The sequence below is a fragment of the Saccostrea cucullata genome, unplaced genomic scaffold, assembly GCF_032062105.1.
Source record: "Saccostrea cucullata isolate Sc308-1 unplaced genomic scaffold, CSIRO_AGI_Scuc_v1 ctg886, whole genome shotgun sequence".
Taxonomy (NCBI): domain Eukaryota; kingdom Metazoa; phylum Mollusca; class Bivalvia; order Ostreida; family Ostreidae; genus Saccostrea; species Saccostrea cuccullata.
This window is the reverse complement of record NW_026924729.1, coordinates 83,208-155,296: the sequence shown is the minus strand read 5'-3', so window position 1 is coordinate 155,296 and position 72,089 is coordinate 83,208. Positions and strand designations below refer to the sequence as shown.

Sequence of the window (72,089 nt, the reverse complement as noted above, 5' to 3'; positions counted from 1 at the left end):
TTTCGCTTTAGACAAACATGGAAGTTCGCAAGTTGAAGGTGAGGAAAATTTAAAACATATAGTGAAGAACTCTGAGACTGATAATAAAAACCAATTACTAGGATATTTGTGAATATTTTTCGGGAATAATTAGCACATACCATTTCATGGTTGAGTTCGACCTTTCCACTCAGCGAGCAGAGTTTTGACGTTGTTTATGCAATTAGGGAGACTAAAGAAAATATTGGCAAGCATGCCATGTAAGATTGTATCTATTCTTAGAAGACATAGGTATTTATATTTTGTCAGTGCATTTCGTCTGCAAGTGTAAACGAGAGCGATTCTCAATCTGGGGGAGGGGGTGCTCTGTGTTATTCGGAGATAGATATCTTGCGTCATTATTATGATATGGGAAATTTATGCCGAAACAATTTCCTCTGAGTAATATTCAATAAATTCTGAAACATTTACATTCAACTTATTTATGGATAAAACTATCTCTGTAAATAATAGGATGATATACATTGCATTAATAAATTTGGGAAATTATTATTTATATAATATAATAAATATGGACTCAATGCACGGTCAATATGCATTTATAATGACCCAGGATGACAGATATTGACCTCAGATACATGAAGTATATCGACCTCGGGCTAGCGCCCTCGGTCGATATACTAAATGTATCTTCGGTAAATATCTGTCATCCTGGGTCATTATAAATGCATATTGACCTACATTGAGTCCATATTTGTATAATATTGCAAAACAATGACATAAAACATCGTATCGCAATACGATTTAGTAATATCGATAGTTTGGCAATATGCTTAGATCAAGGAAATTTGTCATTAAATAATAAAATGGATTTATGAAAGTTTGTTATTGAAATCAACAAAATAATTTCCATGCTGGTCACTTATCATAGTCATGAACATTCTGCATGTAAATTAAAGTAAATATAGTAAGAAAAGACAATTTTTTTACATTGAAAAAAGTGCAATACATATCGCAATACATTTAAATATTATCGCAATATATTGCAATACGAAATCTCAGGTCAATACCTAGCCCTACCACGCAGCACAGTTAAGGTTACAATAAGGAGGCGGGGCCTAATTTGTACGGGAAATGTTTTCTATGACGTCACGCATAATATAAGGTCTTCAAAATACCACAAAATGAAATTATGTGCTTTTTCAAACAGCTGGATAGCTGTATACTAAATTAAAACTCATTTGCAGTTTTGTTGTTTGTTAAATCCCACACAACAGTACATAAACGATGCATCGATCGCAATGCACTTGTCAATGTGACGTCATCTCGCAAAAATGACGCAGTTTTTACACAGTCAGAGGCTGATCAAGTCACATTTTGTACAACGAAAAATGTCTTTTGTTCTCAAATGAAATATTATTTGCAGTAAAATAAAAAGCCATTAATTTGGGTGCGATGTCTATTTCAGTATTTTATTCATAACCTGTACGTGCATTCATCAGACAAGCGATACTTTCGTGTGTTTGTATGCAGATTCATTGAAAAAGTAATGGAAGGGCCCTAATAAATCGATTTATTGCAAGGGCTTACCCTGAATGTATTCTGTCAAAATTTTACACATAAACTCAAGAAGCATTAAGATATTTGAAAAGTGCTGCGAACCTCTTGAAATCTTGCAAATAAATTAATTATAGCTATATTTAATGTAGTTGACCAGCAAAATATTCAACCTGCCGTCCAACAAATTAAATTTTACCAATTAAAAAAGGGAATCTATATAGGTTCGCAGCACTTTTCACAAACTACATATAGTGTTGAAAAGGATAATAAAATAAACTAAGATTTTTAACTTGGTTATGCTCTTGCAATATTGAAATTTATAGATGACCTCTAAACTACAAGTATAATTGCCAAAGTCATGTGACGTCAACATACATGACAAGTCTAAATAAAAAATCTAAATGTCCCCAACATGTAGATTTAAACCACATTACATTTTATCAGTGAATTCCTAAAAAGATTCGACCATCCTAATAAAGTATGTATTTTTTATCTTAAAAAATCGCCGATATTTCCATTTTTAACCTTAACTGTGCTGCGCAATGATTGATTGTAAATTGTTTAACGTTCCTCTCGATATTTTTTTTACTCATATGGAGGGGTCTAGAGCAAGTCTATTTCCCGAGAAGATTGCGCCGAATGAAATAGGCTTGCTCGAGGAGTACTGGAATCTTTTGAGCCCCTCAATGATATACTTTTACTTTTTTATTATATTGATACAAACAAGACATTTAAAAAGTTATATTCAATACTCGCCATTTCTGTTGTCGTTTGCTAATAGTAAACTAGTTCTTTTTGTTTGATATGGGACCAGTTGACTCACGATGCATTTCGATTCATTAATGAATATTCATGAGTTTATTCGGAACATTTCTAAGTTTATCGTTAGTTTAAAGAAATTGCTAAGTGTTCCGAATAGTTCATAAAAAGACGTACAATTTTGCAGGGAATCAATCTGTTTTGCAGGGAATCGGTTTATTAGCGGTAATTTTTCAGGAAATCAGGAAAAAATATCGATTTACTTTTCTATAGTAAAAATCCGTAGAGGAATATAATGAATAACTTTAAAGATAAAATCCTCACATGCGACATTAAATGATAAATTTCTAATCTGCATATGTACATGTATCTAAAATACAAATGACGGTTATTCAAAAGAAACATCAGTATTATCAGTGAAGAAAAGATTGTGATTGCTCTTTTGTAAGCTGAAGAAGAAAGTATGGTTTCAGCTTTATTGTGCCCTAAAAATTAAAAACTTTCAAAAAGTTCTGAAACTGGCCTAAATATTAGTTGAGTTTATGACTGTGAAAGATCAGGAAAGAATATGGCATGAAGAAGTACCATTCTGGAAATATGACGTCATTAGTTTGATGTATTTGTAACAGTTATTTCAAACAGAAAAGGTTCAAAATGACCCATTTCAAGGGGAATTTTCCTTTAGAAAATAGTGTCCACAGCCGTCGCCCACTTTAATTTTTGGATATGTTGTGTAAAATACAATGACAAATAACATATTTTAAAATATTTTTGGGCGATGCCTGTGGACAATGTTTTCTGAAAGAAAATTCCATTGAAAATTGTGTCTTCTGCAACATTTTAAGAAAAAACGGGAAAATGTACATGTTTATGACGTCACAATTAGCATTTAGATATGCATGTGAGAAAAATGATTTGTATAATTTTTATGTATGGAATTTCAACAATTTAAAATACATGCGTTTTCATTTTTTACATCATTTTCATTTTTAAGAAAATCACAGGGCAAGATTTTTATTGAAACCGTACCTTCTTCTTTATCCACTAATATTAAATATCGGGGTGATATATATATGGAGATTACAAACAGTATTCATGCTCAAAAGTCCATTTACCAATAATAGGAGGAGAGCAAAGGCGGATCTCAAAAATATCAGAAGTGGGAATCAGGTGCTATGGAGGAGCGAGCATCCCCTGTCAGCCTATCACATTTGCCATGTGCTCTTTGTCGTGATCTGGAAATAAAGGAAAATCCATCATCATTTCAGTATGAAAATAATGGTCTAACAATTAGTTTGCAAAACATCAGTCGACATTTGACTCAATGATAAATTATATTTACTGACAAGGTCATTGTATCGACAATAGAATATACGAAATGATGACTCAATCATGACTGCTGATAATCTTCTTAGTCGATAATTAATCTCGTTTAAGAAATTGTTCATACGTAGAACATGCTATTGCGCTGAGAATCAACTGATATTTATAATCTCCGTATGCAGGTGATGAAGGGTTTTTGCTGCATACACCAGTTGTCCAAAAATTTCGTCACAGTGAACTCTAAGATATTTTTTTTATCTTATATCCTATGTGTGGATGATACTACTTATGAGATAAACTTAATATGCTTTATCCCCAGGTAGGTGTTTAATAAATGGCACTTCGTCTTTTAACGCAATTCCTCAACGTCGTTTCAAGATTTAGATTTATCAAAACTTTGATGGATTTTAAAATTCTTGCCTTATAAAATAAATGATAGTGAACAAAAATTTTGTTATAAGCAGGAAAAAGGACGCGTTTGCGGATTATGACTCCCCACTCGTTCTTTGAAGAGAAACGTAAGATTTAAAAGTTAAGTTTTGACATTTCAAAAAAATTGCTTTCTTACATTGTATTGTGTAAACCTTGAAGAAATGTAAGGTGTAACTTACCATGGATCCGGGTGTACAATGTACGAGGGGTTAACGTTAGCCTAGCACTGTCTGCACTTCCACCTTTCGAAGAATGACATGATCCCATGGTTCTTACAACTTTCAGTCAATGATTGTCAAACTTGTTTTAAGAAAGGCATATATCAAAGATCTCAGATTTGTACATGGTATATTCGCTCTATAGCAATGTCACTATTAACATCGTGTTGCCTTCAATTTATGCGTCATCAGTTTGAATAGAAATCATACATAGAGTTTCAAAGGGTTTACCTCAAAGTTAAAAACTATTAAAAAAATATAAAAAATAGTGTGAGATAAATAGAGCATCTATATTATTATGTGATTTGTCAAAGGGCGCTGATTGTGGTTACCAAGGTTAAAATGTCATAAAATTTTAAAGATATATATGCCGTATTAGTGTTTTATTTTTAAAAAATATAAATATATGTGGTGTCTCATCAAGTTATATAATTTAGAAAATTCCACTTCATCACTTTTAAAAGTATTTTAGTTTCTATTATTTGATAAAAATTGTTAACTCTCCGAGTCCAAAATTAAACTGCCTCTTATTGAAATATTCATGATCACGTGCTCTCTCATGTTCACAGCAAACAATGGTCGAATCTATTGAATGAGCCGAAAAGCATGATAGTCTACTACGTTTTTTTTTACTACAAACACGTGGGTTAGGGAAATTTAAGATGCGATTTCAAATGACAGCTGGAAAGCCAATCTACAATTTTTTGTAAAGTATTTGAGAAAAATACGAAGAATGGGCCATAATTGAGATTTTGCATTCTCACATTAACAAACAAATTCAGTTTTTCCTTCTTAAAAATATCGCTCACAAAGGCTCCACAAGTTAATAAGACTCCAGTTTTTAAACTCGATGTATTTGTAAATTTATCATGTAACTGGTTGAAATACTTGTTGCTCTGTTATATGTTACTATAAATTTAAATTCATGCATTTATAAAAAAAAGTTGCACGTTTTATTCTAAATTACCTCTTTCGTAATTCTTATGTGCATTGATCGTAGAACGTGTATAGAGTAGCATACTGTATGTATGCACACGTTGTAAACAATGTCTATTCGTGAGCACACCTCGTAGTTGGTTGCTTTTTAGCTCACCTGAGCCGAAGGCTCAAGTGAGCTTTTTTGATCACATTGTGTCCGTCGTCCGTCCGTCCGTCTGTCCGTCCGTAAACTTTTCACATTTTCGACTTCTTCTCTAGAACCACTGGGCCAATTTTGACCAAACTTGGTACAAAACATCCTTGGGTAAAGGGAAATTTAAATTGTTAAAATGAAGGGACATATCCCCGGGGTCGCAAGGGGAGATAATCAAGAGAAGACAAAAATAGGGTTGGGTCATTAAAAAATCTTCTTCTCAAGAACCACGGGGCAAGTAAAGCTGAAAATGGGGAAAGATCCTGGGGTAGTGTAGATTATAAATTGTTAAAATCATGACCCCCGGGGGAAGGGCGGGGCCACAATGGGGAATCAAAGTTTTATATAGAAATATATAGGAAAATTCTTTGAAAATCTTCTTCTCAAGAACCACTGGGCCAGAAAAGCTGAAACTTATGTGGAAGCATCCTGGTGTAGTGTAGATTCTAAATTGTGCAAATCATGACCCCCGGGGGAAGGGCAGGGCCACAATAGGGAATCAAAGTTTTACATAGAAATATATAGGAAAAATCTTTGAAAATCTTCTTCTCAAGAACCACTAGGCCAGAAAAGCTGAAACTTATGTGGAAGCATCCTGGTGTAGTGTAGATTCTAAATTGTGCAAATCATGACTCCCGGGGGAAGGGCAGGGCCACAATGGAGAATCAAAATTTTATATAGAAATATATGAAAAAATCTTTGAAAATCTTCTTCTCAAGAACCACTGGGCCAGAAAAGCTGAAACTTATGTGGAAGCATCCTGGTATAATGTAGATTCTAAATTGTTCAACTAATGACCCCCGGGGAAGGGTGGGGCCACAATGGGGAATCAAAGTTTTATATAGAAATATATAGGAAAAATCTTTGAAAATCTTCTTCTCAAGAACCACTGGGCCAGAAAAGTGAAGCTTATGTGGAAGCATTCTGGGGTAGTGTAAATTCTAAATTGTAGGAATCATGACCCCAGGGGCAGAGCGGGGCCATTATAGGGGAATCAAAGTTTTACATAGAAATATATAGGAAAAATCTTTGAAAATCTTCTTCTAAGGAACCACTGGGCCAAAAAAGCTGAAACATATGTGCCCATGGAAGGATCATGTGGTAGTGTAGATTTCAAAATGTCTAAATTATGATCAGTGGGGTAGGGTTGGGATGCATTATGTATAACAAGGGGGGAATCTGGTAAAGAACAGAATGGTCAAAGCTTCTCAGGTGAGCGATGTGGCCCATGGGCCTCTTGTTGTACAGAAGAATAGTCTCCTGAAATTGTAATTGTCTTGTAACTGCATAACAGTACAGCATGGGGAAACTGTTAACAAACGGACCTGTACAATTGAGTGGGGAAAACTCTTTTTTTTCATTGTTAATGAATGGGATTGGTAGATAATAGATTAAATGCATTAAGCGTTTAAATGCATGGAAAAAATGCATCACGCCTTTCCGAGAGCGATTTAAAAAACTAGTATTTTCAAAAGTAACCCATAAATGCATTAAATGCAACTGATTGAGCTGATTGGTCGATATGTCAGTCATGTTGGTTCCTCACTGAACAGACGTCACAGAAAATAGTTTCCTCGACCTGATGATTCTCGTGATACTTTCCTATGCGCAGATCCAGCATAACGTCAATCCTTCATAAATATGCATTAGAAAATCGTGTTCTTTTCCCGACCAGTACTTTGTTAATACCGAATAATATTTAGTCGAATTTGAAAGAATGCTTCATTTTTGATAGCTTATCATACTTAAGATATTTTTGTTTGGTTTCAGCTGTGCAAAAATACTGTTTAAAACGGCATACATATCTTTATTGTGATTAAAATGATTATTTTCTACACTGTAACTACATGTTAAACGAGTCACACGTTAACAAAAATTAAATTCATGAGAAATAAAGTTGTTACCGTTATTTCTGACACCTTTGGAACAGTATGGCTTATTAAATGGACAGTTAAGAAAACTGCAAGATGCATATTTTAAAATTTGACAGAAAAAAAATGACGTCTATCATCCGAACGGGACAACGTCAAGTCATAATATTATGGTTTAATATTGTTTAAGCAACATGAGACACAAACTATTTAACTAGTGCTAATTGTAACGGGGACCGTTACAGATGTTCCCCAAACGCTCCCCAACTTCCTGTTGGTGCCACATTCCCTGTAAGCTTCATTAAATAAGACAAACTCTATGCATTTGAGGCTTAAACAACATTTACCCAGGAGAAAGTACGAAGTTCATTCAAATTTTAGAATTCCACGCGTGCGCATGTGAATGCACGTGCGTATTGACCATATCATCTTGGCTATACCATCTATATATTTAATATACTAAATGTTAAAGTAATTAATCCAAAAGTATTACAAAATACGCTCATTAAACTGTATTTTTGATTTAGCTCATTTCACGTGGAAGCACGTGCATATATGAGCATGATGACCATACCTTCTTGTAGAAGTACATTTCATCTATCTATGATCTAAATCCCACCCCGTTTGGTTGAAAACCAAGGGAGTTATAGCTGTTTAAATTTTCAGCCAATCAGATTGCAGTGCACGTACACGCACGTGTATGCATTGCATGATGACCATACCATCTTGTAGAAGTTCAATATATATATATGTATGTTCCAAATCTCATCCTGTTTGGTTGAAAACCAAGGGAGTTATAGATATTTAAAGCATAAGCCAATCAGATTGCAGCGCATGTGCATGTACGCGTTTTCATGATAACTGCTATATATTTTATTGCAGGATATCCTAATACATGCCTATGTATAAAATTTCAAAGGATTTCGTCAGAAAAAAAGAAAGATATTGAGACTTTAGTTTCAGCCAATCAGAGCAAAGTGCACGTGCATGCACGTGAGATCTTGATTTTTGACCATGTCATCTTGTCTATGCTTCTAATATATACTTATAAAATGAGTTTCAAAGCATTTCATCAATAATTTAAATAGTTACGTCTGTATCAATTATGTTGGACATTTTTCATGTTGCACGTGCGAGCTCTTGCAAGCATACGTGCATGCACATGCTTTCATGATAATTCTCATATTACAGGCTGTAGATCTCCCTAATGTATGACTATGTTCAAAATTTCAAATGATTTTATCAAAAAACAAGAAAGATATAGAGACTTTAGTTTCAGCCAATCAGAGCAAAGCGCACGTGCATTATATATTGATCATTTCAAGTTTTGCACGTGCGCGCTCTTGCAAGCATGTGCGCGCAAAATGACCTTGATTCCGCAAATCTACATAACATGTCCTCTGACCCTAAAAACATTTCACCTAAATCGGATGTGTAGTTTACAAGATCATTCGCGGACAAAATTTTCCCGAGAAGAAAAATAATAATAACTAGAGCAAAGCTCGTTGCAAAGCAACGAGTAGGTCTTCCGTCCGGTTATGACCGGAAGTTCTGGAAGTGACAGAACAAAAGAAAGCAATGAGCTGAGTAGTCTCCACTGACTTTATAATTTCAATTTTGCATCAAAACCTTCAAAATAAGCCATTTTTGCTACTTCCGGTTTGACCGGAAGTGACGACAACGGTCGGAAAAATTACCTATTATGCTCCCAGAGACATATGTAACCCAAAACCTTGTCAAGAACGGCAAAAAAAGCTTTTTCCGACTACTTCCGGTTTGGCCGGAAGTGACGACGCCGGACGTATTTTGACGACTTCAATAGATTAAGCTTGACATTTTGAACAATTTTGCTTCTTTGATGTATAATAAATTCTCAATACTTTTTGAGATATAAAGGAAAAACGTGTGGCCCCTCTAGACCCTTAATTTTAGGGGCCAGCCCTTTTTCGATGTATCATTTGAAAGATCTTTAAATTCTACACTTCTTTTGTTCTACATGCTTTAACAAAATTTTTCTAGGTAAAAAGTTATCGTAGAAAAGGTGTTAAAAATTTTGAAATTCTAGATAGGATTATTTTCGGGCCAAAGCGAACGTCGGCGCTTCGTACTTCCGGTGGTTGTGATATACGAAATTCACTTCTCCAAAGGTTGCTCTAGCATCACTGAAAATTTCATGTTTCTGTGTTAAGTGCTTTTTTGAGAAAACTGCCGGACAAAGCGACCCTCTGAAAATCACTAAAACGCGGAAAACTCAAAACCGGAAGTGACGTCAGCAAAACAAAAAAATATATGTCTAGATTTTTTCATGCTCTATCAGTCCTGAAAGTTTCATGAAAATCGAGTGAGCCGTTTTCAAGAACTTGCGTGCACAAAATCGGTAAGAAAAAAAACAATAATAATAATAATAATAATAATAACTAGAGCCGAGCTCGTTGCAAAGCAACGAGTAGGTCTTCCGTCAGGTTTTGACCAGAAGTGCTGGAAGTGACGTGAACAAAAGAAAGCAATAAGCTAAGTAGTCTCTAGTGACTTTATGATTTCAACTTTCCATTAAAACCTTCAAAATAAGCTATTTTTGGCTACTTCCAGTTTGACAGGAAGTGACGACTACGGACGGAAAGTTAAGATTTAAGCTTCCAGTAACATAAGTTGCCCATAAACCTGTCAAGAACAGCAAAAAAATGCAATTTTTGACTACTTCCGGTTTGACCGGAAGTGACGTCGTCAGACGTATTTTGACGACTCCATTAGATAAAGCTTGAAATTTTGAACAACTTTGCTTCTTTGACGTTTTACAAATTCTCAATACTTTTTGAGATATTAAGGAAAAACTGTTGGCCCCTTTTGGCCCTTTATTATAGGGGCCAGCCCCTTATGGTTGATATATTTTGAAAGATCGTGACATTCTCTACAACTTTTGTTCTATATGTCTTTACAAATTGTTAACATGTAAAAAGATATTGCAGAAAAGGTGTTAAAAATTTCTGAGTTCCTGGTAGAACTTTTTTCGAGCCATAGCGAGCGCCGACATGCGGCGCTTCCGGAAAAAGAGAATGGTGTGTGACAAAAGAGCACACCTTGCTCTATCATCGCTGAAAATCTCATGTTTCTGTCTGAAGGCATTTTCGAAAAAAATGATGGACAATGAGACCCCCTGAAAATCACTAAATCGCAGAAATCTCAAAACCGGAAGTGACGTCATCAAAACAAAAAATTTACTTTCAGCTTTTTTTGATGTTCTATCAGTCCTGAAAGTTTCATGAAAATCTATCCAGCCGTTTTCGAGAAATCGCGTGCACAAAATCGGTAAGAAAAAAAAAACAATAATAATAATAACTAGAGCAAAGCTCGTTGCAAAGCAACGAGTAGGTCTTCCGTCCGGTTTTGACCGGAAGTGCCAGAAGTAACGTCAACAAAAGAAAGCAATGAGATAAGTAGTCTCCAGTGACTTTAAAAATTCATTTTGCATTAAAATCTTCAAAATAAACTTTTTTGGCTACTTCCGGTTTGACCGGAAGTGATGTCGACGGACGGAAAATTTAGTATTTTGCTTCCAGTGACATATGTTACCCAAAAACATGTCAAAAATGGCCAAAATATCCCTTTTTTGACTACTTCCGGTTTGAGCGGAAGTGACGTTGTTTGACGACTTTCGACAATTCAGGCTTCATTTCCGGCTGACATCAAAGCCGAAAAACCAGAAAAAACTAAAATCAAACCATTTTTTTCTATTTTCTTATGATTCAAGAGAGAACGTTAAATTTTTCGTCAACTTCCGGTATAAATCGGAAGTACTTCAAATCGATGCTTTTTGTTGACTATTGTGAATGTAAACATAAGTTCTGTTTGCCTTTTTTATTGACGGTTAAATTTTTCAAAAAATCTTGAATTTAAACATCACTTCCTGTGTCGACCGGAAGTGGCGGATGCCAAATTAAAAGATGTAATACATATCTTAAAGAGATGTTTTACCATCCCTGAAAATTTCATGATTCAGTCTTGAGTGGTTTACAAAAAGATGCGTGGACAAAATGACGATTTTAAAAATGAAAATCGGACAAAAAATGCGACCGGAAGTGATTTTTTAAAAAATGAAAAAAAGATCTGGAGATATTACAAAAATGCATAATTCCTGAAAAAATCATTAAAATCGGTTCTGTAGTTTCCGAGAAATCTCGTGTACTATGAAAAGGGAAAAATAATAATAATAGGAAACATAAGAAAAACAGTAAGGTCTTCCGAAGGAAGTCGGAAGACCTTAATAAAAATAGTGGAAAAGAAACCTAAGAATAACAAGAAGGTCTTCCGCTGAAGACGGAAGACCTTAAAAATAGTGGAAAAGAAACTTAAGAATAACAGTAAGGTCTTCCGCTGAAGACGAAAGACCTTAACTAGAAAAGAAACTCGTTGCGAGCAACGAGAGGTCTTCCGTCCGATTCAGAAAAAAAACGTAAAATCAAACTGAAAAAGTGATTCTAGAAATCGGAAACACGGGGGATCGAAACCGGGTCGCCAGCGTGAAAATCCATTGCGGTACCCATTACACCTTTGGTAACCCGCTTCAAATTAACATTTGAATTGTTTTTTTTTTGTTATTCCAACATACATTACATTTTTTTAATTCAGTTTGGAATTATAAAAAGAGAGCTAGCTTGCCAAACTTTTATCAAGATGATCACATCAGAATTTGTTACTTGAGTTTTAACAGTAATTTTTAGTATAGATATTACATTAGTGATGAACAGATGATACAGTTTTCTCTCCTTTTTTCGATATGTATTCAACTTTTTATTCCATGCAACTCCATATACAGGCTTGCCAATGTTATATATTTCTGCACTATTGTCTCTATTTGTCTACTAATTAAGTCGGGTCACTATACATTATTTCGTGCCAAACGTCACAAGTAGTTCTTAACGCTATCCTTTGAAATGTTTGATCTATTGAATGGATTTGATAGTTTCAATGAAAATTAGAAATGTATCTTCTTATAACCGGAATTTTGAGCGTTAGAATGTATATTTATTACATTGTTCAAATATAATATTGTATACGGTCAAGTACCACTAAAGCAGTGAATTCGGTAAGATTTTCCACAAATTTTGTATACTGTTTACCCCCAAAGTTGAGATAAGTTACACGTTCATGAAAAGACTCGAATGTTTCACTGAAAAAAAAAATCACTCGCCCTCCGACGGTCAAGGAATCTGATACTATCTATGTTCAATAACCTGCATTTATTACATGAATATTTATATTACCTTTAATATACAATCTTTCAAAAAATGTTTTTCTTATTTATGTCTTTTCTCTTCATTCAATATGTCACAAGCCAGCGTGGAAAAATAAACAGAAGTCAAGTAATACTTCAGAAACATAGTGAATATTAAGTAAGGCAAGTTTCTTGTAAAGCTATTAGTTATAATCATGGTTTAGGATAAGTTTTCCCTGGTGCAAAACAAAAGTCTGTAGTCATCGTATTTCCAGTTGTAGTCATGTTGTATTCTACTATGAGATGCAGACAACAGCAATTTCAATAGAAGTTTGAGGAAACCTCATATTAAAACTATACTCAATGCAACGTAATTGCGATGTAACAATCTAAACAATCCTTTACATTTCATAAATCTTTTTGGTAGAAGTTTCGTTCATCTAAACGCTCAGCTGACCTTCTAGAACCCGACTTGCTAAATGGCGGAGTTTACGGAGACCGCCGCCATCTTGGACACACTTCAGATTTTTAAATGCGAATATCTAGTGTGTTGTTTCATCAATTCTAAAATAAATTGTATATTAGGCTTTTCCAGTAGGGTCTTAATTACCATTTATTACATCAAACAAAAATATTGAAAAACAAAAAAAGTTGAAAAAGTGCATTTTTGAATTCACTTCCTGTAGCGACCGGAAGTTCTGACGACGCAAACGAAGGCCAAATTGCACATCTATAACTCATGGTCTATCATCTCTAACAAGTCTCCAGTTAATATCTTGAGCCGTTTTCGAGAACATTCGAAGACAAAATTACATTTTTAAATCAGGAAATTGCCCATAACTTGGCACTGGTAGCGACTTTTCCAACAAACGGAATTTTGTATAAAATTCATATAATGACCTATAATTCCTGAAATTTTCATTGAAATCTACCGAATAGTTTACGAGAAATCGCCTGCACAAAATTTTGTCTAAAAAAAAAGAATAATAATAAGAAACAATAGAATCACTATAAGGTCTTCCGTGAAGACGGAAGACCTTAATAATAATAATAAGAAGAAGAAACAGAGTAAAAACAATATGTTCCCCAACTTCGTTTGGGGAACATAATTAACAACTCGAAATTATTGAAATATATTTAGTTCGTGGACATGTCATTAGTGTATGCGAATTTTCAACGGTGTGTTAAATTATATAAGTATTATAAGAAGTGGAAAAACCTATATTTTTTATGAAAATAAGATATCCTAATTATCGATGACATTGTTATATGCTATAGCGCTAGGAAATCAGGGTGGTAGACATTCGAGTTCTTAAACTCAAAACAATACAAACAAGCGTAAAAATATTTAACGAAAAATCACCAAAATCCCTAAGCTATAAATATTAAGACTTGGCGTCGTTTTCTACATATCTTAATAATTCATTTAATGACTTTTACTTATGATTTAAAGTGTGCATTCACTGTGGATTTCTGTTAAATTTAGTGAAAATACCTGAAGAAGTTATGAAGTGGGACATAAATGCACGAATGAGGTTTGTGGAAATGTCCAGGACAGGACGTAAGGACATTTTCAGAGCCAGAGGAATGATAGTAGGATGTGCTGGTGCAGGAAAAACCACTTTACTACAAATGCTTAAAAGAACAAAGGCAGACAAAGGTCACCCTGATTCAACTGTTGGTCTTGATATCCACGAAGATTCCTTTGAAATAAGGAATGACACTTTAATTGGTGATTTAATTTTTTATTTTCTATGTTTAACATATAAGGCCATGATATAATTTTGTAGGTGATTGTCATAAATCAAAAGGGCCATGATATGGATATATTGTGTCAAATACGCTTTCTTTAATTTAATATTCAGACTCTGAGACTTGCAACTACACCATACAGACGCTGCATGAACAGTATCCCCTCGCTACACATGTGTCGACTGTCTATCAGTGTCTTGAATGATCACACAGGTTTTTCCTTTTTCCATTTTATATACATATGCAAACATATAAACAGTACAAAAACAAATATACATTAGACTGAAAGTAAAAAACATGCCACACTGGATATAGTTACAACATGCATATTACCTCAAAATCCTAGAAATCTGTGTCTACTACTGCACAAGCTCTTCTATTAAGTCTACCTTTTAACGTAATTCTACAAGTGACTGAAATCTATATCAAAAACTTGAATTAAACGATCTGACTTCTGACACACGTCTGCTACACTATAACACTTCGGATATCGGCTACACTTCTGCTCTACTATTTTCCTGTTTCTAAAACTAGACAAAAGATAAACAAACGGATAAAAACGGAAACGGACTAAAAATACACTATATACTTTAACCTGATAAAAACGGACACATGAACAATTACACTTATGAGATGACATACACAATAAAATAGAAAGTGAATTGTAAATTAAACATTGTTAATGTTAACACATTCACAACAACTCAGTTTGCACGAAACACAGCACGGTTTACACAAAACGCTTTGCACGTTTTTCACGAAAGGTTGCCAAAAAAAAAGATTTGTACGCGTTTTCACATCCTTTGTACACGTTTCTCACACGCTCTGGTCTAGATTTTGAATTTTTACTCGGGATCCCTTTGGCGGTTTCATTATCGCAATCTTTCACGACACATTTAGCAGCTGTTAAAATTAAAATTCAGTATATCAGTATTATACAGGTAAAATTGATGCGAAGTATTAAATCGACCGCTAACAAAGATTTGAATTTTAAAAGCACCCATGCAAGAAAACCACAAGATATTCACGACTGAAATAGTGTGCATTTTTAATCAGGCTGTCGTCAAGCAGAATAAATAAATAATTCCAAAAAATAAATAAAAATTTTAGTGCACTTGCTCATCAAATGATTTCATCAATTTAAAAAATTCAATGATAAGAATGTTATGAAAATAAACATGGATCTCTGTCACCTGACGACACCCATTGTTTCTGCAGAGTAGGCTATGCTGCAAGGCCTAGTGCAATTAAAATTTTGGAAAAGAATTCTTGTGTCATTCACAGCTGTAAATATTCAAAATATTTTTTTAATAATTGAACAAATTTTCAATTATTAGTCACCAGGCACTTTTACTTCATCAATTATCCGTAAAATCGTGCCTATTTCCTCTCATATCTTGTACACTCCCAGGCAGGGGAGTACGTATTGTAAACTATTTTATATAACCTTGAAAAATCAATTATCTGATAAGAAATGATAATGAAATTGAAACATAAAAACATTTAATAAGTAGTTTAAAAAATGTTTTTAAAATATTTTATTCATGATTTTATACATGTTATCCGTTAACTGTTTTTTTACTGAACTAAAAAAATATAACGTTTCATTTCCCAATGTGGACTTTCTAACACAACCACAAATAGATCGGCTGCAACTTCTACAGATAATAAAATGTAGAATTATTCAGTGTATGCTGTAATTCTGTAATAAATAATTGCCATTTCTTTTTTTTATTTATAAATTGCTTAAAGATGAAATGCTGAAAAAATTGTCTCCGTATAACACATTTTATTTGCTAACTTTATCACTGCGAGATAATATATGTTACAGTAAAAAAGTGTAATCAGGAATTTCATGTATTTCCTGAATTTTAGGAAATACACGAAATTCCTATTCTCCTTAGGGAATTCACGTTTTTACTGATTTCAAATGGGAAATACACGTACTTACTGATATTTTCAATACTTTTTACAAGTATTTACCAAATGTTTTGGTGAGATTTAAAATATTTATAGATGCATAATATAGTAAATGTTAATATTAGTTAGCACATTATTTGAAGAAATTATATTTGAAATACACCTCTATTTATTCATAAATTCAAAAATGCATTATTTGTAAATATTAACAAAACTAGAGCAAAGCTCGTTGCAAAGCAACGAGTAGGTCTTCCGTCCTGTTTGACCAGAAGTAGCTTTCATTTTGAACAAAATTGAGAAATAACTCTTTAAAATGATTTGAATCCTCTTCAGCTATGTTAATTAATGCAAAAATAAGCAATTTTTGTTACTTCCGTTTTAACCGGAAGTGACGACGACGTACGAAAAATTTATTTTTATGCTCCAAGAGACATATTTTACCCAAAAACTTGTCAGGAACGGCAAAAATACGCGTTTTCCGACTACTTCCGGTTTGGCCGGAACTGACAACGCCGGACGTTTTTTGATGACCCAAATAGATTAAGCTTGAAATTTTGAACAACTTTGCTTCTTTGACGTATTACAATTCTCAATACGTTTTGAGATATAAGGAAAAAACTTTCGGCCCCTCTAGGCCCTTAATTTAGGGGCCAGCCCCTTATCGTCGATATACGTTGAAGGATCGTGACATTCTTAACAACTTTTGTTCTATATGTTTTGATTAAATATTTACAGGTAAAAAGATACTATTGAAAAAGTGTTTAAAATTTTCAAATTAATGATAGACCATTTTTCGGACCATAACGACCGCCGACGGACGGCGTTTCCGGAAAAAGCCAAATATGAAAGGCACATCTTCAGACATAGGTCTATCATGCCTGAAAGTTTCACGTTCTATCTCGACTCATTTTTCGGAAAAACTCTGGACAACACAACCCTTTAAAATTCATAAAATCGGCAATATCTCAGACCGGAAGTGACGTCATCAAAAAAGAAAAGACACGCATAAGGTTCAAGTGATGATACATGAGTCCTGAAAGTTTCATGAAAATCCATCCAGCCGTTTTTGAGAAATCGCGTGCACAAAATCGGTAAGAAAAAAAAACAATAATAAAAGTGAAAAAGAAACCTAAGAATAACAGAAAGGTCTTCCGCTGAAGACGGAAGACCTTAACTAGCACACAAAAAACATAATGATACACTACTTTCGTTTTCCTGGAAAGAAGTTGTCTTGGTCACTGCATACTTTAAGTAAATTATTTTAATATACTTTTTTCATTTTAGAAAAACTACTTAAAGTCGCTTACTGACATTTTTTCCTTTATTAAATATTCATACAATGTTACTTTGCAATTATTGGCTGTGAATTTAAAACCCTGGATCATTTGCAATTAAAACAATTCTTATGCTGTCTCTTGAAGAATGCAAAAAACAAAAAATATTTATTGTAAAATACATATACTAGTACATGTAATGGAACGAAATTAAAGTCAGTAATTCTAGATGAAACTTTACTATCAGGAATTATTATTATTATTAAGGTCTTCCATTTCCAAAGGAAGACCTTAGTGTTTTCGTTCGGTTTCCTTTCCCCTATTATTAAGGTCTTCCGTGTCCAACGGAAGACCTTTTTGTTTTCCTTCGGTTTCTTTTTCCCTTTTATTATTCCAACTGATTTTGTGCACGCGAGTTCTCAGAAATGACTCGTCCAATTTTCAAGAAACTTTCAGATCTGGTAGCCATTGATCGGAACCTTATTGGAAATTTTTTTGATTGATGACGTCACTTCTTATCTCGAGATATTAAGGATTTTCTGATTTTTCAGAGGGTCTGCTTGTCCTGAGAACTCCTCCTAAACTACTTAATATATTGAGTCAAGATTTTCAGTGAAGTAAGAAGATGGTTTGCAGATGTGCAAATGGGTGTGAAAAATCATAAAAACTTTCATATGATATCAAGAAAAAGGGGCTGACTCCTCAAATTAAGGGCTCAGAGGGGTCAGAAGTCTTTCATCTTTAACTCTTTTATGATCAATATTTTGTGATACATTACAGAAGCAAAGATATTCATCTGAACGAGTTGCAACAATATATTATAAAATTTTGATCATATGTTACGTAATTAGGGGGTCAAAAGGGGCCAGAATGCTAAATATTTTACGCTTCATATCTCGAAAAGGGGAAATATTTTGATAAGCGATATTGAACATAAGATGGTCAGAATAATGTTCTTAACAATATGCATACATTGAATTTTTGTAAAAAGGCCCCATTAAGGACTTGTAGGGGTGGCCCCTAATTATTTCAATTCAGCTTATCTCAATAACGGAAAGAAATTCTGAATAGATGTTTAACAAAAAGTCTCTAAAATTACAAGACCTTTCATTTGATGTAAAAAAAAAATAAGGTTGACTCCTTAAATTAGGGGTTTAGAGGGGCCAGAAGTCTTTCATCTTTAACTCTTTAATGATCAATATAATGTGATACATTACAGCAGCAAAGATATGCATTTGAACTAGTTGCAACAATATATTATAAAATTTTGATCATATGTTACGTAATAAGAGGTCACAAGAGCAAGAATGCTAAATATTTTACGCTTCATATCTCGAAAAGGGGAAATATTTTGATAAGCAATATTGAACAAAAGATGGTCAGAATATTGGTCTCAACAATATGCATACTTTAAATTTGTGTAAAATGGCCCCATTAAGGACTTGTAGAGGTGGTTCCTAAATATTTCAATTCAGCATGTCTTAATAACGAAAAAAAAAAACCTCTGAATAGGTGTTGAACAAAAAGTCTTTGAAATCACAAGACCTTTTACTTGATATCAGGAGAAAGGGACTGTCTCCACAAATAAGGGGCTCAAAGGAGCCAATGGTCTTTCTTTTTTAACTCTTTAATGATCAATTAAATATGAACGATTTTCATCTTAACGATTTACAACAACATTTTATAAAATTTTGATCATGTGTTGCGTAATAAAGGGTTACAAGGAGCCAAAATGCTAAATATTTTATGTTTTGTATCTTGAAAAGGGGGAGTGTTCAAAGTAGCCATATTGAAAAAAAAATGTTCGAGATATTGTTATATAAATCATAAAATACAGATTAAATGAAGGAAAGCATGTGTCATTCTTTTTTAAGTAGTATCTCAGTCAAAATCACATCTCATCTGATCGAGAAATTCAAGGGAAGACCTACTCGTTGTTCGCAACGAGATCGTATCTAGTTATTTTTTCTTCTTACCGATTTTGTGCACGCGAGTTCTCGGAAACGGCTGGGTCGATTTTCAAGAAACATTCAGATCTGATATATATTGGTCTGAACCTTATTGGAAAATTTTTATATGTACGTCATCACTTCCGGTCGTGAGATATAGACGATTTACCAATTTTAAGAGGGTCTGCTTGTCCTGGCAATCACTAAAAAACGAATGAAGATAATGATTTGAGATTTTCAGTGAAGGTACAGGAAGAATTGCTAAATTGCTTTTTTGAGTCTATATCTTTCTATCGTAAAAGGCGTTGAAGCTCGCCCTAGTTAGAAAAATAGGCTCATACCTATCTTGCAAAAATTGATACGTTTTGTTTTATATCTTTTTACTTGTTAATATTTTGTTAAGACATATATAACAAAAGATGTGCAATATAGCAAGATCTTTCATATGATATCAGGAAAATGGGACTAGCCTTTCAAATTAGGTGCATAGAAAGGCCAAAAGTCACTCGTCTTTAACTCTTTAATGATTAATATTTTGTGAACCATGATATTAAACTTAACGAGTTGCAACAATATATACTTAAAATATGATCATATGTTATGTAATAAAGGGCCATAGGGGGCTAGAATGATAAAACTTTGACACTTTACATCTCGAAAAGCGTGAATATTTTGATTAGCAATATTGAACAAAAGGTCAAAATGATGTTTCCAACAATATGCATACTTTTAAGTTTTTCATTTTTTACATTTTTTTCGTCGACACTTCCGTTGTAAACCGGAAGTACATGTAGTTTAAATACATGTATAGCAATTTTTTTTTTCATTTTGTTATGAATGTAATGTTCATTATAGAGATTTAAAGAATGCGTTGCATCTTAATATTTCCACCGGAAGTACGGTTCGTTTAAACCGGAAGTTGTATAAAAATGAGTATTTTCCATCGCTATATTCAGGGATGATAACTGCATGGTTGATGTAGAGTTGAAAGTAGATTTGAGCACATACTGTCGCACCGGAAATGAATAAGTAGAACCGGAAGTTGATTGGAATTGATAGATCCAACATTTTTTTTTTCTTACATATTTTTAAGAATTTTTGTGCCTTTTTGACATTTTTATCCTATCTGTGGAATTATCCCAACACAGGTTTTATTCCATCAGATATCGGACGGAAGACCTACTCGTTGCTTGCAACGATGTTGCATCTAGTTAAGGTCTTCCGTTTCCAACGGAAGACCTTATTGTTTTCGTTCGGTTTCTTTTTTCCCTATTATTAAGGTCTTCCGAATTCCTTCGGAAGACCTTACTGTTTTTCTTATGTTTCCTATTATTTTTATTATTCTCTTTTCATAGTACACGTGATTTCTCTGAAACTACCGGACCGATTTCAAAGATTTTTTCAGAAATGATGCATTGTTGTTATATCTCCAGACATTTTTTTTATTTTTTGAAAAATCACTTCATTTTTTTTATTTTTTGAAAAATCACTTCCGGTCACATTTTTCGTCCGATTTTCTTGTTTTTAAATTGCCATTTTGTCCAAGCATTTTCTTGTACACCACATAAGATTGAATCACGATATTTTCGGGGATGATTAAACATTTCTTTGAGTTATGCATGGCCTCTTTTGATTTTGAATCCGTCACTTCCGGTCGACACTGGAAGTGAAATTTAATTTCGAGATTTTTTGAAAAATTTAACCGTTTTTAAATAAAGGCAAATAAAACGTATGTTCACATTAACATTCGTCAACAAAACGCATCCATTGGAATAACTTCCGATGTGAACCGGAAGTAGTCGAAAAATTAAACTTTTTTCTCTCGAGTCAAACGAAATAGAATAAAATGGTTTTATTTGAGTTTTTTCAAAGATTTTTTGTACTTGTTACTTTGATGTCAGCCGGAAAAGATGCCTGAATTGTCTAAATTCATCATATGATTTCACTTCCGGTTTTAAACGGAAGTATTTAGAAAATGCAAATTTTGCGTTTTTTTTGACAGGTTATTGGTTATTTAATGGCACTATAAGCATCCAAACAATTTTTTCTATTCCTGACATCACTTCCAGTCAAATCGGACATGTCACTTCCGGTCAAACAGGAAGTAGCCAAAAATAGTTTTTTTCAAGTTTTGACGCAAAATTGATAACTTTTAAATTTTTAAGTCACTGGAGGCGTCTTAACTCATTGCTTACTTTTCTTGACGTCACTTCTGGTCGAAACTGGACGGAAGACCTACTCGTTGCTTTGCAACGAGCTTTGCTCTAGTTATTATTATTATTATTCTTACCGATTTTGTGCACGCGAGTTCTCGGTAGTGGCTCATCCGATTTTCATTAAACTTTCAGATCTGATCAGTATTGGTCTGAACCTTATTGGAAATTTTTTTCGGCGATGACATCACCTTCTATCTCTGAATATTATGAATTTTCTGATTTTTAGAGGGTAGGCTTGTCCGGGAAACTCCTCCGAAACGACTAAAGATATTGACTTAAGATTTTCAATGAAAGTAAAGGAAGAATTGTAGAGTTGCGGGCTGGTGTCCAAATCTTTCTAGCGAAAAAGGCGCCGAAGCTCGGTAAGGCACGGAAAAATATCTCAGAAACATCTCACAAAATTTGACACCTTTTGTTTCATATCTTCTTATCTCTTTATAATTTGTTAAGACATATTGAACAAAAGTTGTGCAGAATTACAAGTGATATTACATGATATGAAGAAAATGAGGCTGACTCCTCAAATAAGGGGCTCAGAGGGGCCAGAAGTCTTTCATTTTTAACTCTTTAATGATCAATATTTTGTGATACATTACAGAAGCAAAGTTTTTCATATTAACGATTTGCAACAATATATTATACTATTTTGGTCATATATTACGTAATTAGGGGACACGAGGGGCCAGAATGCTAAATCTTTGACGCTTCATATCTCGAAAAGGGGGAAAATTTTGATAAGTAATATTGAACAAAAGATGGTCAGAATAATGATCTAAACAATATGCATACTTTGAATTTTTGTAAAATGGCCCCATTAAGGACTTGTCGGGGTGGCCCCTAAATATTTATATTAAGCATATCTTCTTAACAAAAAGAAATCTCTGAATAGTTGTAGAACAAAAAGCCTTTGAAATCACAAGACCTTTCGTTTGATATCAAGAAAAAGGGGCTGACTACTCAAATAAGGGGCTCAAAGGGGCCAGAAGTCTTTTATTTTTAACTCTTTAATGATCAATATTTTGTGATACATTACAGATTTAAAGTTGTTCATATTAATGATTTGCATCAATATATTATACTATTTTGGTCATATATTACGTAATTAGGGGTCACGTGGGGCCAGAATGCTAAATCTTTGACGCTTCATATCTCGAAAAGGGGGAAAATTTTGATAAGCAATATTAAACAAAAGATGGTCAGAATAATGATCTAAACAATATGCATACTTTGATTTTTTGTAAAATGGCTCCAATAAGAAGTTGTCGGGGTGGCCCCTAAATATTTATATTTAGCATATCTTCTTAACCAAAAGAAATCTCTGAATAGTTATAGAACAAAAAGTCTTTGAAATCACAAGACCTTTCGTTTGATATCAAGAAAATGGGGCTGACCCCTCAAATTAGGGGCTCAAAGGGGCCAAAAGTCTTTTATCTATAACTCTCTAATGATCAATATTCTGTTATACATTACTGAAGCAAAAGTATTTATCTTAAAGATTTGCAACAATATATGATATAATTTTGATCATATGATACGTAATTAGGGGTCAGAAGGGTCCAGAATGTCAAATCTTAATTTGACGCTTTGTATTTCAAAAAAGGGGGGATATTTTGATAAGCAATATTGAACAAAAGATGGCAAGAATAATGTCCTAAGCAATATGCATACTTTGAATTTTTGTAAAACTGCCCCATTGAGGACTTGTAGGAGTGACCCCTAAATATTTTTATTTAGCATATCTCCACAACAAATAGAAATCTCTGAATAAGTTTTGAACAAAAAATCTTCAAAATCACAAGACCTTTCATTTGATATCAAGAAAAAAGAGCTGACTCCTTAAATTAGGGACTTAGAGGGCTCAAAAGTATTTCATCTTCAACTCTTTCATGATCAATGTTTTTTTATAAGTATCCCTTATGAGAAGCAAAGATATTCATCTTAATGATTTGCAACAACACATTACAAAGTTTTGATCATATGTTACGTAATAAGTGGTTGCAAGAGGCCAAAATGCTATATCTTTGATGCTTTATATCTCGAAAAAAGGGAGTATTTTGTAAGCCATATTGAACAAAACATGTTCAGAATATCGTGATAAAAATCAGAAACTTAAAAAGAAATGAAGGAAAACTTAATGTCATTATCTTTTAACGAATATCTCAGTCAAAGTCACATCTTAACTTATCGAGAAATTCAACGGAGGACCTACTCGTTGCTCGCAACGAGATCCCATCTAGTTATTATTATTTTTTTTTCTTACCGATTTTTGTGCACGCCAGTTTTAGGAAACGGCTCTGTCGATTTTCACGAAACTTTCAGATCTCATAGATATTGGTCTGAACCTTATTGGAAATTTTTTATAAGTACGTCGTCACTTCCGGTCGTGAGATGATTTACTGATTTTAAGAGGGTCAGCTTGTCCGGGCAATCACTAAAAAACGAATGAAGATATTGACTTGAGATTTTCAGTGAAGGTAGAGGAAGGTTTGGTGAATTGCTTTTTTGAGTCTATATCTTTCCAGCGCAAAAGGCGTTGTACCTCGCCTGAGCTCGTTATAATTATTATTTTTCTGACCATCAATTTTTGTGCACGTGATTTCTCGAAGACTACTGGATGGATTTTTATGACATTTGCAGAAACATGTGTTGCTATCTGAAGATATCATATCTTGGAGATTTTTTGGAAATTCCTTTCTGGTGCCAAGTTACGGACAATTTTCTGATTTTAAATTGACATTTTGTTCGCGGATAATCTAAAGAACGGTAAAAGATATCACTGTGAAACTTTCAGGTATTATAGATCGTGATAAGTACTATCCAAGACGTGATCTTTTGTACGTCGTCTCTACTTCCTGTCGTAACGGCATGCAAAGAAAAAAAGTCAATTTTTTAAACTTTTTTGTTTTTCAATATTTTCAAATCATATTTGTATGGTTGATAGAAACATTTCTAATTAGGCTGAATATACAATTTGTTTGTAAATTGATGAATTCGAACTCGAGATTTTAACATTCAAAAGTCTGAAGCGGGATCTTAATGGCGGCGGTCTCTGTCCATTCCGACATTTCGCAATAGGGGGTTTACATAAGCAGCCGAGCGTTTGCTTGAACGAAAGTAACATAAGGAGCAATGAAATGTGCAGGGATACTTGGATTGTCACGTCGTAGGTTCGTTGCAATTCGGTGTCAAACTACATTTATTATCCAAGGTATACTTACAAGTCTTCTTTAATTGGTTTTGGTTGTTTCTCAAAGTAGAAATAGAAAAGAATTAATTTGCAAATGAAGTACAATATCCATATCTTTTGTTTTGCATCACGGTAACACGCTTAAATCATACTTATAATAAATAGTTTTTCAAGAATGTAGTAAGTAAAAAACGTGACCACTGTTTTCTAATGCACACTTGTGTCATATTAAATCAATAGAAAGGACAAATGTTACAATAAGAAAATATTTTATTTTTAAAGATAACAATTTTTCAAAGACCGTTTAAGTTTAAGTATATAAACATTTTATTTTCTCAATGCAAGTTTTTGAACATAATGGAATCTTATTTCTTGATCCTCGTAGGGCGATAGAGGCATTTTTTCGGTGAAACATACCACCTTTTTCATAAAAGTGTAAGCAATCGTAAAAGTCAACTTTAGTGATTGAAAATTGAAAAATTAACCATAGCTGTTTCACTGCTTTAGTGTTATTTGCCTATATACGTTTGATTGATTGATTGTATACTGTTTAACGTCCCTCTCCAGAATATTTCACTGATATGGAGACGGCACCATTGCCGGTGAAGGGCTGCAAATTTGGGCCTATGCTCGGCACTCAGGGCCATTGAGTAGGGAGGGATCTTTATCCTGCCACAGCTGCTGTGACACGGGGCCTCGGTCTATACCGTCTCATCCGAAAGACCATGAACATTCTAAGAGAAATTCGCTAAGATTTACTCGTTGCGTTTGGCGCGAAATTATGAAAAGTGACCCTTCTTTCATAATTCCAAGACAGATTAACTGTTGCAGAATTATATGTAAATACAAGTGAAGTAAAAGTAGTTGTTCAAAAAGCGTAATCGATAAGCGTATTGGATTTTCAAGCTAGTGACCCGTTTCAATTACCAGTGTGTCCAAAATATGTTTAATCCATTTTCAGCTCGATTTTATGGGTTATTTTTCGGAATCGCACGGAAGACCTACTCGTTGCGAGCAACAAGATCGTTTCTAGTTATTATTATTATTGATTATTGCAAAACGTATCTATGTTACAATAATTTAAGAGATGCAAGACTCGAATATACGGAAATACCGTATATATCACCATTTAAAAATCGTATATTTTTGATAAATTTTTATGATAAAAATAATGTTAAAAACTAGTTTTAATGAACCAGTCTGATGTTAAAAGCTCCACACCTGAAAAATATTCTTCCAAAAGATATTTTTGTATTAGATATGAATTGAAATTGATAAAAATTTCTGTAAATTACCTATAACATCACAAGAGGATAGCAACGTCTTTAAATGGGATTTTAAAAAAACAATGCACTGAGTATTCAAAAGAAATGCATAACGTCAGCTTAGTAGAGACAATGCTTTAAAACAAGCATATAAGTATCAATTTTGTTTTCCTACTGATATTTTTAAAGGATATGCACAGTCATCCAGCTTAGTTCTGTAAAAACGTGTAAAATTGGCTAAAATTTTCAGTAAATACATGAATTTCAGTATATTCCATGCTATTCAGTAATAACATGTATTTCCTAAAACGGGCAGTAAGTACATGTATTTACTGAATGGTTTAGGAAATACATGAAATTCCTGATTTCACATATTTACTGTAACAAATATATAATTGTGTTTGATTTCTGTAGATAGGTTTTTTCATTGCTATGATTTAGTTGTAAAATACTTGTTAGCTTATACTTTATTCGACTAACGAATAATTCATTATTTTATTTAAGGACATAAGTTCACAAATGATGAAATATTATAACAGAAACAAGTGCTTGTGCAACAAGATTTGTATTTTCAACACTGATGCCAACGAATTGCAACATAGCAAAGATTAAGTTTTATCCTTAAATACCTTAATATAATGTTACCCAAACTAGAGTCTTCTCACTTGAAATACAATAAAATATGAAAGTCCTAGCACCGTTTGTTTAAAAGTTATGACAAAGGATAATATTTTGAAAGGAAGGTCAAATTCCAAGGTCCAAAAGTCAAAGTTTATGGTTTCTTAAGAAAGGTCTAATGTCACAAGGATAACATGTGTTAAGTATGAAAGCGCTAGCCTAAACCGTTCGATATTTTTGGTCAAGGATAATTTTTTTAAAAGTAGGTCAAACTCCAAGGTCAAATGGTCAAAGATCTTAATATTAATTAGAAAGCCCTGGTCCTTACCATTCAAAAGTTATGGCCAAGGTTTAAGTTTTTTTTTCATTAGCACTAAAATCTCCAAGATCGAGGAAGATCAAAAGATCAAGGTTTTGGTATCCAAGGTCTTACCACAAAAATAAATATATGAAGTATGGCAGCCTTAGCCCTAGCCGTAGCCCTAACCATTCAAAAGTTATATCTAAGGTTAAAAATTCTGAAAAGTAGGTCAAACTCAAGACAGACAGACGGACGGACTGACACAACAAAAACTACACTCCCCGAAACTTCGATTACGGGGACATAAAAAGGGGAAAAGAATGCCCATGTTCTTGAGGGACCAGATTAATTTTTCTTTTTAATATACTTGACTCAACATGCTTTATGTTACATCTAAATAAAGAATTTTATCTAACGTAAGCATTATATAGGGGGAAACGGGGGGAGGGGTTAATGGGATGTATTAATTCATTTCTTATTCTTTTTGTCATTTATCTAACAAGATAACAGCAATATCCCGATCATCTTTTAAAATCTTGCATTTCAAACCCAAATAGACGTATGTGTACATTAACAGTCTCGGCATTTGACTTTACTGTACATGTATATAAACAAATAAGATCATTTCATATTCAGAAATATTACAAGAAAACTGAAATATCCTAGATGAAATAAAAAGTTCTCAATTTTTAAAACAGGTATTATACAATAATTCCTAATTAACCTCTTCAACTTTTTATATATGATTTTCAAGAAAAGATTGTCAATTCTCTTTTTCCTCACTTTTTAAAGCTAGAAATACAGATTTACTACTAATAATAAAATCTACGGATAATTGTTGCACTCATTTAATATTAATAGAACTATCTTCTTTCGAAAAAAAAGTAAACCAAGTCGTAATTATTAGGTGTCATTAAGCCATGTAGAAAAACAGGTTTTCAGTTCCATGCACGCGATCGGAACCCGTGAGGGCTGTTGTAAATGATCTTTATCACAGAGAAAATTCTAATATATTTAAGGGGGTAAAATCAAAACAATTTGGTATTAAAAGTATTAAATGAATGTGTCATGTTGTAAATTTTGAATTTATTGATGGCAGTAAATACAAAATTTACAACTTATGTTGTATTTATTGCCACACGGTAAATTCAAAATTTACAACGTGACAAATGGCACACTGATTCAAAACTGAGTGGAGTCCTAATATATTTTAGTTTAGAATAAAAAGAAATGAATATAAATATTTCTATATTTGAGAAAAAAAACATTAAAAAAGCCATGGTCAAATTGATTTAAGAAATGAGTTTAATTTTTTATGAGTCATGAGGTTATGAACTACGACGCTTCATACCGGCATATATATAACGCACTTCCAGATGAAAATGCCGGTGTACAAGTAAAGACGAATAATGGTCCCAATAGAATAATGACCGGGGGTCACAATAACTCCCGGTCATTATTCCACAGCGAAAAGTGACCCTTTTGTCCGTAGATAAAGTGTCGTCATCCTGAAAATTTGCATATTCCATGTTAAGAAAAATGACCCGGAGATTAATGACCCCCTTGTGGATCAAAGTTATAACTTTTAGAAGGCAAAAAAAAATTAATAAATAAATAAGATGAAGTTACCTTTTGTCCAAAATGCTCATCTGAGCTAAATAGGGAATAAATTTATGATATGTTGATTTCATTAAATTATACAAATATTGCTATTCTAAGGTAAATACGATGATTAAGAATTTCAAGGAGTAAAAGATTTATCGAGCCCAAAGGGCTAGGTGAACTTTGTTTTTCGATAATGGAGAGTCATCAAACTGACAAAAAATGTAGCAATATTATATATTAGTAGTATTATACTCCACGCTCGAAAAGCGAGAGGTTATATAGTGATCGGGATATCTTTCCGTCTATTACGCTCTAAGTTACCCCTCTATTATACACAACTCCTCTTATACCGCTAAATGAAATTTAACACGCAGATTCTTTTTTACATAGTGCCATTGTGCATCTTCACTTTACTCTTCAATCGGAATATGTGTGTCAGAATAAGTGTTAGATCACCAAGTGTTGGTTGTACATTGTATAATAGTGTACACATTTGGAATTGAGCCGTTATTATTTCATTACCCCTATCAAATAATTCTTTATTGATAACAAATATGAATAAAATTTTTTAAAATTTGCTTTATACATTGTCTTAATGGTCGTTATCGGGATTTTGTTTGTTTGTTTTTTTATTTCTCCTCAGATTTTTATTAATATGTGATTTTATAAAACATAACATGATAAAGATCCATGATAAAGGTCCACAATATCAGCATGTTGCACGTCCTTTTTTGTCATACTTCTAAATTAGACATTTTTGATATTTGTGGCACTAGTATTTGATTTAAAAATTCTAATATTACACTATATTGTTTTAATCCTTGCAAGCCTGAGTCAAAACGTTCCTATTGAACCAATGACAATGTGTTGACTTAGGACCTTGGCCCCTAGACCATACACTGCGAAGAGGCTTAAGTCAAAATTTAAATGTTCAGTATCTTTTAAAGTATCACTTAACACATTTGCTTAAAACTTTGCATTTCTCAACGGGGGTATACTTTTTTTATAGAACTCACATATAAAATAATGACCCGTGGGACTTTTTTTCCACAAAAAATATTTTTTTCTTTCTACGGGTGGGGGTCATTTTTTTGTCATTATTGGATGGGGTTCATTGTTCGTCGATACATTGGCGTGAAGCTTTGTAGGTCATATGCTTCATGAATCTTCATAAATTATATTCATTTCTTATACTTACATTATTTTCTTATGTGTAGCCAAAAATTTATGCATTCAACTGTCATTTTAAAAGCAAACCAGTTTGCACTACGTCAAGTGCGGTATTGTGACGAAACAATTGAGATATTCAAACGCATCCATGGTAGTTTATGAGAAAATTAACAATGCTCCTATTTGCAAAGAATCATAATGAATTAATTTAAAGACACTTTTTTGTTAGAGGAAAAAACGCATACAAAAGTAATTTATACATTACATTGTAATTTTATTTTTTTGTTCCATCTTTTTAGGATCCTAAAAAACATCAAGAAAAATAATTCCAAATAATAACATACTAACAAAATTTGACATTCTGACCTATTGATAGCCATATCTAAAATAAAATAACTTCCGAATGAATCTTTCACGTTTCTCACACGATTCTTGTACGAAATTCGCACGTTTTTCACACAATTCTCGCACGCACGCTACACCGTTTGCACAAAACGCTTACATGAAACGCTACACGGTTTGTGTGAAAAGCTGCACGGTTTACACAAAGCTGTACACGGTTTGCACTAAATTAAAAGCGTAGAAATTGTGCACGCTTTTGGGAAGTACAACGTCTTAGGGTCTGTATGTTCATAACAAAACTTCAATTCTTTACTGTAGATCACTTTATTTTCGAGATACTTTTTTTCGGGAAAAAGACATAGTTCCTTTATTAGCGAGACAATCTTTATTCCATTTTTTTGGTAACTGCTCTATATTATCTAATTGAAAACATTTAATATATTATTCGCGATAATGACATTTTTGCGAGCACAGAGAACGTTATTACGCGAAATTTAAATTCTCGCGGACAAAAAGTGATTAACAGTTTATGGAATTATATTTCTTAAGGTATAAATTGTTTTATTGCAATCAGATTTTAAAGAGGAAGATCAACATCGTTCCACTGAAAGTAAAGGGAAAGAGATCATAAGTATGACGGACTTTGCTGGACAAGTAGCGTATTACGCCTGTCATCAGATTTACCTCTCAAGAAGAGCGTTTTATATAGTTGTTATGGACATGTCTAAGAGACTGGATGGCATAGTTCACAAACAAGACACTGACAATGACAACCCAGAAGGATCTTTATTCCATGGCTGGACATATACAAGTAAGAGTTTTCAAATTTTCAATTTTGTATAATTACTGAAATACAATAAAAGGTATTAAATTAATTGAAATAGTTGTTGCCAAATTCCTCAGTAAATGAAAACCAGATTTGTAATGAACAACACTAATGCTCCCTATAATATTAAGAAAAATTTGTCATGGTAAATATTCCTATGAAATATGAAAACAAAAGCAGCATCCGTTCAAAAGTTAACACAAATATTAATGTTTTCAAAGTGCGTTAAATTCCAAGGTCAGGGTAAAAATTAATGGACCAAAGATGGAATGTTCTTGTCATAAAAAATACACTTGTGAAATGGTATGTTTGTTTACTCCAAGTCAAGTTCAGAGTCCAAACAAAGAACCTGTCTCAGTAATTATAAATGTTCCGATGAAAACCAAAGCACAATTCAGTCAAACGTTAGGATCAGCTAAATGCTTTTTTTCAAATTTGGTGAAATTCCAAGCTATGGTTCAAAATTAGTGGAGCCAAGAAGAAGATTTCTTATCATACAAAATGCTCATGTGAAAGAATGATGCAATAAAATAAACTGTTTCAAGATTATTGCAACACTTGCTTTTTTTTTTTAAACAAACTCTAATGTCGAGGTCAAACCTTTAAAATTGTCGGCATTTTCTGAAAGGTTTTGACAAATAGATATGCCTTTTACATACTAATAAATATAATAACCTTAATGATTATTTTTAAAACGTAATGGTCAAAGTAAAAGCTTTTTAAAATTTTGAAAAACTTTAAGGTAAAAACAAAACATTAAAAGGTTAAAAATCTTAATACCCATGGAAAGGTCTTATCTCTATCAAAAGACATGTGATGTATGAAAGTACTTACACCAATTACTCCAAAGTCATTGCTTATGTTTGGTTTTGGAAAATGCTTCGCAAAAATGATCAAACTCCAAGGTCAAGATCAAAAGGTGAAGTATATTGGTAATCAAAGAATCCCTTATCACATATACACATATTTAAAATCAAAGCCATAGAAACACTCAATTAAAAGTTATTACGAAGCTTAATTTCTTCGCTGAAAAACAGACAGCTAGACAGAAGATCAGGGCAAAACTATGTGAACACAAAATTGGTTTGATTACGTGAGAATTAAAAAAAAACAATCATTTCATGGAAATTGAAATAGGTTCTGAGTGTGACCATTTTCGTCAGTCGGTCGGCAAAGAGCGAAAAAGGCAATTTTTAACTAACCTGAGCAGAAGGCTCATGTGAGCTTTTCTTATTGAACCCGGTGCATGAAATGAAGTTGTTTATCAAAACACTGGAAGTGCGTACATTGATATTTCTGATTATATTTTAAGCATTGAAAACTCCTACAGTAAAACTCGGTTATAACGAAGTCGCTGGGACTTATAAAATTACTTCGCTATATCCGTAATTCGTTATAACCGTATAAGAAATTCATTAAATATATGTATCTGGGGATCCAAGATGACTTCGTTATAACCGTGAATTCGCAATAACCGTGTTTGTACTAACCGAGTTTTACTGTATATGGGTTCCTTTTATTTTTTTTTATGAGTAAAGACCATTTAAAACTATTTAAGAATAATTTTTAACCGAACTTTTCTTTTACGACTTATGCGCGTCATACTGCGCAGAAGGCGCGAATGTTTACATGTAAATCTGCGACCTATCTTAATGTCCAAAATTAATTACGTTTCTATTACGCCACCTTTAAGCTGCAATTTTTGTATGTTTTACGTCCAGACTTCATTAAGCTACCATTAAGCCACTTTTAAGTTGCAGCTTAATTGTGACTTAATAGCCAAACTTACTGAAACTACCTTTACGCATCCAATATCAAGTCCTTAAATTAACTTGTTAAGTTTGAATTTGTTTCAATATCCTTTGCTGAAAATTTTTATTCTATTCTATACTAAAAAAAGCAGTAAAGATATGCTAGCCTAAGAAAAACAATTGGGTGATGGGGATGCCATGAAAATTTTGCTTAAAATGAATATTGTTTTATAAACTTAACATATTGGTTTTCTGAAATGATTAAATAAATAAATCTATTAGAAGTGTCTGATGCAAAAAAAAACTTTTGTATCAATTCTTAATTTGTTTCGTAATAGCCGGCTTGAAATCGGATTGCAATAATTTAAAACAGCTAATGTTGACTTTTCCAAAGAGCATTTTCAATTGCTTCGACAATATATGATAATATGACTGAGATTATTTATAAAACAGAAGGAAAGAAAATAACAATAAACAATATCACTAAAAAAAATTAAGCAAAGAAAAGTACCAACTGTTAGGATAAATCAGTGATAGAGGAAAGTATAAAAGTAATAAATGGTTACGTGTATTATTTTCAAATGTTATGAGAATGTTTAATTTGTACAATCATCTACCACATTATCATCAAATGTGAGACAACGAGAACAAGGGTTCGTTTAAGACTTTGTTGACCGTGAAACTTGATACATTACTTAACCGCATCACCTAATACAAAAAGTATAAACATGTTTGTTGGACTCATAAATTTCATAATCACATTGCAGTTACGACTATCGCATCGAAATGTGAAAAGCATCGATGTAAGGCTTGCTGATGTTAAAAAGAATGATGAACAGACGTAAAAAACCTATTCACTCCATTTCAACTTCAAATACATTTCTTCAAAAATGTAACACAACTGTAATTTTGCACAAAGAAAAGTCCAGCTCCATTAAATGTGTATATAAAAAAAGAGACAGTTGTTTATATAACAGTCACTTTGATAAAACTATAAAATATACATTAATGCCTTCCATATGATAAAATTGTAAATTTCAAACAAAGTATCTCGCAGCTCTGTTATTTTTCAGATTGAAGAAATAACCAATAATGAGTATGGTTGTAAATACGTCATTTATTAAAGACACAAGTAAAATACATGAAATTTGGGAGATCCTTTAACTTTCTACAATTTGTATCTACATCTTTTAATGGATCTCCCAAAAAATAAATTAACATCATGACAATACTCAAAAAAACACAAATATATAAAACACTTAAGCTTAAAATATATGTTTTTCTTACGAAAATAGTGTGTACAAACATTTGCAGCATCTACCAGTGATACATGTAACAATCACATGATATCTCTGACCTTAGCTAACGACTAATGAAAGCAATTCCCCAAAACATTAAACTATGCATAACATACATATACAATATATAAAATATACTACAATCACTACATTCTAACTACAGGAATGGAAAATTACATATGCATGCATAAAACATATTATCATGAATAATATTAAAAAAAAATTATGTCATGTAGCAGTGTTTTTTGAAAGCAAAGGGGGGGGGGGGGGCACAGGCCGAGGAAAAAATGTTATCTACCCTGAAAAGCTTGTAAATGTCCAAACTCGAAAATCCTATTTTGTGAAGAGTGGCATAGGTAAACTTCAATCAAAGATTTGAATTTAAAGAACATGGCCCATCTCATTCTCAAAATCATACATACCAGTTATTTCCTCTCTATTTTATTCATATCCAGACCAAATACTTATTCTTGAAATAGCGTGGTTAATATTTAAGCGGCTTTTGCGCAGGCAATAATGCGCTAACTCATGAATACTACTGCGAAATAATTTATGTTAGTAGAATATACGGCATAAACGTGTAGCGCTCATTAATGACCACGCCAACAATTCCAATATGTATCTAATATAAATCAAGGGCACAAATTTATCTTACTCATATCCACGTGATATGTAAAGGATTTTTTTATTGGGACTTAAAGCCGCTTGGTCCGATTCTAATCGCGAAAAAATATAATTCATCTTTCTTCTTGAAAAATAATCGTCCATAAATTGTTTCAACTTTTGTCAAATTATATCTCCAAAGCCTTTTTCTTTTAAATTAAAAGATATCAAAATTCAAAAGTTACTCAGCTATGTAAAGGACCAATAAGGAAAACGTGACCTTTGCACCATTTTAATATGTATTGCTTCTTTTAAAAAAAAATAACAAAGCAACTGAATACTTGTCGAAAATGTAATATAGCTATCAATAATGGATAGGACTGGGCCGTAGTTATTACCAGTTACATCGCACGTATCAGCTGTTTGTCACGTGATTTGAATAAAAATAGAATTGTTAAGCTGAATGTAGGAAATGGGGATAGTTCAAAGGCATAAGCTTGTGTTTCAAGAAAAAAAATTGATACACATTAAAAGAGGTTTATATCCTTCACCCAAAAAGTGCTGGGAGCTAGTCAGTGCTGTTTGCGAAATACTTAACATTTTTGCTAAAAATGCTTATAATAGCTAAATTCCAATTCGCTTTAATTCTGTTATAAATAAAATTAATGTTATGCAGACCAGGATCAGCTCCCAGCACTTTTCAAAATATACACTATATGAGCAATAAATATTCCAAATTTCAGCTCAAACAAAATAGTCTATGCCCTTACACTTTTGATGTAAATCACGAATACGCTCATCGTTTTAGCGATATTCTCTACATTCCTTATCCCTGTGCGGCTTCAATGCTACTAGATAAATTCATATTCTATATACATTGTGTTTGAATAAATTATTTTCTTTTAGTTTTAATGATTAGGTCTAAAAATTAACAATGGGTATCATATTTATTTAAGCATTCTTGTAATTATTGAACCAGTGAATCTACTTAATTGATTTTTTTTTATTAATTAAAAAAAGGGGAGATAACTCTTACCAAAGTTCAAGGTCATGAATTAGGACACATCCCACGAAACATACTTACAGTAATAAATGGGAACTATGTCTAAATAAACTGAGTATTGAATGCCTACATATCTGTTATATTTTCAATTTCATTGAATTTCTTCCTTTTAGGGATTGAAGACCTTAAATATATATTAAAATAAAAATTACTATGGATTATATTCAATTAATTTCTTAATTTTTAAAAGGTTATTATGACTTCTATGGCTTTTACAAATAGAAAAAGAAATACTCGGGTTTGAATTATCTTTATAATTAGATACTGTAAATGTATTATATTTAGCACGTCGAAATTGGATTTTGAACAAGTTAGCGTGGGTTTGATAAAGCGCATATCTTAATATTCTTCTTTATAGGTGCATGTGCGAGACATTTAGCGTTGTACTTGAATTAGCGGATATTGCTTTCCGCCAAAAACGCTAAAAGAATACACAGCCAAATATAATACGTTTACAGTAAAACCGAGAAATTTATTTTTTTTTCAGAGGTGACTTCACAACAGATCTTAACTTCCCGTCAGGAACTTCTGTTTGTCAATAAGGTTTTTGATCTATGTTTTCGTTGTAAGAATTGTTGTAATAAAATCAATCTTTTAATTTATTTTTATATATTTTCTATGTAATGACATACTTTTATTGTGTAAAATAATATGTGCCTGTTTCGGATTAAACGGCTTTAAGGATATACATTGAAGGGATTTGATTTTATTCACATTCACTTTGGAAGTAAGTTGAGCTCCTGTTTGTATTTGACCTTTTTTTTATAAAACAAAGAACACTTTTCAATCCCTTTCATTAAAGTTTTGCCTCATTGTGCTCTTTTTGACTAAAATCAACGTGGTGACGATGTTTGAACATTTATTTTATTTTGTGGTTGCCCGCGTGGTGCAGTGGTAAGAGTTGCGGAGTAAGGATCTGGTCCACGTACAGAACGTGGATGCATAGGAGACTGTATCAACGTGTCCAAGGTAACTTAAGGTGATGGCATGAAAAAGTTCGCTCACTGCTCAATGGGTCTGAGAGCCGGGTATACGTATTAATTTGCATTCCTCCATCGGCAAGTTGATGGGTCTTAATATGAAAGTAAAATTCTCGAGAGGGACGTTAAGTTACCAAGAAACAGATTTTCATCATATGATTTAGTCACACAAAGCTAATTAGTGCCTCATCGGCATTCCCCTTCTTAGCTTCATTTAATAAGGCAAACTCTTTGCATCTTAGACTTTAACAACGATTTTTCTAAGTATACCAAGTATATTGCAATTTTTTGCTTGCACGTGAGCGCACGTACATGTATATGCGAAATTAACATATCATTTTCATTATCTACAATATCAATATACTTTACTGTACCTAATATTAAGTCATCTAATAAAAAAGTATTTAAAAATACGCTAAATTTAGTGCATTTTTAATTTTAAGCATAAAAAACGTGCACGCACGTGAATGCATGTGTATGATGAACATACCTTCTTGTTAGAGTCCATGATGTCTGTCTATGCATGGTCTACATTCCATCCTGTTTGGTTGAATAACAAGGCAGTTTTAGCCATTAAATTTTGAAATTTTGAAACTTAACCACCTACGTACATGTAACACATCTACAACCAGCGATCCTCCTTTGAGGAAAGTTACAGGACGATTGTCCCAGCCATCTCCATCTCCCAGCCTGTAGAACAAAAACATGCGTACAATCACAATATGTCGCCACCAAATTCGTTCGGGGCGACATAATACATGTAATATTTAACAAGAATTGGTCAGTATTGGAAAATTGTAACACGCCCTATCAAGCAAACTGTCACGCTGTTTGCAAAACAATAATGTGTCCATTATTAAGCCACTCTCTCGATTTAAAGAAAGCAGCTGCATGTTTCAAGTTAAGGGAAACATCATTTCTTTATATTCAAAGATGTCTAACATCTATTAAGTATATATCCTAGCAAAAAGGGTATTTAATATGCCACCTCGGTGTTGAACATGCCATACCTGTACACATGTACACGGTAAAATTAATTACATACATTATCTCGCTAATTTTTCTCAGTTATGATAAGGCTGCTCGAAGGCTTAAAATGTCTTAAAAATATACATTTGATTATAAGCTTGATTTTAATTGCAATATGTGATCCTTGTTTGAAATTGCAGTCAACTTGATATAACAGTTTAATCAGGTATTATAAAAAAAGCATTTCTGTGATGTCGGATGACTGTGTTGATCACGTGATGGACATTTTTGATATTCTTAAATGTTGCACAAAAATCGCCTCGACACAAGTGCAAAACTAAAATATTTTGCAAATTTTTTACATAGATCAATAAATCGTTACAGTAGCTGGAACGTTATTGTTGACAACTTACACGAACGTTCACGTTACACGAACGATTTCGCACGATTAACGCACGATTAAACCTGTTACACGAACGATCTTTCACGTTCACGATTCTACACGTTACACGATCTTACACGATTGTTAACGCAAACGCACGTTTCTTCACTCAAAATAGTTCAAAATATTTAGGAATCAATATTTTCAAAACGAAATACGGCTAAAACTTCTTTAAGATTTCAAAGAATTATCAATATTATTTCAAAGACTATGAACAAAAAATGGAAATTGATATTTCTGTAACTAAATATATGGAATACTTAATATTTTAGATTAAAAATAATTATTTCTAAGGTAATTCTCCGATCAAAGAAAACGGATTTTGTTCGTTTTATTTGACGATGTACATGTATGTGGGTCGTATAATTTGATTGAATTGGATATCATGATATGCAGATGGGGGATACGATTGAACAAAAATGGCAGCATGGAATGACTTAAATTATAATTACAAATTTTATCCTTATGTTTCCTTTGATTCCATCCTGTTTGGTTGAATAACAAGGCAGTTTTAGCCATTAAATTTTGAAATTTTGAAACTTAACCACCTACGAGGGGTGTTAGAAAAGTTCGCGAACAAGTTCAATTGTGAGCGCGCTATTTCCACAAAAGCGGTCAAACTTTCCAGATAGAATTTTTACCTTTTTTCCAATAAATATACAAGAAATTGTTGCTCTCCGGTGATTATTAAGAAATATACAGCTTTTTTAGTCTGATAAAACTTGCTTCACGGAGCATGCTACATTTTGGCAAGTTTACATCACAAAGTCCCTTTATTAAAAATAAAAAATTGCACAATTGTAGCGCAAAGAGATTTATGATATTTTACCTGCCGCTAAAGTATTCATGAAACTTCACTGGGAGAAATTTTGAACTAAATTGGGGGGTATATGACTGTTTTATAGCCGTTTGTATATGATCATTGCGTAAAAACACAGCCAAAAATCGGAACGTCATTGAGCGTCATGGAGCACTGCACTACGTAAAAATTATGTATGCAGGCTGGAAAATGTATAAAAAGTGATTAAAATGTTCAAGATGCTGTCGGGGATTTCCTACACCTACAAAGGAAAGTTTTAAAATGGTTGTAGCTACATAAGAATGGGAGGATTGATATTTTGAAAGATTAACTCCAGCGATACTTCAATACCCCCGTATCGCATGGACGTTGTGTTGTGCCTATATGGTTTTTTGCATAGTTTCCATACCTGATCGATTAACTGATTAACTGCATAAAAGGATTTTAAGATCTCAATAATATCCAAATCAGTACAAAAGACATTGTAGAAGAAAATTAACATGTCTTGATATAGATATTCAATTTTAACGTAGAAAAAAATCTAAAGATTTATAGAACTGCGACAAAGCTTAACAGGTTGAAATCTGGTTGTCACGTCTCCTTACGTCAAGTGATTGCTCCGTGAATCCCATAACCTCATAATAAAAATTGTTCAAAATTTTCAAGATTTTATTATATGGACCTGATTTTTTATATACCAATAAACAAAATGTAGGAATTTATTCAGACATAGGTCATATTTCGCAGTACGCAATAGATTTTCCGTAATTCAATGTGTCCGCGAACTTTTCTAACGACCCTCGTACATGTAACACATCTACAACCAGCGATCCTCCTTTGAGGAAAGTTACAGGACGATTGTCCCAGCCATCTCCATCTCCCAGCCTGTAGAACAAAAACATGCGTACAATCACAATATGTCGCCACCAAATTCGTTCGGGGCGACATAATACATGTAATATTTAACAAGAATTGGTCAGTATTGGAAAAATGTAACACGCCCTATCAAGCAAACTGTCACGCTGTTTGCAAAACAATAATGTGTCCATTATTAAGCCACTCTCTCGATTTAAAGAAAGCAGCTGCATGTTTCAAGTTAAGGGAAACATCATTTCTTTATATTCAAAGATGTCTAACATCTATTAAGTTTTTATCCTAGCAAAAAGGGTATTTAATATGCCACCTCGGTGTTGAACATGCCATACCTGTACACATGTACACGGTAAAATTAATTACATACATTATCTCGCTAATTTTTCTCAGTTATGATAAGGCTGTTCGAAGGCTTAAAATGTCTTAAAAATATACATTTGATTATAAGCTTGATTTTAATTTCATTATGTGATCCTTGTTTGAAATTGCAGTCAACTTGATATAACAGTTTAATCAGGTATTATAAAAAAGCATTTCTGTGATGTCGGATGACTGTGTTGATCACGTGATGGACATTTTTGATATTCTTAAATGTTGCACAAAAATCGCCTCGACACAAGTGCAAAACTAAAATATTTTGCAATTTTTTTACATAGATCAATAAATCGTTACCCTGGTTCATAAAAAGTGCTGGAGGCAGGTTTCATTTTTACCTCTTAAGAAAATATTTTACGATAAATTAAAATTACCAACGTAAAGAGGGGGATTTTCCACACTTTATCGCGATTTATACAAAAAACGGATAAACTACATAGTTACGATCCCCGAGCAAAATTCAGTTAGAAGACATACTTCTCTTGTAAATTCACGCAGAATATCTTCAATTTATCCTTGTCTTTCACTTGTGCCAGTCCAATATTTAAATACGATTCATAAATTCTAACTCTGTCTACGGAAGTGTAAGGGGAGTGTTTCAAACATAATCTTTTGTTATTGCTTGAATATATGCATATTGGACAAGCAAAAGGAATATAGACATTTAAATATCAAATGTAAAACATTATAATAGCACTGTTACAACGCGAAATGTAATAACAACGCGAAATGTAAAAAACCTGGATTATAACATTTTGCGTTATTACATTTTGCGTTGAAATTAACGCAGAATGTATTAACGCAAAATGTAACAACACACTTTTGGGGATTATTACATTTCGCGTTATTACATTTTGCGTCGAGATCAACGCAAAATGTAATAACGCAAAATGTAATTAAAGGATTTTTGGATTATTACATTTTACGTTGTTACATTTTGCGTCAAAATTAAGCAAAAGGCAAGAACGCAAAATGTAATAACACATTTTTTTTCGTCGGCCAGATTGAGTACAATTTTCAATAGTGTAGTGGCCGATGAAAAGAAAATAAAACAAAAGGAAAAAATAGATGTACGCAATATCTTACAATTAATAAATTTTATAATATATCGATTCATTGAATTAGCTACATGTGTTTAAAATTAGTTTAATAAATGTATTCAAATTATAGGTGTTGCAAATATAGAAACGTGCATCTGTGGGCAGGGTTGTTGGGGGTATTGACCAGTGTGCTTTTGCTTTTTTTTATAGACAAATGCAATGAATCTAAAAAAAAAACTATTCATTTGTACTGGCAGGTGTTAATGTATAGCGGGAAGGGGTTATTGACAATAATGATACCATACTGTTCTAAGCAAATCTACAGCATTGCAGACAAGCAAAAACAAAATTCTATCTCTCTCTCTTCTTTCCATCCAATAATAAAATGGATTGTTTCTGCATGTCCAGAATAATACAATAATAAACATTCTAAGTAAACACCTCACCTTATCCCTGCCCCTCCTCGCTTGATACACACATACACTTCTAATTCGTTAACCAATGTATACATGCCGAATATGCATATCAAGAGCTTTTAATGAGCCTATGGTCAATCTTCGGTAATTAACTATGTGTTATTGGTTAGAAATTTAATAAGACTATCAAAAATATGCCAATCAAAGTGAAATTAATTCTGTATAATTAAGTAGAGTGCATTCAATATTACTAAAATCAGAGTCAGAAAAACGATACATTTAGATATACTTATGTCCGTAAAAGCCCTAACGTTGGTCTCATTGATTTACAATGTAGTTCTAAATATTTTAACAACGGGTTTCCCATGTTGGTTACATGTATATATTTGGATCAATTTTATGATCTTTTTTTTTGTTAAACGCAGTCAAAAAAAAATAATTGTCTTTTGTTTTATTACATATTGTTTATTACATTTTGCGTTATCTTCAATTCAAAAAATAAAAAAAACGCAAAATGTAACAACTAAAAAGGGCGTTATTTTGCGTTGATCTCGACGCGAAATATAATAACGCAAAATGAAATAATCTAAAAATCGTGTTATTGCATTTTGCGTTATTACATTTTGCGTTGATTTCGACGCAAAATGTTATAACGCAAAATGTAATAATCCAGGTTTATTACATTTCGCGTTGTAACATAGCACACACAAGCTTAAAAAACAACCCTTACTGTTAATTTAAACACAAATCCCCATAATAAATCTACATGCCGTGTAATAATTATGACACTTTCCCCGTCATGTCAGCTCAAGTATGCAGTGACTTGACGTCATATTCTATTATGACGTCATATCTAGGTAGTTCAGAGAAGTAACTACAGTTTGAACAGTTTGGTATTTACGGGCAGCCTTATCGTAGCTGCGTTGAAAAATCGCACTAAACGAAGGTTTTACATTGGTATTAATAGCCTATCTAAAATCTGTATGTGAATAAAATTTTGCTAAATAATAAAATGCATTTTCACTGTAAAAATAAACTTGATCTGCCTTTCACAGCACATAAAATACGTTTTGTTTACCAAAATGACGTCATGTCGATAAGTTTGCTGCCATTAGTGATTTGTTTTTCAACTGTTTTCTGGGATTTAGCTAACAACTATTTTTAATGCATTGATAAGATTTGATGTAGTTTATTATGCTAATACAGTTTAGAATTGCAAATTGTTTGATGATTTTTAGGTATTATGATGATTAACTATTTTGTGTGATATCACAGTAGACATTTTCCGGACCCTTTTTCATGCCTTAAGTAACAATGATAAGTACTGGAGCCCACTATTTATCTTTGTTTGTGAGGATTTAAATGAAGTTTTGGAATATATTATATGTTACGAGTATTAAAAAAATTCAAACTAACATATAATTGTAAAGAAATTTCTCTTTGAAAAGGGAACTTCGGCTTAGTTGGAATACCACAGTGGCACTCGTTTATAAAGATTTCCAGAGATTGTTCCCCTGAATATCAACCAAACAATTGAACTGTATACAGATCAACGCATAAATAAAAATAATACATGTAGCATTTTATTCTGCTTAATTCTGTTCGAGAAGTACATAACATATACATGTATATTTCGCATGGTCATAAGCTTCATTCTTTCAAAGACTCTATTCTTTCTCATCTATTTCTCGCCAATAGATAGAGGTAAATGTATCCTAAAATGAACAAGATAAACAACATGTTGAATTAGAATTGTTTATTTATAAGTAACTAAGTTAATATTTTATGTAATTATACCTAAAATATACTTCTTTTTTATTAAAGTTTCTGTTTAAGTATATGCAATACAGTTAAATATATATGTTCAAGTTAGTAATTAACCCTTAACTTAGGACCTCCATGTGAAAAGTAGGCACACACACCTTAGAAGTAATATGCAATAGTGTACTAAAACGTGATGCTACCCAATGGGTTCTTAAAATCAGGGCCGAGGCAACATTGTTCAAAGATGGGGGTTAGCCTCAGAAAAAAACATTGAGGAGAAATAAAATCATAGAACAGTTTTTAAAAAACAATATATACAACTAAATTGTCCATACTCTAGGATCTCTTTATTCTAACTTATTTTCAACATATTTCTCCTCACAAAATACTGGAATTAGAATATATTTGACCTACAACAAACAAGGGGAGGGGTCAAACAGCATTCACATTCAGTTTTTGGCCCTAAATGAACAGGTACATTTCCTGGAACTTCGGCTTGTGTCGTCAAAATTAATGGGAGACGTACAACCATGCATTAGTGCCCCAAAATCTTCGGTCGATCGGCTGATTAACATGTGCAACACTGTGCAAAGGGGGCATTACTAGGAATGTTTCTTTTTTAATTAATACACTGCAGTCATGTTTTAATTTAAATTTTGTGATCCGTATGTTTCAAGAGCAGAGATACATGCATTCTTTGAAGTCTAACTCATAACGGGCGACGTTAAATCAAATTTTGTTTTGACAGTTTGTTATATACATGGGATGTTTCCATTTCGTGCTACTAATCTATGTAATGAAAAAAAGACCTTTATTGGAGCATGTATTTAATGATCTTTAATTAATGTTGCATTGACACTAGAATACAACAAAACAGCTAGGTAACTCTCTTTCAGTAGATTTTTATACACAACCGGCCAGTTTTGTTCGACGAAAATCCCTGATAAAAATTCTACCTTCTTTTCAACACTGATGTAAGTTAACACAATTCACAATGCGGCAATACTTGAATACGAAGTCAAATCGCATTCTTTGTTTAGTGAAAGTGATTAAAAAGAATAAAAATAGCTAAAATTAACCCGTAGAGTATGCAGAGGTTCCTTGAATGCATAAAAAGTCCATCTAATAGATATCCTGCTATCCAAATAACGAAATCCTTTTCATTTCATGTGTACATGTGTTCGAGCGATTTGTGGCCGTATAAATGTTTTAATATTTTTGTTTTCTTACTAGATTACTTCCTATTCTGGCTGCGGTCGATTAAAACGTATTGTGAGGATGAAAAAGCAAGAAACGCAAAGGCCAACCCAGTTATTCTCATAGCCTCCCATCATGATTGCATAAAGGTGCATTACAAATTATGAAATTTTAAAAAAAATCTCAGCATTGTTTTTGAACTTTCCTGTGAATGTTAATTCTTTGTCATTTATATTTTGCAACAGGGGGCACAAGAAATATCCCGTTCTCCAATGTTTTATGACCAGTTAAAGGAGAGTTTACCAAGGGAACACACTCTGAATGGGCTTATTTGTAAAGAACGTTACTATGAAATAGAATGTCCAGAAGAAGGACTGAATGAACATCAAGCAGAAATGATAGAAAACGTCAGGAAGTGTATTGTTCGTACTGCACGAAACCTATCTCACTGGGGTGAAAAAATTCCATCAATATGGATAATATTTGAGCAGTTTGTCAGAGAAAAAAAGAAAGAAAAGATTATTATAAGCAGAAAAGAATTACAAGAAAAAGACGTTTTTAGATCTTTAAAAGAAAATGAATTAGACGACATGCTTCAATATTTCAAAGATATAGGCCTTATTATTTACTTTGCTGATAGAAATCTGAAGAAAAATATTATACTTGACGTGCAGTGGTTTGTGGATGCATTTAAAAATATCATTACTGACCCAACCCATGCCGAACCCCATTGTGAAAGGCAGAAGGAATGGAAGGAATTTATGAGTACCGGAAGAATTCAAGATTTAACACTTGTCAAGATATGGAAAGAAAAATCTTTATACGCCACTCATAAACAAATTCTAATTCCTTTCATGCAAAAACTCGGCATCCTTGCTACATTGGGGAAAATTGAATTGACTGAGAAAAGAAATGACAAAGATCTGACTGGAGGGAAAACGGAACTTGTTTACTACATACCTAGCCTTAATAAAACTGAGTTCTCGAAAAAGGGGATCTTAGAGATCGGCAACAAAACCCCAGTTTTAGTGTTTTCCTTTAAAACTTTCATCCCACATTTCTTTTTCTTTAGACTAGTAGCCATATGCTTCGATGAGTGGGAACCATTAGGAGAAAATCTGCTCTGTAAAAATATTGCCTTTTACAAAGAAAAAGGAGGTGATCGACACATTGCTATTGCAGTAAACAAAACGTCAATTCAGTTGCAAGTGTTAACTCCAGGTAAAGCAATCCAGCTGAAAAATAAAAAAACCAAAAAGATCAGGTCCAAAATTGAAAAAATGATGAATGAAATAACATCTACATTCCATCACCAAGTTTTTTATGAAGTTGGATACCCGTGTAGAAACATAAATATCACTGAAGAAGATGAGGACTGTTTCTTAAGCGAAAAAACAGTTGCAGAACTGAAAACCAACAAAAGAATTTGTCCAAATGCATTGTCCCGCGAAAACCATAAAGAACACTTCATAGTCCGTGATGACCTGCTATACTATTGGTACCCGGTAAGCAATTTACACCAAAAATTTAAATATGAATTAGAAATTTTATCAGAATTAATTTATTGCTATTTGTAACTAACCAATGTCGTCTTTTTTATTGATCAATTTAATTATTGTTGGTTTCATTTTGAAAATAATTGTTGATGCTTCATTTAGAATTATTTTAAAGTTCAATGTATTTTTTCTTAGGATCCAGAAAAATTATCTAGGATATGCACAAGCAGCAGCCAAAGTTTCAGCAATGACTCATCAGGTTATGAAACTTAAGGGATTCGAAAGTTATTTCAAACCTTAAACATTCTGCGCAGCACTTACTATTCATCATGTACATTTTAATTCCTATAGTCAAGAAAAACTGGAAAATCTTAACATGCTCTGATCTGATCCTTCGTTGTTGCTTCTTCGCTGAACACATAAGGTTGATATCGCAGTAATATCGGAGTTATTAATCAAGTTCATTTTTTGTTATCAATTCGATGTGCGTTTTATCCCTACCCTTTCTACGCTTCATCAAGGTAAAATGATTGTTAATTAAATGAACTATGTTTTTAGCAAAATTTCGAAAAAATTGAGTTTTAAATCATAATTTTTTATTTGCATTACTTTAAAATCCATTTAAAAAATTAATTTCTTTGAAAATATTTTACCTAGAATCATATGATAATACAGGTATTTCAAATGACAGTTTAAAGAACGCAAGACACATGGTCGATATTGCAGTAATATCGTGAAGTTAAATTAAAGTATATTTTTCAGCTTTGTATGAATATATCTTTTTATATCTGATCTTTGTTATCAATACGATGTGTGTTTTATTCCGACCCTTTCTACACTTCCTACACTAGTACAGTAATAATTAAATAAATGATTTATGCTTTTTTTTTAAACAAAAGTTCGACAAATTCTTGTTTTAAGGTCTGATGACACGTTCCTTAAAAATATTTAATTTCAATAACGAATTTGTCATTGAAGTTTATGTATTTAAACAAGTTTCCTCACAAAAGATTAGTGTATCTTACCAGGCATTTGGACAAGATACCACAGGGTCATATTTCTTATATAACCCTTATGTGTAATCTTCTGACTTACTTAAATCACAATTTTGGTGAACTTATACAGTGTTATATTTAAAATTATTTTAAAAACAATGTAGACATCAGAAGAGGATAAATATGAATATTTTTTATATAATACCAAGAAATACAAAACACATATTTGAGCAATGTGTCGTCTGACCTTAAATAAATCCGTTTAAAAAATAGTTTCCTTGAAAATATTTTACCAAGATTCATGCAGTAATACCGGTATTTTAAATGACAATTTAAAGAACGCAATACATGTATGCCATCGAACAAAATATAACAATTAAGATGATTAACTTTTTGTAGTAACGTGGCCTAATTTTCTATCAGCTTTTAACTGTAACTTATTTTATCTTAGAATACATGTATAACGTATAGGAGATATTATTTAAAATCTGCTTGAATTATTCAAGTTGTAAATTGTTTATGCCAATGGGATGAGGGGTTGAAATCGATTTTTTTACTGGTAATAATAGGTAATACCTTAAAACATTCATCTGGAAAAATTGTTTGTTTTAAGGTCTGTTAGTTTTTATATGTATATTACAAAAGCTACATATTTAAAGGACTCCTCATTATACACATCATATGTTAGACTTATGATTTTAGTCCTTTACCTTAGATGTGTCATTTTTTGAACCATGTTGATCTTTTTTGTGGGTTTTTTATAACTTCTTTTAATATCAAATATATAGCCCCGCATCAGCGTTTATAATGTTGACTTTACATCTTTTCTAATGCACATTTGGTAATTGTTTTCCTGTTGATTTTTTTTTTTTTTTTGGGGGGGGGGGACTTTGAAATATATATCGCGCAACAAAGTAGACCCTAAAATCCTCTAATGTCTGACAAAACGTTCTGATACAAACAAACGTTTTTGGTTAAATAAATTCTCAACAGAAAAAAAAATTGGGGAAATAACTGTTCCAAGTTTTGTTTTTTTTTTCATGCTTCCATTTCATTTCATTTAGACATCAAATGATATACATTGCATTGGAATTTTACCAGAAGCACTAACTTTTTCAGTTGACTGTTTACTTGGACATTTATATCTGTGTCATCTACGGAGGTACAGAATTGATAATGAATAGAGAAACCTTTCTAATGGTCATAGTAATGGTGTTAGGGGTACTTATATGTGAAGGTCTGGATTTGAGGGTATGATGATTGTCCTATTCATCAAGGACAACTCATCTGTGCTTTGAAATAGCCCATTGTTTCATTGAGCTAAATTTTTATATCGTAAAAGAGCTTCCGCACAATGTCCTAGTGTGAGAGCAATTTGTCAATTGTAAAAGTCAGTGCTTCACGTAAAAGTCCATTAGTCATATGCCGTATTCCAGACAAAAAAAATTATTACTTGATATCACTATAATGATTATTTTTTTCCATGTTTTATGAAGTATATTTACAACAATATCTATGAATGTGTGTAGAGATAACATAAACATTTAATCATATATATACTAGTAAATAAAATTACCAAGTTTAATTTTGTGTATTTATTTCAAAATGTTTCTTTTTAATTGGTATAAGTACTGTATACAGGGTTATTTTCGCCCTTTCACACTTACAAACAATTTTGCCCCGTTTGAAATTCGCCCAGTCATAGTTTTGTTTAAGAAATTATATTATATTCTTTGAATTCGCCCCGTTTCAAATTCGCCCAAATGACTGTAGGACGAAAATTTCCCTGTATACAGTAATTCATTTTGAAAGTCTGATATTTATTGCCCTTATTTGATAAAAGAAATACACAGTCAAATCTGAGATTCAAGCTCATTAAATATCCTTTTAGATATTAAGGAAAGACAAAAAAGGGATTACTTAAGAAATAAACAACAATGTTAAAAAGTTCTCTGGGAAATGAACTTTTAGTTGGTCACGTGTTCAAATCCTGTGAAGCCCGAAGGGTTTCTCAGTAGATTTGATCATGTACCAACTAAATGTTCATTTCCCAGTGAACTTTTAAACATTGTTGTTTATTACTTATATTTACATTTGAAACGAATACATTTCGAGTTAAATTGTATTTATTACACGGGCCAAAGTATTGCTATGTAGTGACGCACAATGACCTAGAAGTTGTTTGGTCAAAATATCACATCGCTCTGTGATCCGGTCGCGCTATGAACTCCCGACCGCCAAATGAAATTCACACAGAATTGAACGTATTTTCTCTTCAACAGGTTATCTAAAAAAGATATTTGCAAATGTAAATATAAACAGTTAATATCGAGCACACATAATAAGTATTTAAGGTTCATAAACACTCTGTTTACATGTACACATTTAAGATATTGCTTTAATTTTAAAATTGCTCATGATTATCCTAAAGAAATGAGTTTTATGAGTACAATTTAATACATGTACAAACAGTTGTCTCATGGCTTGTGGGGTAAATTTAGCCAATAAAGACATTTTTTCAACTTGACAACAAATATAAAGGAATAATAGACATTTATGTCATTAAGAGTTATCTCTCTTATCAGAGTATCAATGAACCTTAAGGTTCCGTCTCAAAGGGCCACTAAAAAGTATATCTTAAGAAGGCAGTGGTTGTTGCCATTTTCAGAATATTTGAAGGGATACATGTTAAGATATACACAAATAATCAAATTTTAAAACTAAAATGAATGAAATCTTTCTATGCCAAATGATAGTTGACAATATACATGTAAGATATCACATCAAAAAAGTTATATATGTCATATTCTGATCCCTCCATTTTATACAAAGGTTTACTTTGATCATGAAATTGTATATTTATTTTTATTTTGATCAAAATCTGTAATATAGAAATAAGGCATTGTTCATAACTTTTATCTGAATTATAAATTTATTTTAAAATTCTTCTATTGTTATTTTATTCCAATATAACAATCAATGAATGAAAATATTCATATACAAGGCAAATTAACAAGAAAAAGCGAAATGCTTATGAAAAGAGCTGACAATCATTACTTTTCAAAGATAAATTGATTCTGAATAAATTGCTTTTAAAAAAATCTACAGACAAAAAATGAATGCTGGGAATACATTTTATATTATCAGTGGAACTGAACTTCATTACAAAAATTCTATAGATCTGAATCCAACATTCCATCAAAATTCATCAATCTTCATAATCAAAACTGATAAATAGATTTTGGGATGATAAATAAAAAATAATAACTCTCTAATATGTGCTTCAAGGTGGCTGCATATGTCCCATCCTTGTGATAAATTCCAGGAGATACATCTGTAGTCTGACGTCAATGCTCTTGTTGGTGACGTAGAACCCCGGAACTCCCGCCTTCTCCAACATGACCTGCTGATCCATCACCTTCTGATCCAGCTCCATGATTATCTTCATGTCCTTCTTCTTCACCTCTTCTTCACATCTCTTCTCCATCGTCTGAAAATAAGAAGCATAAGATGCTTACATTATAATCTTCATTAATGATTGAAGACTTAAACATCAGAAATCTGAAGTCTAAAATCTATATTGGAATATAATAAATATTTTTCCAGATAAGGGGCAACTTGTTGTGCTCTTTAAATTTAATAGGTTTTTTTTTCTATGACTGGTACTAGCCCTCTCATTTTTTCTATTCTTTTCTGACCAAAGAGTTATAGGTCTGCTGCTATACAGAAAACTAGATAAAATTTAATTCGTTTTCTAAGACTGGGATACAGCAAAACTCATTTAGTATGAACACAGATATTGCGAATTTATGGATATAGCAAAATCATCTTGGATCCCCAGCTATATAAATTTAATGTCTTTCTTATACGGTTATAATGAATTACTGATATAGCAAGGTAATTTCACAGGTCCGAGTGACTTCGTTATAACCGAGTTTTACTGTATACACAAAATTATAAGTGAAGATCCAGACCTTTTCAAGCAGTGTTTCATTATTTTTATATTTGAATATGTATTAATATTTTTTCTTTATAAACTCAGTTAAATTTCTGAAACATTTTGAATCCATTTAAGGAATGACTCTAATTCTTGGCCAAATTATTCGAGTATAACCTGGTTTGGGTCAGTTTATGCTTTATAATCCTAGTCATTCCTTATAATTTAATTTTAAAATCATTAAACAACTGTGAGAGTAAAATTGTATGGCTTTTTATGAGTTCAAATTTGCCGGTCAATAATACATCCCTATTAACAGAGGTGATATGAAACAAGGGGAAGTAATAAATGATATACAGATCTAGCAGTCATGATGTTTGTGTACACGAGGTAAGATCGAGCTACTGTTTGAAGTTAAAAGTACATTTATTCAATCTGGAATTTCCCATGAATTCCAAGGACTGGAAATGAGGGGATTGTATGGATACAGATGATTCAGCTGGTTGTCGAGGGGGTGTGTCCCCATACCAAACCAGGTTATCAAGAAATAATTTGCGTTCCTTTTTGGTAATCAACCAATGAGAGACTAGAAAACAAACAAAATTAAATTATTTGTATTTGATACCTCTTTCTCTCTCTCAATCTGAGCCTCCACTATGGGTAAATTGTGAGGCTTCATCTGACAACTCTGTAGTAATTCTTTGTGTCTCTTTTGCAGCTCATGTCTCTGTGCTGTACATGTAAATAAAACAAGAAATGTTTTTAAAAAATATATATGACCTGTGTGGTAGTATTTATGAGGATCAAACTTCAAATTTCTTTGATTTTTTATTAAATCGATTGTACTCTGCAACAGGTGCCAGGATTTCAAGTTGATGTCTGTTGTGCAAATGATCTCAAGACAAGAACAGAGCAGCATTTGACTCTTGACCTTTGACTCTGCCATTTAATATCAATAGAGATATTGTAAGCACTCAAAGCTTTTTGTGTCTGTCAAAATGAGGTATTAAGGACATTGAGTGAACAAGATCTTTCTTTATGAAGTAATTGGGAATTTTGATGCTCTCTGATTGGTGCAGCCTTGGATATACCATAGAGTGAGTTCCCTTCATAATGCAGTTCTAAGTGACATACTCAGATTTCCCTCTTACCTATTTGCTTACAATTTTATTGTCTTTAGTTAATAAATTGCCTATTTAAATGACAAATCCCAGAATGGAAAAATCCAATATCCCTAAATGGAAAATTGTTAGTTTTTTTATTCATATATAATAAATTTCCATTTTTTTTTAACAGTTGTTAAATTGTTGAAATATATCTGATATGCTGTAACAGAATATAAATTTGCTCAAGACAAGACTTGGAGTGAAAATTATAAAATTTCTGCTTAATTATTTAAAAGGTTAACAACTTTTGAGTTTAGTGTCCTTTTGACTACTGTAGATTCCTTATTTTTTACGAGTTCTTATTATCATGAAAGGGCACTTTAATGTCAAATCTGACACAAGAACATGAATTCATGATGGGACGATTGATTTCAGCACCATAAAAATAAAGTTGAGTAATTTAATGTTGCGAGTGGTGCTTCTCAAGAAATTAAGTGATAATTAATTCCTCATATTATTTAGGAATTTACAGTTACCTTCTCTTAAGACTATACAGACCTAGTCAGGTATTGTATAATTCTTACACAAGTCAGTCATACAATGCATGACAATGTCCATCACTTCATAACACAATAAGCACAACTTGATTCCATCATGCCCCGACTGTAAGGGTGAAACGATTACACGTGTAAACGGCGACGTTTCGATTATATGCTCTAAACGTTTACAGTTTGAGTAAACGTTTACACGGTCATTATCAATATCTATCAGAAATAAAGTTTAACACAAACAAATTGTTTTATTTCATAATTTACAAAAGAAACACCGTCTTTGACCATTTGATAGGCAACAATCTAAACCGGAAACATATTGAATAAAAATATCTAAAACCCGATATGGTCTTACATATTTAATTCCGATTTCCGAGTTGCCAATACTAGTGATGTTTTACGACACTTGAAATATAAAAATATATTTTGATTAAATAAATATAATACATTTTTCACAAGTCTTTGAAAAGTGTTTCGATACAGTCAGCAGGTATCATTTTACTTTTTTCGTGATTAAAAGATCCATCTTTACAATTCTATTTTCTACGTACGGTATATGTAGCCAAACAAAACAAGCAGTTGGGTGATGAGGTAGACAGTGAACGAGTTTAATGCGCCTCAAATTCTTACGTTTAAGTCATAATGACCAACAATGAAATTGTAATAACAACTAATACTTATATTAAAGTGAAAGAATTGATTATTAAATTCGAGTTTCATGAGTAAGTAGCCATAAAAATCCAACATAGAATATCCCCCGTTTAAACGGTACCGTTTCGTTTACTGCTATCCGTTTAAACGTTTACAAAATTCAGTAAACGTTTCACCCTTACCTGACTGTTAAGTACACAAACCTCATCAAAAGTAGGGTAGAGAGTGTGATAACTGCCTAGACAGTGTGATAATCTGCTGCCTAGAAATTTCAAAAGTATTAAGATTTCAAGCCATAGGATTACTTGTGGTCATTGATGATTTTGAATACATATGTCTTACCATAAAGTTTATCATTGATGAGTTTGACTCGCTGTGTATATGTGTCTAACCTTTGTGATCATTGACTAGTTTGACTCGCTGTGTGTATGTATCTAACCTTTGTGATCATTGACCAGCTTGACCCGCTGTGTGTGTGTGTCTAACCTTTGTGATCATTGACGAGTTTGACTCGCTGTGTGTATGTGTCTAACCTTTGTGATCATTGACTAGTTTGACTCGCTGTGTATATGTGTCTAACCTTTGTGATCATTGACTAGTTTGACTCGCTGTGTGTATGTGTCTAACCTTTGTGATCATTGACGAGTTTGACTCGCTGTGTGTGTCTAACCTTTGTGATCATTGACTAGTTTGACTCGCTGTGTGTACGTGTCTAACCTTTGTGATCATTGACCAGTTTGACTCGCTGTGTGTGTCTAACCTTTGTGATCATTGACCAGTTTTACTCGCTGTGTATATGTGTCTAACCTTTGTGATCATTGACTAGTTTGACTCGCTGTGTGTATGTGTTTAACCTTTGTGATCATTGACGAGTTTGACTCGCTGTGTGTGTGTGTCTAACCTTTGTGATCATTGACAAGTTTGACTCACTGTTTGTATGTGTCTAACCTTTGTGATCATTGACTAGTTTGACTCGCTGTGTGTGTATGTGTCTAACCTTTGTGATTGTTGACAGTTTGACTCGCTGTGTGTATGTGTCTAACCTTTGTGATCATTGACGAGTTTGACTCGCTGTGTGTATGTGTCTAACCTTTGTGATCATTGACTAGTTTGACTCGCTGTGTGTATGTGTCTAATCTTTGTGATTATTGACGAGTTTGACTCGCTGTGTGTATGTGTCTAACCTTTGTGATCATTAATGAGTTTGACTCGCTGTGTGTACGTGTCTAACCTTTGTGATCATTGACCAGTTTGACTCGCTGTGTGTATGTGTCTAACCTTTGTGATCATTGACGAGTTTGACTCGCTGTGTGTATGTGTCTAACCTTTGTGATCATTAATGAGTTTGACTCGCTGTGTGTACGTGTCTAACCTTTGTGATCATTGACGAGTTTGACTCGCTGTGTGTGTCTAACCTTTGTGATCATTGACGAGTTTGACTCGCTGTGTGTGTCTTACCTTTGTGATCATTGACGAGTTTGACTCGCTGTGTGTGTCTAACCTTTGTGATCATTGACCAGTTTGACTCGCTGTGTGTGTCTAACCTTTGTGATCATTGACGAGTTTGACTCGCTGTGTGTATGTGTCTAACCTTTGTGATCATTGACGAGTTTGACTCGCTGTGTGTATGTGTCTAACCTTTGTGATCATTAATGAGTTTGACTCGCTGTGTGTGTCTAACCTTTGTGATCATTAATGAGTTTGACTCGCTGTGTGTACGTGTCTAACCTTTGTGATCATTGACGAGTTTGACTCGCTGTGTGTGTCTAACCTTTGTGATCATTGACGAGTTTGACTCGCTGTGTGTGTCTAACCTTTGTGATCATTGACGAGTTTGACTCGCTGTGTGTATGTATCTAACCTTTGTGATCATTGACTAGTTTGACTCGCTGTGTGTATGTGTCTAACCTTTGTGATCATTGACTAGTTTGACTCGCTGTGTGTATGTGTCTAACCTTTGTGATCATTGACGAGTTTGACTCGCTGTGTGTATGTGTCTAACCTTTGTGATCATTGACTAGTTTGACTCGCTGTGTGTATGTGTCTAACCTTTGTGATCATTGACTAGTTTGACTCGCTGTGTGTATGTGTCTAACCTTTGTGATCATTGACTAGTTTGACTCGCTGTGTGTATGTGTCTAACCTTTGTGATCATTGACTAGTTTGACTCGCTGTGTGTATGTGTCTAACCTTTGTGATCATTGACTAGTTTGACTCGCTGTGTGTGTGTGTCTAACCTTTGTGATCATTGACCGGTTTGACTCGCTGTGTGTATGTGTCTAATCTTTGTGATCATTGACGAGTTTGACTCTCTGTGTGTGGAGATGTCTCTCCTCTAACTGTTGGACTTCCTGTAGACTGCGGACAATTTCAAACACCGTACCATCCAGCAAGGAGCTAGCCAGGCCTGACAGAAGGTCATACGGGAGTCGCTGCTGATATTTACTGAAAGATAATCAATACATAGCATAATATATTTAATACTATTTCTTTGGTTTCTGTTTGTTTTTTCACTGGATTTCCATTAGAATTAAGATAATCCAACACTGTTCAATATAAAATATGGTTACCATCATTGCAGATCAAGATTAAATGCATTCAATAATTGAGTTGAAAGACTTAAAGCTTTTAAATTACATGATTATCATTATTAATAATCAAAATAGTTAATTATTCAATCAGAATATCCATGGTACTGAGTCTACACTCGCAACTCTTTTGTGTATTCCACTTCACAGTGCTTTAAGAGGAACAACTTGTACCCTTTCTTTTTTCTTTGTCCAAAATTTTGTTTCTCATAAAAAACAAGCATTCTGAGAGTATTGCATAAGCAATACATGTCCCCTACCGGGTTCCCATTTTTCTTCAGGATGTCATTTTATAATAAGCAAATTAAAAGTCATGTCCAAGGTAAAACTGAAAGATTTTGTAAATGCCTTAAAAGTAATAAAATAATCCACATTAAGGCGAAAATTTATCTCATTTCTTCACCGTCTTTTCCTCACTTCATATTTTTGTCGACAATCGGAAGTTAGTGCAGTTCAAACCCGATCATAATTTAACGATTATGACAAATATTCAAAATGCCATAATTCTGACAAAAATCAATGAAGCAAAGTAAAATTCAAACTTGATCTGTAACTCATTAAGATACACTGGCATACCAAATTTCAGCTCAATATCTGCAAGCGTTTAGAAAAAAAGTGCGGAAAACCAAGTACGACAGACTGACGGGGACAGACAGACGGACTGACAGACAGGCAGACGGACGCAGAGGAAACCTATAGTCCCCCATGGTTTCACTGGTAGGGGACTAAAAAAAAATAAATAAATAAAAAAGATAGAGAGGATTTCCTATTCTTATCAATTTGGTGACCATTGAACATGTTGAAAAAGTTATTTTTCAGGTTTAAAAAGACTGAAATTACAGTGAAAGAAAAATTAGATAATATATTGATCAATTCTGAAGTCTTCAGTTGGTAAGTAGCTAATCTATCCTCCTTTTCTTTGAGTATTTCCCACTGAAGTGCCAAGATTTCGAATCGTCTTTCAAAGTTTCCACTTTATTTCTTTTTTAAAAGTATTATAGGGCACTCACCAGGGCTCGACATTAACGGTTGTCCGCTTGTCTGGTACCAATGAAAAAAAATATAGGACAAGTGAATATTGCTGGGCACTTGTCCGATTGGACAAGTGATTTTTCTATGTAAAGAAGTCTTCAAATAATAATAATCATAGAAAACAACTATTGTAAAGTTTATCGAATAATAAAAACGAAAGCAGTACATAAACCTGAATTTCGATCCCGATATCAATCGCTATGTAAGTTCACATTTGTTCGGGATCAATGTTCACTAATTGCAGCCATAGTATTGTATAGCGTGGATTTTACGACGTTTGAGAGTTTAGAATATTTTTGATTGATATTACAGATTCATTTGCGAACATTTATGCTGTTGTCAGGACAGGAAGTCTAGATAAAATTTTGTTTTATATCTGTTTGTCATATTTATCAATATCAAGTAACATGCTTATTAATCAAGCACATTTAATTTTTTTTATTGTTTTGAAGTTGACATAAGTTGACATAACAAGACATTCACTGAAAAGTTTTCGGACAAGTGAAGTTGAAGTTCGGAGAAGTAAATATCTTGGTCACTTGTCCGAATGGACAAGTAGGAAAAAAAGTAAATGTCGAGCCCTGCTCACTGTAAATTATTTAAGGTTAAATTTTATTCTTCAATTAACACAATATGAGTGTGTCACAGAAAAATACGTTATTTACATGTATAAATAAAAATGGTGAAGTAACCCTTGATTAGAGAACATGGGGGGGGGGGGGAGAGAAAATAATCCGTGTGTTCAAGTTTCCAAAAAAGAAATGCATTGTATATCCCTTATTTACAAATTATTGCCCTCTGTTATCACAGATATTATGTCTATGTACCCCGGTAATTCTCGGGCCATGTTTTGAAGCTCGCTCTGGTAAAAGTAGAGGCGTTTTTGTTGACTTTCCTTCTTGGCTATTTCCTCTTTCCGCCCGGATATTTCCTCCCCGGTATTAGAGGGCTTCTGTGTGGCATCAACTCGTCCTGCAGGGGTACTCTTAAACCGAGCACTTCCCGGTAAACTGTGCATTTCATCTATTTAAATTGCGGATCATCACGACTTTTTACCTTTACCAGAACGAACACATCACCGGATATCAAATTGACACGGTAAAGGTAGAATAAATCAAGCTGGTCGAATAAATTCCGGATATTGGCAAGCGATAAACGTAGTCTTTCTGACTCCTAACTCAAAAGATCATAAAAGTTTAAGTATTCTTATCATGTTTTTGCTACAACCAGGTATGGATCTAGGATCTAGAAATTTTTAAAGAGGTGGGCGATGAAAGTTTTGCACATACACGTAGTTAAAACGACGATTTTTAAAGATTAAACAACACAGGGACTAAGTATATTTATATTATAATTTTTGAAAGGGGGAAGGGGGGGGGGGTCAGAGAAAAAAAGGATGGACTGCCTGAAATTTTTAATGACAAAAATAAGGAAAATAAATGAAACCCCCTCCCCCCAAAAATATCGTTTATCAGGGGGCGGGTGCATTTTTTCCATTGCTTAATAAGCAAACACTACTTTAACATTTCTAAGTAAGGGAAATTACATATCCTTAGTTTAACATTAATTGTTTCAGGGACGTAACTACCATTGAGGCAACGGAGGCAATTGCCTCCTCTAGATTTTATTTATTTTTTTTTTTTTGGGGGGGGGGAAGAAACACAAAACAAGCAGCTGGATCAAGATCGATCATTTATTTGTTTGATTATAGCCACCTGAGCAATTTTTCAGTGAGTGCCGGCGTTCAGGGCCTTTGAGCAGAGAGGGATCTTTATCGTGCCACAGCTGTGACATGGGCTTCGATTAACTTTACAGATGCGGCCTCATCCGAAGGACCAGTCCCCATGTCCCATAGCAAAATTCGAACTACGGCGATCGATCATTTTAGAACTGCATTTAGCATGTTTAGTACAGTGAAAACTATTCAGAATGAATCGACGGGTACGATCTTCCCAATACCCCTATTGAATTAAATCTTTTTCTTGGAAAAAGTCAGTTTCGTATTTACCACTGTTTATATTAATTTACATTCAGAAGTTAAAATTCTATTGAAGCATCAGATGAGTATTGTGAGTTAACGTTATTTGATTGGTAATTGATTGTTTGACGTCTATGGAAGGGAATTACCGCCAAAAGTCTATGTATCTTGCTTTTATTCTTATTCTGCCTACTTCTTTATGCTTTGTTATTATTGTAATTATATGTCACTTTATTGTTTTCATATTCGTCTTTATTACATTTCACTTTGACTTTTATCCTTCTTCATTTCGTCCTTACTTCTATGTTTCTTTATTCTTATTAAGTCATTTTATTTTCTTTTTAATTGATACAGTATCTTAAATGATGATCTCTATTACGAACGTTAACTCAAACATGCAAACAATGAAGCATATTCAATGAAGACGAATACGAGTTGTCCTAATTTAGTGCCGCATTATAACGCTAGGTGGCAGGGGTGTTCGCCAAGAGTGTTGGTAAAATAAGGTAAGCAAACCGGTCCGGGGTTATTCGAGTTTTTTTCCCAATTTTCTGCCTTAATACTTTATCAATCGAACTTAAATTTTCAAATGAATGATGTTTGTTATTAGTTCAGGTATGTAACCGATACAAGCCATTCCCTCGGAAGTCTCGCTAGATGGTAAGATTTCCCCTGGAAGACTGACTACATATACATAGTGATGTTTCATTCGGAAGACTATAACGTGGAACTTCCCCCGGGGTATAGCTAGTCTTCCGTGGGGAATCTCGCTAAATATAGCAACTCGCCCCCCCCTTTCATAGCAACCCCTCCCCCGAATAGTTTTTTTTATCGTAAAACGATGTTTATATATACGAACGTTTTCAGTTTTTGAAGAAAAGTAATCCGTCCTATACACATGATACATGTATGAATAAATATTTAGATAATATCATTTTAAAAGTGTTTTAAAATTAAATCATTTTAACCAATAGTTAAACATGGATAATCTTCACGAGTACATATGGATAATGATCCCCCCCGGGTTAAGTCGCCCGCGTGGCGTGGTTACTGCCTCTGCTCTAGAGTCACGAAGTACAGTAGTAAGGAGTCGATCAATACATCGTGTGTAAGGATCCCAGTGTAGGACGTGGAGTTCAATCCATCGGATGAGATCTAGACCTGTTATCCGAGGTCCCGTGTCGCAGTACATTTTAGGAGCTGGCACGAAAAAAGATCCCTCACTGCTCAATGACTATAAGTGCCAAGTATATAGGACAAATTTGCAGCTCTCCACCGGCAAGATGTGGCTTCTCCTTTTGAGTTAAAAATTCTCGCAAGGGACATTCTACAATGTACAATCAAACCACCAAAGTCTCAAAATATATACTGACTTCCGGGTGGACGACCTCCTACGTGGTACGTTTCGCCGGTAGAGGGGTGGGTGGCCATGAAACATTTTCCTAAACGTAAATTTTTACTACTGGAAAAGTTCAGGGAAAGGCCTGTTGCCCCCATCCCTTACCCTTTTTGTTGCAGTACTAATAGTCAATTTATTAAAAAATATATTAATAGTCATGTATTTATTGGCATGAGTAAAATGTAGTACTGAAAAAAAGTTGACGACCCCTCCCCCCTCACCACCACCAAACAGAATTTTCGAGTTCTAAGATTTTTTTTAGCTCTCCTGGCTGATCACAAATACGATGCGTACTATATGTAAAGATATTTTTTTCTTTATTGAAAATTAATTGCTATTTTAATATAAAATATTAACGCTGAAAATAAGACCAGGGAGTTTCTAGTATGTCTGGATGCATGAAGCCTAGTTCCTACTTCGCCTACCATGCGCAGATCTAGAGGGGGGTGGGGTGTTAGGACCCCCTGGAATTTACAAGGTTTAAAAATGTATATACTAGCAAAAAAGTTAATCGCTCCCTACGAAATAGGATTTTGACGTTTGGGCGAGTTTAGGTTTTTTTCATGCTCGTCAAGAAATTTCTGGGATTGGAATTTTTTTTTTTGGACTGGGGTGGACCCCCCTCCCCCCTGGAAAAAAATGTTTGGATCCGCGCCTGCCTACCCATATTAATGCTCCTCACTCCTTTGAAAAGCCCTATCCCTAGAATCACGCACATGAGCAGTTACTATCTGTCGTGAAATGAAGTTCAGTTCAGTGGAAGGCTCTGAAAAACAGCCCAATTTATGAGGGTTAACTAGTATCAAAATATTGAACATTTTTATATCAATTAAACTGGAATTCAATTATTCAACAAATAACTTTAATAGACTTATATTTTTCAGGCGAGAGAACAGTGACGTAGCATTGTACGTTTTTGAAAGTGGGGAGGGGGCAACAAGAGAATACATATTAAAGTACAACTGAAAACAACTTGATAAGCGCAAAAAAAAACTAAGTAAATGTCCAAACTTGAAAATACATACTAGGCGTCTGAACCGTGGAAGGGGGGGGGGGGCTTAGCCTCCACTTTTTTTCCAGAGATAGACTTAGTACAGACGTTCCTGCATAGGTTTAGACCCCCCACTTGCCATGGACACGATGCAGTATAGGTTTAAAATGGGGAAAGTGGTGGTGTATGGAGAAAAAAAAAACTTTGGCACTGGAGTTCGAACCTAACCCCCCCCCCCCATGAATTTGAATATTTGAGTTCGGAAAATGGACATTTTTTTTTTTTTGCCTGTCAGTTTTTTTTTTTTTTTGAAGGTCTTAAAAAATTCTTACACTTAGCCCCCCCCCCCCCCCCCCACTTTCAATTTGCTTCCGATGCCATTGAAATCCTAATTCGAAGGCGGGGTGAGTTTTGGGTTAGATTCAACTTCTTCTATAGAATCAAATTTAAATTTTCTTCCTACTATACGTACAACATTATAACTTATTTGACCCTTACTCTTACAAAAGTGGGTCGGCCTTTCAATGAACATATTCAGTATAGTATAAAGTTATGTCTAAAAAAGAGGCCGCTATTCCTGTGTGCCCAGAGAAAATAAATATGGAGTTTCCATTATTGGATCGGATTATTGGATCCGGCCTTCAGAAGTTCGATTGATAATTAAAGTACTAAAGCGTATTGAAGAATCTCAAATAACCCGACCCGGGTTTGGTTACCTAGTTTTACCAACACTCGTAGCGAACACCACACCACCTAGCGTTATAATGGCGCACTAAATTTTGACGGTTTGACAACTTCCATTCGTCTTCATTGAATATGCTTCATTGTTTGCGTGACTGAATAATTTATTTAAGAAACTGATTAAGTTTAAAAGAAAGTAGAATGAATTTACAAGAATAAAGCAACATAGAAGTAAGGACAAAATGAAGAATGATAAAAGTTCGAAGTGAAATATAGTAAAGACGAATATGAAAGCAATAAAGTGACATATAATTACAATAATAACAAAGCATAAAGAAGTAGGCAGAATAAGAATAAAAGCAAGATACATAGACTTTTGGCGGTAATTCCCTTCCATAGACGTCCCGCTCAAGAATTTTTTACTTATATGCCATAATGGAGACGTCTCCATTGCCGGTATAAGCCTGCAAAATTTGGACCTATGCTCGGCGCTCAGGGCCTTTGAGCAGGAATTAAGGGATCTTTATCGTGACACACCTGCTGTGACACAGGAGCTCGGTTTTTTCCGTCTCATCCGAGGGAACTGTCCCATTCAGTTGCTTCTTACAACACGCAATATAAGTGAAATATTCTTGAGCGGGACGTAAAATTATAAACAATCTTACAACCCGCAAGGGACGATGAGGACGTACTCTAAGTAACTCAGATCATTACGGGTCCCTATTCAGCATGTTCAGTCGCCTTTTACGACACACACTCCCCATTCAGTCTATGGGGCGCCGTTTTGGTATTTACTGCCAAAAAGTGATATCACCTATTCAATTGGTGATATCACCTATTCGAATAGGTGATATCACCTATTCAGATTTTGAATAGGTGATATCACCTATTCGAATAAGTGATATCACCTATTTGAATAAGTGATATCACCTATTCGAATAGATGATATCATCTATTCGAATAAGTGATATTACCTATTTAGATTTTGAATAGGTGATATCACTTATTCGAATAGGTGATATCACTTATTCAAATAGGTGATATCACCTTTTCGAATAAGTGATATCACCTATTCGAATTGAAAAGGTGATATCACCTATTCGAATGAGTGATATCACCTATTCAAAATGAATAGGTGATATCACCTATTCGAATAAGTGATATCACCTATTCGAATGAGTGATATCACCTATTCAACACGAATAGGTGATATCACCTGTTCGAATAGGTGATATCACCTATTCAAATTATTTATGAAATAACAACAGCTCCCTGTGTGGCTTAAACTTATTTACTTTCACTTTCTTTTTATAACTCATCATTCTAGGAGAGTTTGCATTTAATTTTAATCAACCCTTATAGAAATTATAGTTTGTTTTGCTCACGAATTATTTAATTTCACTTATATATCAAGTTAACTTTAAGAAAAATTGGAAAAACACGGAAAAACGCATGAAAACTGGGTAGTCCGAATTTTCTTAGTTCCAGTGGTAATCTGTATATTATAGGGAGCATTCATTATTAAATGTTGTAAGAAATTCAAATAGGTGATATCACCTATTAAAATGAGTGATATCACCAATTCAAATTGAATAGGTGATATCACCTATTCGAATAGGTGATATCACTTATTCGAATAGGTGATATCACCTATTCGAATAGGTGATATCACTTATTCATTTCCAATAGGTGATATCACCTATTCGAATAGGTGATATCACCTATTTGAATAAGTGATATCACCTTTTCGAATAGGTGATATCACCAATTCTAATCAAATAGGTGATATCACCTATTCAAATAGGTGATGTCACTTATTCGAAACGGTGATATCACTTTTTGGCAGTAAATACCAAAACGGCGCCCCATATCAGTCGCCCTTTACGACACACAGTCTTCATTCGGTCGCTTTTTACTGTTTTACTGCAGTCAAACAGTAATAAAGTGGTAAGCATTCTCAACATCAGAGAAATGGTCCAAAATTGGGCCGTTTGAAACATTTTTTTTTGCGGGGTGGGGGGGGGGGCTTCGCCCTAAGCACCCCCCGATCTTTGGGGGCTTCAATCGATCGGCGCCCCAAACGCTCGCCTCCTCCATCTTTTACCCCTAGTTACCAGAGTTTCCGAAAACCAAATTTTTCTATCAGTCATTCGGACTGATGACTTAATGTGTTCTATCAGTCCGAAACATATTCTATCAGTCCGAATAAATTTTAAAATATACAGTGTATTTTTCATGTCAGATGTAATTCAAAGAAAATGGCATTGAATATGTAAAAAAAAAAATTGTGGCTCACAAACACTGATTGTGATACCAGGAATATAAAATGCAACTATAATTAATTCAAACATGGCACCAGGTCACACAGGCTTGTGGCAGCAATAAAGTCACTAGCCCCAAGTAAATATATTGTGAGAAAGAAACAACTAATTACAAAAAAGTTAATTCTTGAAAAAGAAAACTTCTCAAGGTTTCTAGAATTCTTTTTAAAATTTAAAGTTTAATTCTCACTTGTAAATTTGAATCATATATAAATAGCAGTAGAAATTCAATATAAAAGTAAATTTTAAAAAATTATCTTTACGTTTTCTCAGCGGGCATTGCACCTCATGACCTATATACTGCATGTGTTTACCAATAACAGAGGAATGGAGGAAATTCGGATTAGGTTAAAACGATCGTTTTTGGAAGTAAACAAGTCAAGTAGAACTGCAAAATGGATAAGATAATGGATATTTACGAAGAATAGGAGCTTGCTGCATTGAAATTTTTCATTTATAAATATATTGCAATAGATTAGAGTTAGTGTTGTTACGATAGTCGCCGACTATCGAAAAATCGTCGTTTAAAGGCCGAGATCGGCGACAATCGATTGTAAATATTATCATCGATAGATCGCTATATTTTTCATGCCGTATTTTTTAAGCCGATCGGGTTTAACTTTTATATTCACCAAAGGGACGTCACTCTAATCGGCGGTAAACAAAATGGCGAACGTGCATGGTGAAGAGGTTGACGCCTAATTATATCAATATCCTGGTGCAACACGATCTAAAGTTTGAATTTTTTTGGCTTTCTGAAAAAGGGCGACGGGCCTCCATGCAAAAATAATATACAGATGGACTCGGTTATTTGTAAATTGTTGTATGCCAATAAAGATAAGCTGAAGTTCGCGGTCAAATGTCATGGAATTCTACTCGTGCTGAATGAATAAATTTAACCTTTTTTAATAGTTCAAATTATCGATTATATAATCGATTGTGTTCTTCCGATTCAATTTGATAATCGATAGTAAAATTTGTCCGATTTTACAACACTAATTAGAGTACAATAAATTAATCAGGACAAGTCCTCACCACAATCGGTCACACGGACCGATACTGTAGCGAATTTCATCGGACATTTCGATTTTCTATCGGTTTTGCCGGTAGGACCGATAGTTTTCGGAAACTCTGAGTTACGGCCCTGTGTTTTAGTAGAAAGTTTAGACTGTAAATTAAACTTAAAATATATTGTACATGTATATACTATAGTATATGTAATGGTTTGGGCAGCAAGTTTCAGTCTGGATAAATCAGTCAGTCGGTAGAGTACCCAGTCCTTACTACTGGTGCAAGGTTCCGATCTCCCATGCAGAGTTGTCGTTCGTTCCTCTCTCAGACAGTGTGAATGTATGAGCCGATGGTAGAGAGTGGCAAGGTTCTTGGGTTCAATTCAAATTCCATTATAAATATATTTTTTTCTTTTCTTATAAAATGTTGCCAATGACTGCCTTTTAAAGTATCATCATGTTGTAAATTTTGAATTTACTTGGGGGAGGTAAATGGTACACTATGATAACAGTTACAGGTATCATTTAGTATATTTTGCATTTACCTCCCCCTAGTAAATTCAAAATTTACAACATGATAGAATGTTTTATAGAAAAATATGATGTGGATTCAAAGTCCAGTTGCAACCCCACCCACCACCACCAACTCTGTGTTGTTGCATAATCGAATGAGGTTAATATAGATATGCCTCCTCCCCAACTGGAAGTCAAGGGTTCTTAACTCTATCAACAATGGCACGATCATACCAGATATTATGATTAATCTGAATACCTAAATTTTATTTTAAAAACATGTGCAACCTCTGTGAAGAAAATGAACGGAAACTAATGGTGGACTGGCAGACCGACTGACAGCATTTAAAAATCTGCCCCCCCCCTTCTTCGAAGAGGGCATAAAAGTTTTACACCCCCTCCCACACACACACATTTTCAAAAAAGGATTCACTACCTCACCGAGACGAAATAATCATAAGCGCTTGATTACAGGATGGTGTATTTTTATGCGCCCGGATCGATAGATCCCGGGCGTATATTGTTTTTGTCCTGTCTGTTTGTCTGTTTGTCTGTTGTCAACTTTAACCTTGGCCATAACTTTTGAACAGTAAAAGATAGAGACTTCATATTTGGTATGCATACTCCTCTAATAAAGTCCTTTCAAATGACATCAAAGTCAATGACCTTGTGACCTTGACTGTGACCTATATGCTAAAAATAGCTTTTTCCTATGTTTGTCATAACTTTTGAAGCATAGGAGATAGGGACTTCATATTTGGTATGCATACTCCACCGATAATGTCCTTTCAAACGACGACAAGGTCAATGATCTTGTGACCTTGACTGTGACCTATATGCTAAAAATAGCTTTTTCCACTGTTTGTAATAACTTTTGAAGCATAGGAGATAGGGACTTCATATTTGGTATGAATACTTCACCGATAATGTCCTTTCAAACAAGGACAATGTCAATGATCTTGTGACCTTGACTGTGACCTATTTGCTAAAAATAGCTCTTTACACTTTTTGCAATAACTTTTGAACCATAGGAGACAGGGACTTCATATTTAGTATGCATACTCCACCGATTAAGTTCTTTCAAATGACACCATGGTCAATGACCTTGTGACCTTAACTGTGATCAATATGCTAAAAATTGATTTTTTTAAACTTTGTTGCCGCCGGGCGCATAGTGTTTCACAAACACATCTTGTTTGTATTATGTATTTTTCTAGGTCAGTGTTCCTGTACTTTTTTTTATATACAGTAAATATGACAATTTTTAAAAGCTTTTTAAACGTACTAATTACGGCGATTTTTATGCGCCCGGATCGATAAATCCAGGGCGTATATTGTTTTTGTCCTGTCTGTCTGTCTGTTTGTTTGTCTCGAACTTTAACCTTCACCATAACTTTTGAACAGTAAAAGATAGAGACTTCATATTTGGTATGCATACTCCTCTAATAAAGTCCTTTCAAATGACAACAAAGTCAATGACCTTGTGACCTTGACTGTGACCTATATGCTAAAAATAGCTTTTTCCTATGTTTGTCATAACTTTTGAAACATAGGAGATAGGGACTTCATATTTGGTATGCATACTCCACCGATAATGTCCTTTCAAACGACGACAAGGTCAATGATCTTGTGACCTTGACTGTGACCTATATGCTAAAAATAGCTTTTTCCACTGTTTGTCATAACTTTTGAAGCATAGGAGATAGGGACTTTATATTTGGTATGAATACTTCACCGATAATGTCCTTTCAAACGACGACAAGGTCAATGATCTTGTGACCTTGACTGTGACCTATTTGCTAAAAATAGCTCTTTACACTTTTTGCAATAACTTTTGAACCATAGGAGACAGCGACTTCATATTTAGTATGCATACTCCACCGATTAAGTTCTTTCAAATGACACCATGGTCAATGACCTTGTGACCTTGACTGTGATCAATATGCTAAAAATAGATTTTTTTAAACTTTGTTGCCGCCGGGCGCATAGTGTTTCACAAACACATCTTGTTTGTATTATGTATTTTTCTAGGTCAGTGTTCCTGTACTTTTTTTATATACAGTAAATATGACAATTTTTAAAAGCTTTTTAAACGTACAAATTACGGCGATTTTTATGCGCCCGGATCGATAAATCCAGGGCGTATATTGTTTTTGTCCTGTCTGTCTGTCTGTTTGTTTGTCTCGAACTTTAACCTTCACCATAACTTTTGAACTGTAAAAGATAGAGACTTCATATTTAGTATGCATACTCCTCTAATAAAGTCCTTTCAAATGACATCAAAGTCAATGACCTTGTGACCTTGACTGTGACCTATATGCTAAAAATAGCTTTTTCCTATGTTTGTCATAACTTTTGAAGCATAGGAGATAGGGACTTCATATTTGGTATGAATACTTCACCGATAATGTTCTTTCAAACGACGACAAGGTCAATGATCTTGTGACCTTGACTGTGACCTATTTGCTAAAAATAGCTCTTTACACTTTTTGCAATAACTTTTGAACCATAGGAGACAGGGACTTCATATTTAGTATGCATACTCCACCGATTAAGTTCTTTCAAATGACACCATGGTCAATGACCTTGTGACCTTGACTGTGATCAATATGCTAAAAATAGATTTTTTTAAACTTTGTTGCCGCCGGGCGCATAGTGTTTCACAAACACATCTTGTTTGTATTATGTATTTTTCTAGGTCAGTGTTCCTGTACTTTTTTTATATACAGTAAATATGACAATTTTTAAAAGCTTTTTAAACGTACTAATTACGGCCATTTTTATGCGCCCGGATCGATAAATCCAGGGCGTATATTGTTTTTGTCCTGTCTGTCTGTCTGTTTGTTTGTCTCGAACTTTAACCTTCACCATAACTTTTGAACAATGAAAGATTGAGACTTCATATTTGGTAAGCATACTCCACTAATTAAGCTCTTTCAAACGACACCAAGGTCAATGACCTTGTGACCTTGACTGTGACCTATATGTTAAAAATAGCTTTTTTCTGCAAACTTTAACCTTCGCAATAACTTTTGAACAATGAAAGATAGAGACTTCATATGTAGTATGCGTACTCCACTAATCAGGTTCTTTCAAACGACACCAAGGTCAATGACTTTGTGACCTTGACTGCGGCCTATATGCTAAAAATAGCTTTTTTGAACCCTCATTATAACTTTTGAACCATAAGAGATAGAGATTTCATATTTGGTAAACATACTCCACTAATCAAGTTCTTTCAAATAACACCAAGGACAAGGACATCGTGACCTTTACTGTGATCTTTATGCTGAAATAGCTTTTTTCCGAACTTTGTTGCCTCCAGGGGCATAGTGTTCCACAAACACATCTTGTTTATTTCTATTTTAATTAGGGTATTCAGGCACACCTTGAAAAACACAATACATAAAATACACCATCCTGTAACCAAGCGCCTATGGAAATAATAAGAACATGTGTAAATTGCGATTCTAGATTAAAAAAAATTAAGTGAGGGGGTGGAAGGATTAAATTGTTTGTTGCCATTCCCTGGCAAGGATAACTTAGTTGCTAAAGCATTATAAGGTCACTGCATGGGGCTCGAGGTTAGATTCTTTGTCCAGCCATACATGTTATCCTTTTCTGTATACTGTAAATCACATTTTATTCACGAGAACTTTATTTTCGCGTACTTACGCGAGACAGTGTGCTCGCGAAAATTTAATTCTCGCGTATAATAGTATTCCTTAAGATTATATAGAGATATAACCACAATTCGCAAAAATTTTGTCTTGCTAATCAAGAGTTAATGACTTTCTCGCGAAAATAAGGTGCCGCGAAAATTTAGTGATCTACAGTACTTGTAAACACAATGTCTATATGACTTCGACTTTTACACATATTGTAACATCATATATATTCAGGATACACACATTCTTGCATAACTTTTATCAGAAGACCCCAACAAGACAGTGATACATATCCCATAGTAATATGTTTTTAACCTTTATTCAACATGTTCAAAGAGCTAACTGAACATACCAATACTGTATGAGGACAAGAAAAATGACATGCATTATTTTTTTTCTAAATAAAACCTTTAAAACATTAAACTTAAAAGACCCTTCTCAGGGCATAAAAAATCATTCTATCACTATAGCATCCATAGAATCTGACTCCTTGTTAAGTCCCACATCAGGATGGTACTTCTTCACATGAGCCTTAAGTGATACATTGTGGTTAAAGGCCTTTGGACAATGTCTACATTTGTATGGTTTTTCACCCGTATGTAAGCGAAGATGTTTCTGAAGTTGATCCTTTTCATTGAAAGACTTATCACAGTAGGGGCACTTGCATTCCCTTGTTTGACTATGCATTCTTGCATGCCTCAATGTGTTTCTGGTAGGGAACCGTTTACCACATATTTCACAAACATAACTTCTGTCGACCCCAGTGTGAACTTTGCGATGACTTTCCAATGTTGATAAATGATTGAAGTTTCTTCCACACTCCTCACAAGTGAATTTTCTTTTACTTCCATGAGCTGCAAATTTATGGTTTCTTAGATCTTGTTTTTCTGAAAATGTTTTTTGGCAAATGTTACAAGTGAATTCTTTCTTCAGTTGTTCTAAATGCTCTTTTTGCATATGCTTTTTTGTTTGCCACATATCCTCAAACATCTTTCCACAATATTTACACTTAGACGGAGTACCATGGTATCTTTCAAAATGTAAATCCAACTTCACTACATAGTTTCCACACAGATTGCATTTACTTTTCTTGCCTTTCTGTGTATTCTGCATTAAATCCTTCTCCTTGAACTTAACCCTAATATTTTCATCATCTTTTAACTGTTCATCATCAAAGTCATTTGAGTTGTTATTTCCTGCACTTTTCAAATCCTCTGAATCATTAGTATCATTTCCACACGTTGAAAGAGATTCTCTAGATTGTTCATTGAAGTCTTCACTATCTGCTCTTTGAGTCTCATTTTCCTTTTCTTGAGTGCTTCCACCAGGTGAACTGTCCTCATTTTCACTCTCTTCTAAAGGTCTTGCTTTGCACAAGGAAGAGGAAACAACAGGCTCTGTATCATTATCTAAAACTAGTTTAAAACTTCTGAATGGACGGCACTTCTGACCTGGCATACTTGGCTTGAATTTCTTTGGCTGCTGTATGTTGTCTGCAGTTTTCTCACATGGGGATTTGGGTTGCAGAATTTCACTATTTGGCTTATTGTCACATAATGTTTTGTCAGATGCTATTTCATTATTGGAGTCACAGTTGGATGGTACCGATACTGTGGAAGTCTGGGATAAAACTGGTACTGAATTCACCTGAACTTGGCAAGCAGGAGTAAAACTTGTACTCTGTGCTGACTGAGAAATATTTGCTTGGTTGACTGATCCAGAATTGATTGAAGCTGATGCTGTGTAACTCTGTGATAATACTGACAGTGAATTCTGATGAATTTGGAAAGCAGGCTCACTGCTGAGTATGCCCTCATTCTGAGTAATGTTTGTCTGATTGACAGAATTGGTTGAAGTTGATGCAGTGGGAGTTTGAGATAATACTGACACTGAATTCATCTGAACTTGAAAAGCAGGACCACAGGTTGTACCCTTAATCTGAGCATTGTTCGCCTCATTGATAGATCCAGAATTGTTTAAAACTTGTGCTGCAGAAGCCTGAGATGATGCAGAGATTGGATTCTGATTCACTTGGAAAGCAAAACTACAGCTGGTGCCATTTGGCTGAGAAATGTTGGTTTGATTGATCGATTGAGAATTGGATACACTTGGATCTGTGGATGTCTGTGGTAAAACTGACAGTGGTTGGCAAGTAGGACCATTTGTCACAGCCCCTGTCTGTCCAGTGTTTGTCAATAACAAAGGCTCCTGTTTAGTCTGGATTATGTTGTTAATAAAACCATTTACAGTTTGTATCACTTGTTGTCCTTGTAAAAATGGTGTTTGCATAAAAAATGTTCCTTGATTGCTTTGGACTTGGTTCAAAGAACCAGTGTTAGCTAGTACAGGTTGTACAGAAATCTGAGGTATAAAGTTATACACAACTGGATAAGGCGTTCCAACAATCTGAACAGGATTCCCATTGTTAAAGTAAACGCTCTGCTGTTGGTTGCTGGGGTTAGTGTAATTAGCATTCATCAGGAACATTGATGGAGCCTGGGCAGGTATTTGGATTCCTGTTGAAAAATTCATTCTGAGGTGAAAGACAGTCAGACCATGGAAGTGATTTTTCTTTAATCTGCAGGATGTGCAGGTCTATTCAACCCCTGAAATTATAAAATTAACAATTTTAGATCATACTAAATTGATAAGCAGAGTGTAGCTTATGGGGCCATTTAATAAAAAATATAT

General features: G+C 33.7%; 2 protein-coding genes across 3 annotated transcripts in view; both read right to left on the bottom strand.

Moving 5' to 3' along the window:
• Positions 1 to 49,989: 49,989 nt before the first annotated feature.
• On the bottom strand, positions 49,990 to 57,876 carry LOC134267148 (protein DGCR6-like). The gene is made up of 4 exons (XM_062749369.1): positions 57,665 to 57,876; positions 55,504 to 55,662; positions 51,535 to 51,643; positions 49,990 to 50,462 (listed from the first exon to the last, which is right to left on the bottom strand). The coding sequence occupies exons 1-4, from the start codon at positions 57,853 to 57,855 to the stop codon at positions 50,256 to 50,258; spliced, it is 666 nt and encodes a 221-aa protein (XP_062605353.1). The 5' UTR covers positions 57,856 to 57,876; the 3' UTR covers positions 49,990 to 50,255.
• Positions 57,877 to 69,718: 11,842 nt separating this feature from the next.
• Positions 69,719 to 72,089, bottom strand: part of LOC134267155 (zinc finger and BTB domain-containing protein 17-like) — a 5,100-nt gene continuing 2,729 nt past the window's right edge. Inside the window, exons 2-3 of one of the 2 annotated variants that reach the window (XM_062749376.1) lie at positions 71,318 to 72,004; positions 69,719 to 71,287 (exon numbers count right to left, since the gene is read on the bottom strand). In XM_062749376.1, the coding sequence (XP_062605360.1) occupies positions 69,852 to 71,287; positions 71,318 to 71,930 (2,049 nt within the window). In that variant the 5' untranslated portion in view covers positions 71,931 to 72,004 and the 3' untranslated portion in view covers positions 69,719 to 69,851. Of the gene's footprint in view, positions 72,005 to 72,089 lie in introns of both variants that reach the window. The other variant, XM_062749375.1, reaches the window with a different exon arrangement.

Bases quoted from the DNA above. Each gene is read 5' to 3' on its own strand.
- LOC134267148 (XM_062749369.1), bottom strand. From the start codon at position 57,855: ATGCACAGTTTACCGGGAAGTGCTCGGTTTAAGAGTACCCCTGCAGGA. The intron at 55,663-57,664 runs GTACATAGACAT...ATTATCTTTCAG, and splicing joins ATGGCCCGAGAATTACCGGG to TAAATATCAGCAGCGACTCC. The intron at 51,644-55,503 runs AGATTAGACACA...ATTTACATGTAC, and splicing joins AAACTCGTCAATGATCACAA to AGCACAGAGACATGAGCTGC.